At 50.9% G+C, this 68,951-nt stretch overlaps 3 protein-coding genes across 4 annotated transcripts in view; 2 read left to right on the forward strand and 1 right to left on the reverse strand.

The window, feature by feature from the left end:
• The first annotated feature begins 304 nt into the window (after positions 1-304).
• RAB11FIP1 (RAB11 family interacting protein 1) lies at positions 305-32,542 on the forward strand. Of its 2 annotated transcripts, XM_044225388.1 has the most exons (6): positions 305-729; positions 15,553-15,995; positions 17,193-17,994; positions 18,983-20,839; positions 21,616-21,724; positions 29,398-32,542. In XM_044225388.1, exons 1-6 carry the CDS (start codon positions 353-355, stop codon positions 29,614-29,616), a joined length of 3,807 nt encoding a protein of 1,268 aa, XP_044081323.1. In that variant the 5' UTR covers positions 305-352; the 3' UTR covers positions 29,617-32,542. The 2 variants fall into 2 exon arrangements, with proteins under 2 accessions (XP_044081323.1, XP_044081324.1); XM_044225389.1 differs by lacking the exon at positions 18,983-20,839.
• A 7,291-nt stretch (positions 32,543-39,833) lies between these two features.
• BRF2 (BRF2 RNA polymerase III transcription initiation factor subunit) lies at positions 39,834-43,845 on the forward strand. Its single transcript, XM_044225392.1, has 4 exons — positions 39,834-40,148; positions 40,856-40,915; positions 41,375-41,696; positions 42,516-43,845. Exons 1-4 carry the CDS (start codon positions 39,995-39,997, stop codon positions 43,243-43,245), a joined length of 1,266 nt encoding a protein of 421 aa, XP_044081327.1. The 5' UTR covers positions 39,834-39,994; the 3' UTR covers positions 43,246-43,845.
• The window catches only part of ADGRA2 (adhesion G protein-coupled receptor A2), a 34,851-nt gene continuing 9,700 nt past the window's right edge, over positions 43,801-68,951 (reverse strand). Inside the window, exons 2-19 of the mRNA XM_044225390.1 lie at positions 65,337-65,408; positions 55,590-55,661; positions 55,238-55,309; positions 54,975-55,046; positions 54,526-54,689; positions 53,869-54,082; positions 53,150-53,314; positions 52,367-52,565; positions 51,741-51,890; positions 51,455-51,616; positions 50,420-50,644; positions 50,020-50,236; positions 49,280-49,488; positions 48,434-48,561; positions 48,043-48,166; positions 47,439-47,584; positions 46,860-46,949; positions 43,801-46,634 (exon numbers count right to left, since the gene is read on the reverse strand). Of these exons, the coding sequence (XP_044081325.1) occupies positions 45,377-46,634; positions 46,860-46,949; positions 47,439-47,584; positions 48,043-48,166; positions 48,434-48,561; positions 49,280-49,488; positions 50,020-50,236; positions 50,420-50,644; positions 51,455-51,616; positions 51,741-51,890; positions 52,367-52,565; positions 53,150-53,314; positions 53,869-54,082; positions 54,526-54,689; positions 54,975-55,046; positions 55,238-55,309; positions 55,590-55,661; positions 65,337-65,408 (3,739 nt within the window). The 3' untranslated portion in view covers positions 43,801-45,376. The remainder of the gene's footprint in view (positions 46,635-46,859; positions 46,950-47,438; positions 47,585-48,042; positions 48,167-48,433; positions 48,562-49,279; positions 49,489-50,019; positions 50,237-50,419; positions 50,645-51,454; positions 51,617-51,740; positions 51,891-52,366; positions 52,566-53,149; positions 53,315-53,868; positions 54,083-54,525; positions 54,690-54,974; positions 55,047-55,237; positions 55,310-55,589; positions 55,662-65,336; positions 65,409-68,951) is intronic.

The following is a 68,951-nucleotide window of genomic DNA, read 5'->3' on the forward strand; positions in this document are numbered from 1 at the left end:
GACTCCCCAGGCAGTGCCCCGGTCAGTTCCGGTTGGGCCGTACGACCTTTGGCAGTTGGCGACCCCATCCCTTAACCAACACCCCTCGTACCGGAATTCTCCAAGCCCCGCCCCGCCCCGGCCGCGCCTGCCTCCGGCGCCCAGATGCTCGCCAGCCTGAGCCGCAGAGGCCAGCGCGGCTCGGGCAGGTGGGGTGGGCGGGGCCGGCGCGGCGGCGCGGGTGGGGAGAGGCGGGCCCTGGCGGGGGCGTGGCCGGAAGCCTTAAAGAGGCTGGGGCCGAGGGGCGGGCCGCAGAGGCCGCGGATCGCGGCGGTAGCGTTATCGTTTTGTAGCCGACCGCGGCGCCGTCACCATGTCCCTCGCGGCCTCGGCGGGCCGGGGTCCGGGGTCCGTGTGGTCCCCAACGCATGTGCAGGTGACGGTGCTGCAGGCGCGGGGCCTGCGGGCCAAGGGCCCCGGGGGCACGAGCGACGCGTACGCGGTGATCCAGGTGGGCAAGGAGAAGTACGCCACCTCGGTGTCGGAGCGCAGCCTGGGCGCGCCAGTGTGGCGGGAGGAGGCCACCTTCGAACTGCCGCCGCTGCTGTCCGCCGGGGCCGCGCCCGCGGCCGCCGCCACCCTGCAGCTCACCGTGTTGCACCGCGCGCTGCTCGGCCTCGACAAGTTCCTGGGCCGGGCTGAGGTGGACCTGCGGGAGCTGCACCGGGACCAGGGACGCAGGAAAACCCAGTGAGTGCGGGCCGGGGGAGAGGACAGGGGGCGGCGGGCCGGGGAGCGGGGCAGTGCGGGGAACGTGAGGCTGGGCGCCGAGATTCTTTTAGAGCGAGCGCGGCAGTCACCGCGCCGCTGTGTCCCAAGGGGACGGACGGAGAGAGGCCTTTGGTCAGGGATCCCCGTGGACGATAATCATAGTCTCACGGAGGTTCAACTTCTCCTTGGGTTGTCCCGCCCCAGCTCTCCCAGCGCGTGGGCTCTTTGAAGCCGGCGCTGAAGGTGGAGGTGGGGGAGTACCTGGGGTGTTTTTGAATCTGTAGGGACGTCGCTCAGCGCCCGGAACTTAGTAAGCACTTTGTGAATTTTCGATGAATTGGAAATACATGTGGGCTGACGAATTCTTCTTCCTAGTGTGGGTAGTGTGGATGTTTGAAACACTCATTGGCTTATGTGGAAAGCCTCCTGGGTATTTCACTGTCCTAGACACTGAGCTGGGAATGGCTGGGTCCGGGAGCAGGGAGGATCAAGGTGGAGGGTGAACCCCACTGACACTCTGTGGCCTTAGAGGCTCACCCAGGGACGGAGCTGGGGCATTACAATGCGGGGTGGAGGCCACCCAGAGATGTAGAAGCTTCACCCCCACCTCAACTACTGCCTACGTGGTTAGTGAAGAGAATCTGCCTCTCCCTCTTCCCCTTTTTCCCCCCCTCCCCCCCCCCCCCCCCCCCCCGGCCCCCAAAGCCTCTAGAACAGCTTGGTCTTCACTTTCACACTGAAAATTTTTAACACTGTTTCCCCTGAGCCCCAAGTTAGTAAGGATTTCCCAGTGCTGGTCAGACCCTGTGTCTGCCCTTGGCCCAGCTACAGTGGGAGGTAGACATTGTTTCTTCTCTGCCTTTGTCGGATTCCCTCTGGTCCTATTCTGAAAGGATGGCTGCTCACCTGTAGCTTTTCAGTCTAGAGTTGTGTGCTAGGGTATCTCACTCCCACAGGGAAAGCTGGCACCAGCCAGTTCACTTCAAGGGTGTCACCCATTTATTTGTTCTCTTTCGCAGGTGTTTGCCATGGAGCATTTGATTATGGAACATTTGATTGTGCTCACGTACTGTACCCAAAACTGGCCTCCTTGGCTTAATTGGTTACTTTGCTGGACCTTACATATTCAAATCAGTCATATTACCACAACTCCTACAGCTTGTGAAGCACATGAATTCACATTGGGTGTTTTAGATATAAATGGTATTTTAACTTTCCCTGGTGGAGGGGACAGAAAAAGCCAGAGGGTTTGATGTTACCAGACTCCCTTTTCTGCCTCGTGGTTCCAATTTCAGCTTGCGTGCTTGCAAATGCAATACCTGATTCACTTATCTGGACCAAGATGAATAGGCATTTCTGAATTCAAATCAGATAAAAATAGGTGAGGATGGATAGGGTATCTCTTGGCATTAACTTACAAGCCATAAGGTGAGCAGTGCCTTTGCTGAGGAGGCGCTGAAGCAATGCTGATTTTCCGTTTGACTGACATTTGGGGCCTTGGGTTGGCTTCCTTTCCAGCTTCAACTGGGCGCCATTTGGCCATCCGTTGTCTTGTTCTGTCCCAAGATGCGCGGATATTATCATCTGTCTCTGCCGTCTGTTTCTCGGGTGAACATTTTATTCCCTTGAAAGACCGTGTGTCACCGCCAGAGAGTAGGATTCCAGATTCCTGGGTCTGGTGCCCACTGTGGTCCTGACTCACTGTTAGGCTTTGGGTTGCTCCGTCTCTAAACACCCAGATTTCCCTATTTACACATGGAGCTTGTTGCCAGGCTTAATTGATATTTATAAGATGTTTCTGGGCTCCTGGATTACTGGGGCCAGTGTGTAGACTCAAAAGGTTCTGTTACTGCTTTGTGAGAAACAAAAATCATCTTAAGTTCCCTATTTTAGGAAGGGTTCAGAGGTCTGCAACTTCATTTCTGTCCTCTTCTCCAATGTAACTCTGAACCTAGATGGTTACTCCTATCTCTACGGCATGGGCTGATTACCACTTAGTCACAGTATCAACCTGTAGGAAAGTGATGCTTAGTTGATGTGTTGGGTTCCCCCCCTCCACCAATAATTGCAAACGAAGTCTTCTTTGCCACCTCAGCAGTAGGTGAAATTGTAAACTTTCCATCTGCCGCTTCCTGGGACTTTCCGAGGGGAACCTAGTTAAACCAAGCCTCTCAGCTGCCCCAGTACGTTCCTTGGGCGCTCGAGATAGCTGAGATTTGGAGAGTGAGATATATAACAAGAAGCGGAAGTTTACCAGAAGGAAACTGGTTGGGTTAGAAAAGTCATTTGAACTAGTTATTAAAGGTTTGACTCCACCTTAGATGTAAAAAACCAGCAACAAAACAGAAGCTCAAATTTTGGTCTCTGGGTTTGTGTGCATGTGTGCCTGTGTGTGTGTGTGTGTGTGTGTGTGCGCGTGCATGTTTGTTAATCTTTTTTTTTTTTTTTAAGATTTTTTTTTTTATTTATTTACTTGACAGAGAGAAATCACAAGTAGACGGAGAGGCAGGCAGAGAGAGAGAGAGAGGGAAGCAGGCTCCCTGCTGAGCAGAGAGCCCGATCCGGGACTCTATCCCAGGACCCTGAGATCATGACCTGAGCCGAAGGCAGCGGCTTAACCCACTGAGCCACCCAGGCGCCCACATGTTTGTTAATCTTGAGCAAAGAAGAGTTGCTGTAGAGTATGACTCTTGTCATGGGTCCAGAAACTCAAGACTCAAAAGCTAACTGTGCTAGAATTTGCCTTGGTTCTCTTGATAAGCCCTCATCTGTCATACATTTGGAGGCAAAAGAATATGCTTTTCGGGGCTCAGATTTTGCGGACCTCAAATTTAGTGTGATGACACACATATTTTAAAATGCCACGCAGAGAATGACCTATGGTATAGGTAGGCATAAGTAGGATACTTTAAGTAGGGAGTAGTTTATAGTGCCTGTCTTTAAGAGGCAGTTGAAATGCATTGATTTTGCACTTATCCTTACCTGTTAAAGACCCAGGGTCAAAGCTGGGCCTAGGTTAAATGGGAACCAGTTAAGTCTCATGATCATAAAACAGACATGAATCTGCGAGGCAGAAACAGGTAACCAACATGGGGGATTCTCTGCTCACCTCTCTAATCTCAGGTAGTTTGGGATCCTAGACTGATCTAAGGGGGAAAAAAAACTTTGGGGGGGTACTAAGAGTAACAAGATGTGGGGAAATAATCTGTTTGGGACAGATTAAAAAACAGCCATTCAGGCTGGCCACTGTGTAACTAGTATCATGAAACTTAATACTGCCCTAGTCTTTCAGCCAGGAAGACAGAGTGGTCGTTTTCTTGCACCTCTTGAAGATGCAAGAGGGAATTTGGTTGCATATGAAAGGATTTGGATATTAATAAAGGTTAGAGATTTTGAAGAACTGTAAATATAGTAAGTATAAGTGTAGTAAGTTGCCAAAGGAAATCCGGGTTATTAAAAAGAAATAAGGGCTCAATCGTTGTTTTTCTGGATGGGTCGGATGCAGAGAAATGATTTAGATGAGCAGAGAGATAGATAATAAGCAGTCAGTGTTTGTACCTGTACAGTCAAGCCTCCTCAGTGCATTTAGGATTTTTTGTAACAAGTTGGCAGATTGGAGCAGTGTTACTGATTAAGTTTTTCCTTTCTTGGGATTCCCCTTAAAGATAACATTGGGCCCTACTGGAAACCATTCCTCAGCTCAGGGGCCCCAGTCCCCTCCCACTCCTGTGTAGGAAGCTGAGAGCTCCAAGCTGGAGATGTCCGGGGACTGAGACTCTGTCAGGCTCTGGCAGAAGTAACCCTAACCTGCTTGTAGCCATGAAGTGAAGTGACTAAGAGGAGGGAGGGGACTCGAGAGTCATTGTTCTGGTGATGGGCAAGAAGTTCCCGCATGGTATTATTTGATTATGATTTCATCTCTAAGACATTCAGTTAGCTTCGGGAAAGTTTCAACTGCCTTTTTTTTGGTCTTTAAAATCTATGTTTTTAGTACATTGTTTTAATTGAAGTAGAGTTGCCACACAATATTATATTAGTTTCAGGTGTACAACATAGTGATTTTATGTGGTGCTCACAAGTCTAGCTGCCATCTGTCACATACAATGCTATTACATTACCACCGCCTGTTCCTTGTGCTGTGCCTTTCATCCCCATGACTTGTTCATTCCATAACTGGAAGCCTGTACCTCCCACTGCCTTTTACCCATTGTGCTCACCCCCCACTTCCTCCTCTTGGGGCAACCACCCACTTTGTTCTCTGTATTGATGAGTCTTTTTCTGCTATTTGTTTTGGTTTTTAGATTCCACATCTAGGTGAAATCATACAGTATTTGTCTTTCTCTGTCTTACTACCCTTAGCGCTGTACCCTCTAAGCCCATTCATGTTGTTGCAAATGGCAAGATCTCATTCTTATGTTTTGGTAAATATTTTTTAATACCTCTAAGTGCCAGGCACTGGGGTATAAACAGTGACCCAAACAGACATGATCTTTACTTTCAGGAAGCTCAGAGCCCTGTGGGGAAGATAGACATTAAACAAATGAACACATAAATAAATAATAATGTATTATGATAGCACTGTGGAGGAAGAGAGCAGGGTGTCATAAGAGAATGGAGGGGGAAAGACATGACTTAAAGAAGGAGATGGCAAATAGCTTCTCTGAGGCTACTTATAACCTTAAGAACAGAGATTTTTCTGGTGAAAAGGAGAGGAAGGGGACCTGGGGGAGAGGGAGATGCCTATGCAAAGGCCCTGAGGCAGGAACTCCTGAGAAGTTGAAGAGATTGTGTAGATTGAGGCTGAAGAGGAGGGCAGGGCTTTAATTAAGAACAGTGGGAAGTCCCTGAGTATTAAAAGCAGAGGGGTGTTGTGATCCGCATTTTTAAAAAAGTCACTGGCCACTGGGTGGACAGTGGATCTGAAGCAGTCCTCAGCTGGAATCAGACAGCCAAATGGGAGGCAGTCGCACTAATCTAGGCCACCAATGGTGGTGGGTTGCACTGGGGTGACGGCCAGTAGACAGGTGCTAGATTTCAGAAATATTTTGGAGGTTCAGTTGGCCTGATTTGTGATGGGTTGCGTGTGGGTGGGGGTGAGAGAGAGGAAGTGATAAAAATGAACTAATAAAGTAGGGAGAGTTTGCTGTTGAAAATGAACCAGGAAGTGGTGGCGATTTCTTTCCCCAGCAGCCTCCGTGATACTGGAGTGAGGTCACCATTACAAAGACTGCTTTGGGCCCTGACACCTGTGACTCCACAGTCTTCTGTAGGAAGCACCACTGAAACCAGGGTGTGTGTGTGTGTGTGTGTGTGTGTGTGTCTCCAAGTATTTACAGTTTTAATACAGGCCAAGTCTTTGTTTTGTAATAGTGTACATAGCTAATGAAATCTCCCTGGTATGCTCTAACATAGCCGACGAAGTCACTGCTTCAAGGAATACAGGACTAAGCAAAGGAAAAACTCATATAACAGTAGGGAAAACAAACCCATAAGTGAAAAATAAAACTCTGGAGGCAAGTAAGCCACCCATTTACATGTTTTGCACATTAGGGAAGGTAAGTCTACAAAGGAGTCTTGTGCCTTTTTCACTTTGCTTAAACTTCCCTTTGATTACAAAGACTCTATTTCTGTAACTACCATCAGAGGGAAGTTTTAAGAAATAGTATCTGATATTTCATTTAATTATAGTGATTAACTTAGAAATGTTCTAATTACTTTAAAAGCAATACATGTGCTTATTAAAATGTTACCTACCCCAACACGGATTTGTTGACCTTACTCTTTTCCCCCTTAACAGTAATCTCAGATGTCTATTAAAATACTACAATTTTAGTTGCCATACATCCCAGAGAACTGTGGTCCAGTGTTCTGTAATCTTGGAGACCCTAGCTCTGGTTTAGCTCCAGAGGGATTAAGAAGCCCTTGCCTACTGGAGAAAGTGATAAGAGGTCATTTCAGGCCTTATCTTCCTCCCTGAGCAGTCCTCTTGGGTGGCCTTTGATTGGGGGGGGGGGCTTGCAGATCTCTAAGCCTCAGGGCCTTTGAATTCCAACAACATCAACACCCAGACCCTTGTATTGGTCTTTGAGGAAAATCAGTCCCCTGCCAAGATCATATGTTTTGGAAAAGACTTGGCAGCAAGAACTGCTCCCCTGAAGGTGTCCTGATTCGGATCTTGTGGCCCAATCCACAAAAGCAGGCAGGCTCCGGAGACCAAGCCTGGCTTTGCCTGCTTTTCCCTTGGCTGGGCGGGAACCACTTTGGTCCTGTGCTCTGCCGTGTGACCCAGGGCAGGAGCTCAAAACATCTGTGTGAGTGAGCGGGGTAGTGAGTGATGATTTTTCGCACAGGCCAGCGGCGGTTTGCTGGAAAGATGTGGAGAAGGGTTTAATCTTAGGTTCAGCCCAGTGGATTAAAGACAGGGGCAACCGAGGGTTGAAGGCAGAATTCTGCTTCTTAACGCTTCTTAGTTTTGGCTGTGGCTTGTTTGCCAGTCCTTTTCTAAACACTGAAGAAGCAGGTTACCTTCTGCTAACCATGCCTTTGGCAAAGGAGCTGCTTTTAACTACTAATGAGATGAGAAATTCCTTTCCTGCAGGGAGAAGTCTGTAGATAATCTGTTAGAGAAAAATCAAGGATTTTAGTCTCCAGGGTGTCCCCAAGGGACACATTTAGGAATGTGGTTGTGGAGAGAAAAAAAGGCAGTGGTAATTAAGTGTCCTTTCCTGAAGGCTGGCCTTTGTATGGAGTAGAGGGGAGGCATTTATAAGGAATCCCAGAAAAATTTTTCTAGAGGTGTGGCTGCTATGCACTTCACTTTTTAAATACTCTTTTATGAGAAAGGAGGTGGCTAAACTAGGTAGAACAATTAAGGCTTCCAGAAGACCTGGTCTGAAAGGACCTCTTGTGATCATGAAGAATGGGTGTCCTGTGCGAAGGGCCCCAGTGCAAGCCAGGCCCCTGGATACTTCTTTAGGGGTGTTGCCCCCTCTAACACTGGTCTTGTGGGGTTTTCCTGGTACGTCAGTGGCACTTCTCATTTTTACTAAGCCTTGGTTGTTAAAATGGGATTTTAAAACGTGGTTTTTTTTCACCTTTCCTTCTTGGGTCTTAGCTTGATTGCAAGATAAATCATTGATACTCTGCTTCCTTGTCAGGAAATCTCACTGAAGGAGTGCGAATCTGTCTGTGCTGGGGGAGCGGACTGATAGGTCCCTTATGCTAGGATGTGTTTGTTTTCTCTTGTCCTGGTCAAGAGATGGGGAACCATGCCACTTCATTTTTGTCCCATTCTTTTTTTTTTTTTTTTTTTTTTTTTTTTAAGATTTTTTATTTATTTATTTGAGAGAGAGAGAGTGTGAGAGAGAGCATGAGCGAGGAGAAGGTCAGAGAGCGAAGCAGACTCCCCATGGAGCTGGGAGCCTGATGTGGGACTCGATCCCGGGACTCCAGGATCACGCCCTGAGCCGAAGGCAGTCGTCCAACCAACTGCGCCACCCAGGCGTCCCAATTTTTGTCCCATTCTTAAAGTCGCTTTGTGCGGGTGACAAAGGACTCCGTGGTTGCCAGGAGATTGTCTTTGACAGACCCATTGAGCAAGAGGTGAGATATGGGATCTGATGGTAGAATATTAATATTTGTGGCTTTTTGAGATATGATCAAGTAAAAAAACAAATTGACAAGTAAATGATTATAGGAGGGGTACTCGTCCATGTTTAAAAAGGTGTTGATTTTTTCTAATTTAAAAGTTATTTTATTAATTAAAATTTAAATTATTAAATTTTTTTAGAGAGTCTGTTTATTTGATTTTTTTCCTTTTCTTTTTAAGATTCTATTTATTTGAGAGAGAGCATGAGGGAGCACGCGCACAAGGGGTGTGCACTCTCCCATGCGCAAAAATAAATTTAAACATTTTTTTAAATTCTTAAAAAATAACGCTTATAAAATAAAATAAAACAAAACACAGGTCTTGATCCTGATACTTCAGTCAGTCATGCTGTCCTGTCATCTCTCCACAAGGGTTTGGAAGCCCTCTATTTCTTGTCCATGCTGAAGAGTTGTATCTGAGGGTCGGTAAATCTCTCTGTAAGTTACAGAAAATATATACCGATCACGGTGTTTTTTAAACTCTTATATACTTCTTAATTTTAGAAATGATGTCATACAGACTGATTTTGTAACTGAGTGTTTTCTTCTCCCTACACATGCATACCATTGTTGTTTGGATTTGATGGATAAGGTCGGATAACTAGAAGTACAGCCAGTCAGAAATGTTAGTATCTTAAATTCTCTTCCGAGAACTCTCTGAATGGGTAAACCATGGTATACGTGCCCTTCAAAGAAGGTCTTGCAGCCCTTAGAAGTGGCAGGTATGAAGACTGGAGGGCAATAATGTACAACACACTATGAATAAAATTGCACGTCTGCTCTGGTTACAGCTGAGTAAGGGTTATAGCTAATACTTAGCGAATGCTTACTAAGTGCTGGGCACTGTTCTCAGCGCTTGACATACATTAGGTGGTTTTATCTTCATAATATCCGGATGAGGTAGGGGCTTTTTAGTCCTGCTTCAGAGGAGGTGCCTGAGCCACAGAGAGGTTAAGTAACTTGCCTAAAGTGTCTCAGCTAGTGATTGTTAAAATGTATGGGAATAAAGGCTTTAAGATGATACATAAAAAGGTTATAAAGATCAGATTAGTATGAAGGTGAGTTCATTTAAAAAATTAACAAAAAAAAATTTTTTTTTTGAAATTGGCTCCCTGCCCAGCATGCCCAACATGGGGCTAGATCTCACATCCCTGAGATCAAAACCTGAGCTGAGATCAAGGGTCGAATGCTTAGCCTAGGCGCCCTCACAAAAAAATTTTCTGTAACCTGTTGTGCTCACTTTCTAAGAGAATTTCCATAGAGCAAATAATATGGAAAGGACCCAAAGCATTTTCAACCCGCTTTTTTCTGCTCTCTGTCCTGGAGCCTGGCACTTACCAGCTTTTAGGATTCAGTTTGGTGGTTACAGATAGCCTTTCAGTGCTGCCCGAATGACTGTTTCAGGGATTGGGGTAAAAAAAAATTAGCCATTTGCCTCTCTCATGACTGACCACAAATTCTTCCAAGATGTTGACAATGGGCAGAGAGGGCCACCTGGGGAGGCAAGGTTGGCCCATCGGTCATTAGGTATTCTGAGTTAGGCAGTGATGACCAGCTACTGAGGGGCAATCACAAAACTTGTTAAACTACTTAGCCCTCTGTAGGGTACACACCACACGTGTTTTATAGGTCATAAATGTTTCCGTCCCTGTTTGCTCTGCACTGCTTCTAGGCTTACCGGTGAAGTTTCCAGACATTTCACCCATCTGGACTCACCCCTTTCCAGAACACCTTTTAGATGTTCTCAGCTGCTAACCCCACGTGATTTTCAGCCTTATTTTGATTCCCTGGTGGAGCCAACTAATGAATTGCTTTGAAAAAATTCTTCACCTGAGAACGGTTGAGAGTGTCCTTTGTGTCTAACACTACAGCAGGTGCTGTTCTGTTCTTCCTGCTTCTTCCCTCACACGAGGCCATAATCCCCTGTGTCACGGTGCTTGGTTACCACGCAGGTGACTCACGCTACAAGTCAGGTAGAGATTTTGCAGGGGGAGGGAAATGGTTAACCCACCTCTGACCCTCGGGTCCCAACTGGACCCACAGACAAGGAGCCCTTGAAATTTACACACATGAAAATGTTGAAGTCACTTGTAGAGCTAGTGGTCTTTCTTCCCCTCCCTTTCCCGGAGCCCCCTGTGTCCAATACAATAATACAGTATTCATTTTACTGGAGCCCCTAAGTAGGTGGTTCACATAGGATTTAATTTTGCTGAGGACCCTGATTATGTGCGAGTCCTTATTTGGGATGAAATTGTACCCTTTAGCAGGCATATTTTCCCATGTCTAATTATTTTCTCAGGTTTCAAAGTCAGAAAAGGCAGCAATGGTCCCAGTGTAACACATGGTGATGTTTGGTGAGCCTAGGCTCTTGCTCTGCTCCCACTTGCTCCCACTGGAGGGTATGGTATGCTTTTTAGGGCAGAATCTGGCCCTTTTGTATTTCCAGAGCCTGCTATGTAAAAATGTTTGAACTGTATCTTCGAAGCCGTCGTTTCCCTGTTCGTGTCTGCCCTCTGGAATGTTTTAAAGGAAAAACATGTTTGCTTCAGCTGCAGAAAAGATTATTTTTGACACATACCAGCCAGTCCCTTACGAGTATAATCCCGAGAGTCTTTCCATTTCCCAAGAGCAAGAACTGTGCTGCCCTCACCCTGCCGCATTCCGATGGAAGGCCCCTGTGATCAGCTTTCCTTGTGTTTGAGCTGTACAGTGAGAAACGGTGCCCTCTGAAGCAGACTGGCCAAGTCGATTGGCTGTGGTTGGATCATTTTAGCTCTTCTCAAAATGACTGTTTTAAAGCCTAAAAGCCCAGGAGATTGGACAATGCAGATCCAGGCAATAGAAGACATAATTGAATTTTTCTATATTTTGAGCTATTGCCTTGTCTTGTGTTTGACGCCCCCCCCCCCACAAAAACTCAAAATCCCCAAAACAACCCTAAACCCCCAAAACTCTAAAACAGCAGGGCAGCCTATTTGGATATATAGGCATTTTTGCCTATATATGCCCAGGACCATCACTTGAGTGAGGGGTGTAGAGCGGTAGGAAGATTGAAGTTTTCATTCTGTACTGTTTTGCATGATTTGAATTTTTACTTTATGCCTATTATTACTTTAAAATATAGTTTATATTGGGGCACCTGGGCGGCTCAGGTCATGATCTCAGTGTCTTGGGATGAGTCCTGCATCCTGCTCTCTGCTCAGCAGGGAGCCTGCTTCCCTCTCTCTCTCTGCCTGACTCTCTGCCTACTTGTGATCTCTCTCTCTGTCAAATAAATAAATAAAATCTAAACAAAAAAATAAAATAAAATATAGTTTATATATAAGTCTTCTGTCACTTTCCGTGTATTCAGAGATCCTTTTGATTTTTGAAGAACTGGGTTTTTATTTATACGTTAAAATAATTATTTGATTATAGAAGGGACCGCTTGATTTCCTTGATTGGTTGCAGGACTTTTTCCAGAATATGGGCTTAAAAACAAACTCACTACCTTGGGATGATGGTTTTCTTCCTGTACTCTGCCCTTTGGACTAGGAAAATGAACCCAGCCCTGATTTCTGAGATAATTCCAGCTTTCTGGGCCTCCATGAATGGTAATGCTGGAACACACCCACTCTGCCATCACAGACTGTGTGGCTATGCTGGGACTTCATTATTTATGAACTACTTCCATGAGGTGGTAGAATTAAGTGAGCTAAAAAAAAAAAAAAAAACTAAAAATCAAAAACCAACAACAACAAACCAAATGGCTAGAAACACTTAGAATCAAATTGATGCTTGAATGTCAAAACCCACAAAGGTATCTGGTTTGGAATTCCTTAGGGTGAGCCATTCATGAATCATGGCTTTCATTTATTATTGAATTATGCATGTGCCAAAAGAACCCTTGCTTAAACGGTTTGAATTTTTAATGACGAGGGTAATACTATTAGAAGAAACAATTCCTGTCTTCTTTTCCAGCTTTAATAAATCTGACACGGATTTTTAAAAAATTCTTAACCTGTGCTGAACATTTGCATGGAATGCTTACCTGTGCTTCAGTCTGCTTTTCACATCCTTCAATAGGCCTGTGCCCCTTCTTGGCTACCTGGTATTTGGTTTTAGGTTTGCCTGTAAAAATAAATTTTAGGAACAGTTGATGAAGCATCTGTTCTCACCTCTTAGTGGTTTTAGAGGTTCCCTCAAACAAATCCCACTTTAGTGCCCAGGACCGAACCTATGCATCAGGTAATAATAGGTCCCCCAGGGAGGATTCTAGAATTGGTTGTGGTGTCACTCAAAACAAACAGACTGGCGCTGATAGTTTTGGAGAGGCAGGCTGGTCCCAGGAGCTGTCAGCAGCCTGCTCTGAAGGTCATCTCTGCATCTCCTGGGAGGCTAAGGGACTGAGTTGCAGGGAAGAGCTTGGGGAGGCGGCCTGACCCACTGTTTCCCCAGGGTGAAGAGGTGAAACTGCCTGCGGCTAGTGTGGTCATCTGAGCTCTACAGTCCGCTTTCAGCAACTTCCCCTTTCCGGGTGTCTGCAATGCGAATTTACAAAAGCTAGCCACCCTTCATCACCAGGGCAACCACGGAGCCACGTGACTGTCCGAAGAGGAAAATACAAATGATTCTCTGGTGTCTAAATGACAAACATGCAATAGCTTCCAGGTTAAGTCTTAGAAAATAGATCGGAAAAACACCAGACTGGCGGGGGTGACACTGTGTAGAAAGACCTTGCATCTGCCCCCCACCTCCAGCTGTGGCCTGTGGTTTTAAAAACCATAAAAGATTTCCCCCTAAAGGTCCAGAATCAGGGCACCTGGGTGGCTCAGTGGGTTAAGCCCCTGCCTTCGGCTCAGGTCATGATCTCGGGGTCCTGGGATCGAGTCCCGCATCTCGGGCTCTCTGCTCGGCAGGGAGCCTGCTTCCCTCTCTCTCTCTCTGCCTGCCTCTCCGTCTACTTGTGATTTCTCTCTGTCAAATAAATAAAAATAAAATCTTTAAAAAAAAAAAAGGTCCAGAACCATAGCTCACCTCATCTTCTCCGATGTTGGCTGTGTTTTTTAAAAATCCAGTCTAAGTTCTTCTTGATGACTTTGCACACTGGACTTTCTATGTAATCTTGTGATTTATGATGGGTGGCCAGCCATGACGGGTTTCCCCCTTTCTTCCGAGAACACTTCTTTTTTTCTTCTGCCAGGACTCTTAAATGAGAAGCTTAAACTTGCCTCAAAAAGAATTTAGGTTTGCACCCTCCTCTCGTATGTTGCAAAGGGAAGGTGAGTCAAGAGAGAGTGCAAAGCAGGAATTTTGGTGTAAGAGTAGGGGCTTTGGAGGAAGGCAGAACTGACTCAGAATCTGTCCATGCCCTTTACCAGCTGCAAGACCTTGGAAATCACTGCACTTGTGAGCCTCAGTGTCTTGTGAGACTTGGATGAGGGCGTCCCTAAGCGTGCACAGTGCTGGGTATGCTGTAGGCGCTGTTTAAGTGTTAGGTGTCTGCTTCGCTCTGCCCCTTTCCTTTCAGTGTGTAATCAGCTGAGCTAGTGGGGCAGTGATCTGCCCTACGAGCAGACTGGCTGAGGGTGAAAGAGGAAACTGCTCGTTTGAAGAAACCTATCATTTCCTTAACGTCCCCGGCCCTCAGCTCTTAAGTAGGTCACGACACAGAACATCCAAATGTGGTTTCTTGGTCTGATGGTAACCCTAGGGATGACTCTCAGTGGGCCACGCACTCAGACTTTTCTGCTCTGTAGGGGTTGTGCTACTCATCAGCCTCATGTTCTTGCAGTTTCCCAGAAGGAAAATGCCCAAGGGGGATTTCCTTTTTCTGACATCGTCTTTCAGGAGAGTTGGACTGATAGAATATTGGCCATATCTTCAAGCAGTTTGCAAACGACCAGTTGAAATACTTGATAATGTTTGAAATATTCTTTTTTTGGATTAGTAAGGTAGGAAAGAATAGTTCCTTTCAGTTTCTATTTTTTTTTTTAGGGTGGTAAAATATACATCACAAAATTTACCATTTTCATCATTTTTTTAGCGTATAGTTCTATGGTATTAAGTACATTCACATTGTTATGCCACCCCTCACCACCATCCCTGGCCAGAACTTTTTCATCTCCCCAGCTGAAACTATACCCATTAAATACTAATTCTCCATTCACTGCTACCCCCAGCCCCTGTCAACCATCATTCCCACTCTTGAATCAGACTACTGTAGATAGCTCATATAAGTAGAATCATACAATGACATTTGTTTTTAAAGGTTTTATTTATTTATTTGTCAGAGAGAGAGAGCACAGACAGGGGAAACAGCAGGCAGAGGGAGAAGCAGACTCCCCACTGGACAGGGAGTCTGATGTAGGACTCGATCCCAGGAGCCTGGGATCATGACCTGAGCTGACGGCAGATGCTTAATCGAAGGAGCCACCCAGCACAATGTTTGTCATTTTGTGACTGGCATAGTTCATTCTTTTTGGAAAAACAATTCTCTCTGTCTTATATTTTCTATTATTCCCCAGCAGGGACTGTTCTATAAACGCTTGCTTTTTTTTTTTTCTTTCTGAGATGTATGTGTAAATTTGCATTCTGCCTTCTTAACTGTTTGTGTGTGATCTTTGTATTTTTACCCTGTTGGCGGAAAATACCAGTCACAGGAAATGACTGGATGGAATATTTGTTTGACTTATTTTATTGTTAGAAATAGCTATTAAGGGACGCCTGGGTGGCTCAGTTGGTTGGACGACTGCCTTCGGCTCAGGGCGTGATCCTGGAGTCCCGGGATCGAGTCCCGCATCAGGCTCCCAGCTCCATGGGGAGTCTGCTTCGCTCTCTGACCTCCTCCTCGCTCGTGCTCTCTCTCACTGTCTCTCTCTCTCAAATAAATAAATAAAATCTTAAAAAAAAATAGCTATTAAATCAAGATTTTAAGTGACTGTACATTAAGTACAGAGTCAGATCCTGTCTTTGCCTAGTGGGTGTCTTCTCAAAAATGAAATTGCAAGTTCTGCCCCCATTCCCCTACCCTACCCTCTCTATTCCAAAGAAGAGAGCTCAAGAATGTGTTTAGAGGTTGGTGGTAACAGAGAAGAAAAGCCGGTTAATGGGGATGCTGAACGTTGTTTTAGGCTCTTTGATTCAAAGATAACCTCTCAGCCTTTCTCCTTCTAGGTGGTATACCTTGAAATCCAAACCCGGAAAGAAGGATAAAGAGCGAGGAGCAATTGAGGTTGACATCCAGTTTATGAGAAACAACATGACTGCTAGCATGTTTGACCTCTCCATGAAAGACAAGTCTCGGAATCCATTTGGGAAACTGAAGGACAAGATCAAGGGGAAGCATAAGGATAGCGTGTCGGACACCGCCTCAGCCATCATTCCCAGTGTGACCCCCTCCGCTGACAGTGATGATGAGTCTCCTTCCAAAGACAAGAAAAAGAAATCGAAGATCAAGACCCTGTTTTCCAAGTCAAATTTGCAGAAAACGCCACTTTCCCAGTCCATGTCCGTCCTGCCTACTTCAAAGTCAGACCGAGTGCTGCTTCGTCCTGGAGACTTTCAGTCCCGGTGGGAGGATGAGGACAATGAGGATGACTCCCCCTCTGCCTCGGATGGTAAGTTTGCTCCTCCTTCTTACTTGGGCTCACTCTCTCTCTCAGTCTCTTTGCACTCAGAGAGAAGAAGCAAATCTTAAAGAGAAGGATTTTAATTCAGTTCCTTGATTACTGAAATGATGATGGTGGTGATGATAGCCATGATGGTGGTTAGTCTTGGTCAGAAAGCCTTCTCTTTTTAAGCCCTCTGGTTCCTAAGAATGTATAATTCCTTTTCTAAAATGCCTGGCTCAGGGCGCCTGGGTGGCTCAGTCGGTTAAGCCTCTGCCTTTGGCTCAGGTCATGATGCCAGGGTCCTGGGACCCACCTCGGGTTCCTGCTCACTGGGGAGCCTGCTTCTCCTTCATCCCCTGCCGCTTCCCATGCTTGTGCTCTCCCTCTCTCTCAAATAAATAAGTAAAAAAATAATAATAATAAATAAAGACTAAAGAATTTTTTTTTAAGATTTTATTTATTTATTTGACAGACATATCACAGGTAGGCAGAGAGGCAGGCAGAGAGAGAGCGGAGGGGAAGCAGGCTCCCTGCTGAGCAGAGAGCCTGATGTAGGGCTCCACCCCAGGACCCTGAGATCATGACCCGAACCGAAGGCAGAGGCTTTAACCCACTGAGCCACCCAGGCGCCCCCAAAAGAGAATGTTTTATCTCTGTAACTGATGTAGATTTAAAAAGCTTTTGGAGTTAACAGCATGAATGTATCCAGGCCTTTTCTTTTCTTTTTTTAAATTAAGGGTAAAATCATAGAACCTCAGAGTAATTCTGACATTTTATTACCTCATTGGTATTTACTGAGATCCTATTAATGTGTTAAACCCTCATGGGAATCATCCTTAGTGAAAGCTGAGGAATCTGCTTCCTTTAACTGTGAATTAACTGTGGATTTGAACTTCAGTTTCAATGACCAAGCCTTACTGTTGGCTAGATCCTGCCCTTCTCATTGGTTTAATGCAGGGTCTCTCAACCTCCACTCCGCACTGTTGGTAGCTGGGGCCACATAATTCCTCCTTGTAGGGGCTGCCCCATGCCTCATAGGATCTCTAGCACTATACCTGGCCTCCCCCTGTTAGATGCCAGGAACATATCCCCATGCCGAGAACCAGAAATGCATTCAGACACGAGAGATGGGCACCCCCTTCTGATTGTGAACTGGTCGTTTAACTTCTTGTTTCCTTTTAATCTTTGTTTTTCTCCCCACAGTCATGTCTCACAAGAGAACAGGGAGTGCAGATGCTAAGCAACTGAACCAGATCAATTTCAGCCTTCCCAGGAAGGAAGGACTCTCCTTTCTTGGCGGCCTTCGGTCTAAGAATGACGTCCTTTCTCGCTCTAATGTCTGTATCAACGGGAACCACGTTTACATGGAGCAGCCGGAAGCCAAGAGCGAGACCAAGGACAGCACCCCCTCCTCTTCCCCGTCCCCGCAGGGCTTCAGGAAGAAGCATTTGTTCTCCTCCACCGAGAACCTGGCTCCCCGGTCTTGGAAGGAGCCTGGGGATGGAGGGGCGGTGTCTTCTGACCGGTGGTTCTCTGAGTCTTCCACCAAGGACTCTCCGAAAACCATGTCTCTGCCGTCCTACCGGCCGCCCGGCATTGGGGATATTCGGGAGAGCGCAGCTCCCGCGAGCTTAGAAGCCACAAAAGAAACCAAAGAGAGCAAGAAGCAGGAGAACAAGAAGTCCTCTTTGCTTTCTCTGGTGACGGGAAAGAAGGACGTGGCTAAGGGCAGTGAGGGCGGAAGTCCGCCTACCGTCCTGGGGAAGGAGAAGGAAGGCGCACCGCTGGAGGTCCGACCAAGGGATGACCGGCCGGGGCCTGAGGAAGGCCTGCCGAAGAGAACTGAGAAGGACACTCTGGCTGTCGTCTCTGAACGGGGTAAATCCCTGAATCCCTTTGAGGAAGTGCAGATCACAGAACCGGAAGCCGACCGAGAGCCCAAGTCGGAAGCTGCACCACCCGTGGGCTCTGCACGGGCTCCGCAGACCAAAGCCGTCAAGCCTCGGTGAGTCTCAGCCCTCCTCGTGCAGGGCTGTTCGTGGCGATCAGAAAGGTCTGCTGCTGGAGCAAACCTTGCCTCGGGATCCAGGGTGGTACCTGTGTATGGCAAGCATTCAATGGTCTGAGTTATTTCTACCAGCCCCTTGGCTGGCCTGCCCTGCACAGATTGCAGCGATGGGCCCCTGTCCCACCCCGCTGCCAACAAGTGCAGTCTGCCCCATCTCGGTAGGATGATCAGCCCCCATGGAATGCTCTGGTTTGTAGCAAATTCTGAGTATTCCAAGTGGGGCATACCAGATTCTGGTTGTGGTATGTGCAGAACGTGTGTTTTTTTAGAGTCCTCATCACGGATTTCCCTTTGAGGCAGATAATATCTTTCCTCCTTGCAATTTGGCATTGGTGTGCTGGCACGGGGGCCCCTTGGTCCGCTCCCAAGCGTGCCTGTTCTCTGCGTGGCCATTGTGCATCTCGTTGCGAGAGCCTGAGTGAACACTGGGGGCTTTCTGCTTTCAGCCTGACTCACAGTCACACTAACAATATTTCTGTGGTCTTGGGTGGGAGAGACTTTTTTTGAGATTCTGTGTACTCTGATTTCTCACACACACACACACACACACACACACACACACGTGTGTGCACGCACAGACTGTTCCTCTTCAGAATTGGTGCCCGTTGCCCCGAGGGGCATCTTTTACTGCTTCAAACTTTGTAGATGCTTTTTGTTTATCACCAAAAGCAGCCGTGGGCTGTTGCTTTACCTGGGGCTTTCTGTTTCTGTTGCAACAAGCCCTTTGTGTGGCAGATGTGTGGTGATAAAAGTGTCCCTTTCCTACCTTAAGTAATTGATGTTTCTTCTTGAACTTAAGATACTGCCCTCCCGCCCCCCCCCCCCATAAAAGTGTTTGCCCCTTTGGAACAACTTTATTTGTGTTTCTTGCCTCTCACGGTGCATCTGCAACTGACCTGCAGATTTTATTTTGTCCTTTTTGCAGACTGGACGTGTCTCCAGAGGCTCAACCCACAGCCAGGCTTTCTTCTTCCCCTGACTCTCCTGTCTTCTTTTCTGCTCTTCTTTCCAGTTCTGGCCAGACACCTGTCCCTTCTAAATTGGGACATAGTACAGAGACACCATCCTCTGAATCTCCCTCTGTCTTCTCTTTCTCATCTCCCATAGTGGCTCCCATTTCCACATCCACGCCGGTTGAGAACTGGCCTTCCACAGACAAGGGCCAGGCCAGTCCGGAAGAACCATCTTTGCCCCTTAAGGCAGAATTGCCAAGGGAGTGTTTAATAGAAGTTTCAAAGACCGTTTCTGGTGTCTCGGGGTCACTTTCCAGAAAGCTACCCACTCCAGCATGTAAAGGGACAGAAGATTCTCCTACGAGGAAGACCAGTGAGATAGGCCCAGAGAGCACTGTTGGTAACGACTCAGAAAAGTCCCTTGTGAAGCAGTCTGAAATGGGGCACCAGGAAGAAGTTCTGGGGTTTACTGCCTCAGAACGAGACTCTGTCCCTTCATCTCAGGAGGCCCAAGAAGTAACATTCGGCTTTTCACTCCAAAGTGGCCAGATTGAAAGCCCAGCGGGGAAGCATCTGATGAGGGCAAGCACAGACTCAGAGAGTCCGTCTGTGTCCTTTGGGGAGACCAGTCTTCAGGAAGACAGCATGACTTCTGCAATGACGGAAGCTGTGCCCCCTCTTCAGATGGGAGAATCGGCTCCCCCTCTTGGCTCCGTGATGCGGAGACACGAAGAGAATGTGGGTGAGAGCCGAAAGAAAATCAGGAAGCATGTGTCATTTTCTGAGCAGCTCTTTACACAAGAGGAGCTAGAGCAGGCCGCTGGGTCAGTGGAAGAGGACAGAAGGCATCCCCGGGAGCTGACACGCAAGGGAGTCGCTGCTGGAAATGCGTCAGACGGGGAGACCGCTGAGGCCGCAGAGAGGGAAGCCGTGTCCCCAGCAGCACAGTGTGGTGTGCCAGCTTCCGTGGCAGGCCCCCTTCCTGGCCCGTCTTGCGAGGAGAAGGGCTCAGAAGCCCCCATGAGTGAAGCAGGCTCAGGGAAACACATTCCGCTCTTGAGGATTGAGCCAGAAGATATACCCATGGCCCCAAATCAGAGCAAAGCCAGTGATCACGAAGGTTTGTTGTCCAAGCCCCTGAGTGGCCTCCACTCTACCCCAGGGGTTAACTCTCCTGTCGTGGCTGATCTGGGCTTAACCCTTCCTTCCATTCCTGAAGTGGCATCAGATGATGAGAGAGTGGATCAGGTTGAAGACAATGGAGAGACAGTCCAGGTGGCAGCCCGGGAAGGAGGACCTTCCTCCTTGAGCCTGTCCCCTGCCCGTCCTGAGATGGAAAAGGGGCCAAGGGGCGAGGCAGACGGCTGGGCGGCGCCTGCAGAGGGTCCACATGACCCCGGGTCAAAAGCACCCAAAACATCTGCGGCAGCCTCTCCAGAGCCAACGGCAGCTTCAGGAATTCATAAGCCAGATCTTGGCAAGAGCTCAGGGTTGGATAAACAGCTGCCAGGTCCTGGCGGCAGCGAGAGGGAAAAGCTGATGGGAAATGGGAGGCCAAGCCAGCCTCCTGATCCAGCCCTGGATTCTCCTGTAGCCAGTCCCTCCTTTTCTGAGAACTTTCCTGTTACACGCTCTTTCCCCGGCTGCCCACACGCTGACACTCACACCAGTACAGCAGAATCTCAAAAAAAGGCCACAGCAGAGGGCCCTGCTGGTAAAGTGGAAAGTTCTGGCAAGAGGAAGCCGCTTCTTCAGGCCTGGGTCTCACCCTCAGAGACACTTCCTATCTCAGCTCAGCCGAGCGCGGGAACGGGGTCAGCCAAGCACAGGTGAGAGTCGGGGAAGGTCGTTTTGTCCACGGGAGTGAGGCCCACCCCACAACCCGACCCTTTGCCTTTTGCCTGCTGAGGTGGATGGCTTTCTAAGTGCTCGGCTATCCCGATGGCATATGCCACGCAGTTTGCTGGTAGGGCCTGTTTTCAAAGGGTCTTCCCCGCCCCCCGCCACCCCAACCCCCAGGGTGGGAATTCCTCCTTGGGACACTCCTGCATTTGTAGGGAGAACACTGGGACAGTCTTCACAGATGGTTTAGGAATTGTTCTGCACAGATTTGGGGCTCTGAAACTGCATCTTCCGGCATCTTCCCAGCATCAGAAACCAGCTGAGGCGGAGTGGTAGAATGGAGCAGTGTTGAGAGCTTGCTTTGAGGTGAAGCTGGCATGTTTGTTCCTGGCACTTTCTTTACTGTTGAGGATCGGGAGGCTCTGCAGGACCCCTCGCACTGGTGTGGGTCCTAGGCTGTAGCCTCCTCAAGAATAAGAGGCTGGCTTTAGCGTTCTTCTGACGTTGATCATGAGACCAAGGGTCTGGTGAGAACGTCAGGACACCTGACTCTCCGGTGCGCATGGTGGGCCTGCATGTGGCTGCCTCGTGCCGACCACCCTCATTTCCGCAGGGACACCGGCGTCTGCTGGACTGGACATGCGGACAGAGCGCATCAGCTCTCTGCCCTCTTGTCTGTCTCACCGGCTGCTGTCCGTGAGATGGATGGTGTCTCGGTTTTGTCACTACCGAAGGTCTAAGGATCCTTTCGCCTTCTCTTTAGACTTCACCCTGTGAAGCCAATGAACACAACAGCCACCAAGATTGCCAGCTCCAGCTTGGGCACCGCCACCATCATCAGCGAGAACTTGATCAATGAAACTGCAATGAAGGTATGCCTCCTCCAAGAAGTAGGTGTGCTAGTTAGGGGTCTATAAAAAACCCGTTTCAAGAGTCACTATTATGTAGACCCTCCTGGGCAGCAGGTAGGGCCAGGAACGACTTGACTGTACGTACGTCTGTGTCTTTGTATAATCTTTGGAAGCCCCTACACTTCCCAGGGGACTATTACTGCTCCCCTTAGAGTTAGTCATTGTCAAATTGCTTGGGTCTCCAGCAACAAGACTGACAACCGGGGCCGCTTTTTAGTGAGAAGAAAATGTCACCCACTGGCTGGTCCACTCTAATCAGATGTTTTCATTTCCCCGTGTATCCATTTTTATCTTTTAGCAAAAATGTAAAATTCTTGTGCTTGTCATCATTGCCTAGATACACTTTTTTGAAACTTTATTCTGTTAATCATTGCAAACTTTAAAAAAAAAGTTGCGAGTCTAGTACAGAGGACTGCTATAAACCTTTCATCCCAATTCGTCAGTCGTTGACATTTTACCACATTTGCTTTATCGTTTTCACCCTCTCTCTCTCCATCCCTGTCTGTTCTCTCTTTGTATAGACCTACTTTTTTTTTTTTTTTGGTCTGAACCATTGGAGGGTAAGTTGTCCACTTCATGCCCCATTTACCACTAAATACTTCAGCGTGTAATTCCCAAGAATAAGGACATTTAGTCAAGATCAAGACATTTGAAGTCTCTGTACTCCTCTTTTCTCATCTGTAGCCCCCACTTGAGCTTCACCTGTTATCTCGTGAGTTTTCCTGTTTCTCTTTCCATTCCAGGATCCAATCCAGAATCTCCCACTGTTTTGTTGCCATGTCTCCCTAGGCTCCTTTATCCTGGAATCGTTTCCCAGCCTTCTTGACGTCTCTCAAGACCTTGACGTTCTCGAAGACTTTAGATCAGTTGTTTTGTAGAAATTTTCCTCTGTTTGGATTTGTCTGCTCTCTCCTCCTGGTTTGGTTGAGGTCACGCATTCCTGGCAGGAATTAACCGTGCAAATCGCGCGTCCTTCTCGGTGCATAGTAGAAGGAGGCACATTATATCCTCTTGTCACGGTAGTGGGAGTGTTAACTCTGATGACTGACTTCAGGCGGTGCCCACGAGGTTCTGTAGTGTAAAGTTCCTGTTTCCCCCTTTACAATCAATACTATTTCCCCCTTTACAATACAGTACAGTTCGTGGGGAGTTAATGTCAGGCCACATAAGCATTCTGTTCCTCACCACCCTTTTGTTCCCAGTCTTTCGTATCCATCAGTGAATATGGCAGTGGCGAAATGGTGGTTTTCCAGCTCCATCGCCCTCATTGGAAACACTGTTCCAGTCTGTTTTTCATTTATTAGTAGATCATAAGCATTTTTTGCTTGTTGCTATGTAATTATTCTTTGACATGGTTATACTGATATTTACTTAACCATTTCCTTATTATTGGATATTTGGGCTATTTTCTGTTTTTCAATATGAGTAACGCTACAGTCAACAATTTCTTGCATAGAACTTTTCCTCTTCCTAAGCTAAATTTCCAGGAAGAGTATTTCTTGATTAGAAGATCTCTTCTCTTCAAAAGCTTGGGCTAACTTTTTTTTTTTTTTAAGATTTTATTTATTTATTTTGACAGAGAGAGAAATCACAAGCAGGCAGAGAGGCAGGCAGGGGGCGGTGGGGGGGAGAAAGGCTCCCCGCTGAGCAGAGAGCCCTGATGCAGGACTCAATCCCAGGACCCTGGGATCATGACCTGAGCTGAAGGCAGCGGCTTAACCCACTGAGCCACCCAGGCGCCCCCTTTCTGGTTCTAAAATCAGGAGAATCTAGAACACTGCCTCCTGGCAAACCTCTAGTCTTTGACTCATTATCACTTGGGCTAGGGAGAATGATTTACAGAGGGACTGTTGGGCAAGGCTGTGTTGAGTTTCAAATATATAGAGAGGAATTTCCTGACTGACTACTGGGAACCACTGTCAGTAGAAGTAAACTTTATTTCTATTTTAGTCCAGGGCATCTAGACGCATCATTCAATGAGCCATTGAATGTCTCACAGTGCACTATAAGACATCAAGTAGTCTTTGTGGTTTTAGAATAAAAATTTCTTGCTTACTTCTCTTTTACTCCTGTAGGTATTTTTATTTTATTTTATTTTATTTTAAGATCTTATTTATTTATTTATTTGAGAGAGAGAGTGGGAGAGAGCATGAGCAGGGAGGAGGGGGAGAAGCAGACTTTGTGCTCAGCAGGGAGCCCAGTGAGGGACTGGATCCCAGGATCATGACCCAAGCTCAAGGCAGATGCTTAACCTACTGAGCCACCCAGGCACCTTCCCTGCAAGGGTTTTTAAAGTACTGGTTTGTTTGTTACCACTTGGGCTCCATTGCATCTCTGCCATCAGGAGCTGGGCGAAAGGTTTCCTGAAAGCTGGACCCAAGGTTCAGGGAAAGAGGCTGAGCAGTGGCCACAGATGGTTACTGCGAACAAGTTAGCATCTTCTAGCCGCTTTGCCTTCTCTTCCCTTGTACTGTGTGGTGCTGGGGCCAGTGGTAAGTGAGCATCATTTTCAGATGTGCTTGCTGTGTATTAATTAGCCCTTACCCAGAAATGTTCCATAACTTGCCCAGTTCAGCTTGGTGGGCCTCTGAGGGTGTGGGGAAGAGGCAGCACATACCTTCCTGGGGTTTAACGATATTTACCAGGAAACCAGGCAAAAGAACAGCATAAAAGGGACAGTAATGAAAGCTAGGGTCATGGAGCAGCCTCCCATCCCCTCTTCCTTGTACTGTGGAATGCAGCTGGGCTCCAAAGAGAAACAAACAGCCTGCTCTCGGGAAGTGAGCAAGACCCTTGGCTCCCATTTTATTTATTCTTCAAAGCTCATTTAATCAGGGGCTTATCTCCTGGCCCTGACGGAGGGAATAACTTGCCTTAAAACAAAGGCAACTGCTGGTTATTTTGCTCATGATTTGTAAGCCGGGCCACTGCCCCCTCTGGCTGCCTGCTACAAAGCGCTTAGCCATGGACCATACCTAGTAATACTCTGAGCAAAGAGGGAGTTTCTTAGAGACTCTTGTTGGCCCCCCATATAACAGGTGCTTTGTACTAAGCCATAAATAATATTTACAAAAGTAACTACTCTTTGGAATGTGGCAGAGTGTGAGAGAGGTTAGGGAAGGAAACTGCATGGCCGAAGTTATGAAAAGCTAGCTGAATCATTACCATAATGGGTTTTGGTTTTTGTTTGGGTGGTTTTTTTTATTGTTTTGTTTGTTTGTTTGTTTGGTTTTTGGTTGCTGTTTCATGGCCTCCATTGCTTTTAGATTATTTGAAACTTAAGGGAGTGTATTATTTACCCAGATGGCTTTAATACTTCCATTTAAAAATAATACAGCCAACTGGATCCAAAAATCATCTGTCCTGTTAATACGGAAACAGTGAGACACGGCTTTGAATATACGTCATTATTATTGCAACTACGGTGGGAACATCCAATATGAAAATCCTGGAAGGAAATATGTGACAATGGGCACTGTTTTTTCTTGAATTAATGGTTATTTTCCTTGTACCTCTTCCTCGCCATGGCTGTTGTTCACTTTCTGTAATGCTGGATTGTTTTATAATTTTTAAATCATCACATGTGTAGGATTGCCTAATGATTTCAAAGCCTCACATACTTTCCTCTTTGGATTATGAAATCCAAATTGAATAGCTGTTTCGTAGTTTGCAAGGTATGAAGCGTACATCCCTTTTCAACCCCATGCATCTATCCTAAGGAACTATTTTAGAGATGTGACTCAAGATTTATGTTCATGCATCTTAATAAAAATGTTATATGTAATTGTGAAAACTGAAAAAACCTAAATATCTAACAAAGGAGATGGGTAAAATATAATGAAATTTCACGCATCCATTAAAAATGATTTCTGAAAAAAAGAAAAAAAAGATTTCTGCTAAAGAAACAAACAAAAACCAACCAAAAAAAAAAAAAAATAGGTGGTGCCTGGGTGGCTCAGCCATTAAGTGTCTGCCTTCGGCTCAGGTCATGATCCCAGGTTCCTGGGATTGAGCCCTGCATCAGACTCCCTGCTCGACAGGAAGCCTGCTTCTCCCTCTCCCACTCTCCCTGCTTGTGTTCCCTCTTTCTGTGAAATAAGTAAATAGTCTTAAAAAAATGATTTTTGTTAAAATTTAGTGATGGGAAAATGCTCAGAAAATAATAATTTTTAAAATGGTTGAAAACCATATTCTGCATGATGCTTGAAGTTGTAAAACATACCATAAAGAAACCAAGGAAGAAATAAGAGACCCGGGGTCCCTGGGTGGCTCAGTGGGTTAAAACCTCTGCTTTCAGCTCAGGTCATGATCCCAGGGTCCTGGAATCGAGTCCCACGTCAGGCTCTCTGCTCAGCAAGGAGCCTGTTTCCCCCCCGCCCCACCTGCTTCTTTGCTTACTTGTGTTCTCTGTCAAATAAATAAATAAAATCTTAAAAAAGAAAGAAAGAAAGAAATAAGAGACCCAAATGTTATGTGTTGGAGCTCTAGGTAATAATTTTTTCCCTCTTCTGTATTTGAGATTTTCCATTATGAGGAAATATTCCCCTTATAGTGAAAACAATTCTGTTATTTTGGGGGAAAATTAATTTTTTTTTTAAAGATTTTACTTATTTACTTGAGAGAGAGCAAGAGAGCACAGAGGGAGAGGGAGAAGCAGACTTCCACTGAGCAGAGAGCCCGACATGGGCCTCAGTCCCAGGACCCCAGGATCATGACCTGAGCCAAAGGCAGATGCCTCACCAACTGAGCCACCGAGGCGCCGTGGGGGAAAATAAATTTTAACTTGTCTTCAAAGTCTAGTTGTGGTATCACTGCCCAATTTGCAGTCTGTCCCAGTCCCCTGCGTAGCAGAGGGCTCCTGGCTGTCCAGCTCTCTGGACTCTGGACTCCCACGCCCCTAAGCCCTTGTGTGTGAAGCGCTGTAAGGACCTGGTCTCCACTCTTGAGGAGCCCCTGCTGCTCCTGCCTCCAGCCGACAGCTTCTTCATCTCTTGATCTCACAAACTGCCTTGCCCCATACCTTATGTGCGCCACAATTTTCAATAAATAAAATCCTTGTATGATAGAGATACAATCTAAAAACGCTCGAGGACATTATTCTTGGGCTATTGTTCCCAAAGAGTATTTTTTCCTTGATAGGATCCATCAACAGACATGCACCTCCTTTTTAAAAAATTGGGATCAGGGCACCTGGGTGGCTCAGTGGGTTAAGCCGCTGCCTTTGGCTCGGGTCATGGTCTCGGGGTCCTGGGATCCAGTGCCGCATCGGGCTCTCTGCTCAGCGGGGAGCCTGCTTCCTCCTCTCTCTGCCTGCCTCTCTGCCTACTTGTGATCTCTGCCTGTCAAATAAATAAAATCTTTAAAAAAAAAATTGGGGTCAAATAAACATCACATAAAACTTTTATCATTTGAAGCATTTCAAAATTTAAAAAAGTGTTTTTCAATTTAAGCATAGTCAACATATAGTGTTATATAAGTTTCAGGTGTACAATTTAGTGATTCAACAATTTTATATACATTACTCTGCTCATCATAAGTGTGTTCTTTGCCCCTTCACCTATTTCATCCATCCCCCACCCACCTCCCCTGTGGTAACCATCCGTGTGTTTCCTACAGTTAAGAGTCGGTTTCTTGGTTTGTCTCTTTTTTTCTTTGTTTATTTGGTTTTTTTTCTTAAATTCCACATATGAGTAAAAGCATATGGTACTTGTCTTTCTCTGACTGACTTATTTAGCTCAGCATCATACTCCTCTCTGGCTCCATCCACATCGTGGCAAACAGCGAGATGTCTTTTTTTTATGGCTGAGTAGTATTCCTGTGTGTGTGTGTGTGTGTGTGTGTGTGTGTGTATGTGTGTACCACTTCTTTATCCATTCATCAGTCAAGGGACACCTGGGCTGCTTCCATAGTTTGGCTCTTGTAAATAATACTACAACAAACGCAGGGGGTGCACGTATCTTTTTGAATTAGTTTCTTTGTATTCTTTGGGTAAATACCTAGTGGCAAGATTACTGGATCAATTCTGTTTTTTTAAAGAGTTTTTTATTTTTATATATATCTCTCTCTTGAAAGAGAGAGAGAGAGCATGCGCAGGGTGAGGGGCTGAGGGCAGAGAGCCCAATGTGGGACTGGATCCCAGGACCCTGATCATGACCTGAGCTGAAGGCAGATGCTTAACTGACTGAGTCACCCAGGCCACCCTCAATTCTGTTTTTTAATTTTTTGAGGAACCTCCATACTGCTTTCCACAGTGGCTGCACCAGCTCGCCTTCGCAGCAACAGTGCACGAGGAACCGTAAGCATTTTTAAGTGTACGGTTCAGTAATGTTAAGTGCATTCACCCTGTACAGCCCGTCCCCAGCGTCCTTTTCCAGACGCTCAACTTTCTGGTTGATGATGGTTTTAGAATTACTAATGGGATGATTGAGGTCCAGAGGAATGTGTACCTTCAACAACTTAAGAAACTAAAACAACAAAAAGATTAAGGGAGAAGTGGTTTCTCAAAAAAGTAGTCCAACCTCTCGCCTATTTCTGTGCAGTCTGTGGTAGGTGCACACGTGCTGTGTGCATGGAGATGTCGGTGTGCGCTTCTAAGCCGGGGCTGTGAGCATTGTGCTTACCTTCCGAGCCAGGATAAGAGCGATGGGGTTTCTCTCTGATTTCTGGCTAGGGTGTAGGCAGCCGATGCGCCACTGTACTAAGCAGGGCCTTCTATCATGTTGTCAAAAGAGTGAGTGATGATTCCGCTCTCGACTTAGCTTCTCCAGCTGGATGCTTGGTACGACATGGTACTTTTCCATTTAATCCTTATCTTGTGTTTCCTCACGGTTGGGCCTGGTCACTTTGCAGCTGGACTCCAGTCACCCCGGATTATAAATGCTGATGGAGTCATTCCTTAGGGCTCCTGCTGTTGGCAAGAGCGGGGCTGCTGAGCCCTGGCTGTGGCCTCCCGCGTGCCCAGAGGGTGCGCCCGGGTATCTGAGTTTGCTGACTGCGCCATGCGCCGTCGTGGCCCTTAGCTCTGATTCTGCGTATGTCTTGAGGATGATGTGACTCCAGGTGGGGGTGTCTGAGTGGCCAGTGCCTCTGCGTTCCTGTGGTCCCGTTCTGAGTGTCGCAGAGGAAGCAGCAGGCGTTCCGGGATGAGCGGCTGCCTGGGAAGGGGTTGGGTGAGCGTTGTCTCCCGCACCTTCTGTCGCTAGGGTTTTTTCATGGGCCAGTTTAGCTTGGGGCTCTCAGCTCGTGTTCATAATTCGCTGTGCCCGCTCCTAGTGTTCAGAGACCCCCAGTTGTTACATTTCCTGAAACCTCAAATCCAGAGTCTAACCCAGGGGTTTGTAGCCTAGGAGCCAAGTGCGGTTTGTACATTTTTGTAAAGTCATAAAACAAATAACAAATGAAACAACAGAAGAACAGTTGACACAGGCCGCATGTGGCTGGCAAAGCCTCAAATATTTACTCTCTGGTCCTTTACAGAAAATTTTGTCAATAACCCGGTTTTCCACCTGAACTGAAAACACATTCCCGGAAGACTCAGATCGCTAGTAACATGTTCCTCTTTTAGATTTCTTTTCGATATTTGCCTTCTTTGCTGACTTTACCACTTTTTCTCCCCATTCTCTCCCCTTCTGAAGAAATACAACCCCTCGGACCCCGCCTTTGCGTATGCACAGCTGACCCACGATGAGCTGATCCAGTTGGTCCTCAAGCAGAAGGAGACGATAAGCAAGAAGGAGTTTCAGGTCCGAGAGCTGGAAGACTACATTGACAACCTGCTTGTCAGGGTCATGGAGGAAACCCCCAACATCCTCCGCGTCCCAGCTCAGGTCGGCAAAAAGGCAGGAAAGATGTGACTCGTCAGCCTAGGAGACCCAGACTGTTCTGTGAGTTCGTTTCCACCCGCTCCTGAGGTCAAGGACTCTGTAGACCTGATAACCAGCACACAGGCTCGAAGTCACCAGCCGCCTCCCTTGCCTGTTATCTGGCAAGAGTCAGTTCCAGCAACTGAAGCCAGGTTAATTATTACAATGAATCTTCTACTGTACATTCCCAGGGTTTTATTTTTAAATGCCACTGTGCCTTTAACTATATTGTAAATATTTTATGCTCTGACCGGAGATGTGGTCATAAGATCTGCTCCTGGCCCAGAGCTTCGGGTGGTGCTGGGTGATTCGTGTATCTAACACTGGGATTTTCTCTCTTCGATATTGACATTTAAAAATACATACCCCCGCTGCCACCGCGCCCCGTCAGTGGAGTGCGGGGTGAAATGAGAAGGACGAGGCATGTGCTTGCTTGGCTTTTGAGAGTAGCTCAGGGTGGTGTTTGGCTGGAGGTGCTCAGTTTTGATGCCGTGTAAACCTCCTGGGCTTCTTGGACTTGGTCTTACTGATTTGACCGAAGCGGGGGAGGTGAACGAAAGCCTTGTGAATGTGGCTTGCTAGATTTTGGAACAAGCTGCCTTTTCTAAATGCCACAACTCTTCAGCCTTACTGTGTGCTCCTGATCCATGCACAGGGCCCGCCTGTGGAGATGGGAGAGGCAGAGCAGGGAGATTGTCACTTCGTGCTCGTTTAACGGGGTTGGTCGAAGCCTCACTGTAGCTGGGCTCCTGCTGGCTGGAGTGGCCTCGTCAGTGCCTTGAGAAGAGATCTGGTGGCCAAAGCATTGACTAACTTGATTCTACCAGGTAGGGAATGATCTCAGTAGGACTCCTGTGGCCTGTTGCCCCAGTGCCTTTGCTTGGCTCTCTGATCTCCTCACAACACTTCCTGGCGATCCCCTACCCCACCCCCAACCCTTGATATAAAGTTTTGAAGAACAAGAAGGTAACACTTAGTTTTGGTTGGCTGTATTTTTAAAGCTAGAAGAACACACCTATTTTTTTGAAGCTAGGACACTTCTGAAATGATACCCCCAGTCGGACTCCTCAGGTCGTTTCATTGTTCAGAAACTAATACTAGAATTAGAATGTTTCTGTGTTGCTCGTTTTTTTCCCTCCTGGTTGTGACAGAATCTTACCTAACCTTGACCTGTCTCTGGGGCGGAAGATCACAGGCCAGTGCAGAGGGCAGCGTTTGAGGCAACAACAGTTATTAGCTCGGGGCTCTCTTCTCTGTCTGTTCTTGTTCTATGGAGGGCAAGAGGCAAGACGGTTGGCAGCAGAGCCCTTTTCAGGATCTTATGTTAACGGCAACATTAGTTACATCAGAGCACTTCACTTTGAAGGGTGATACTTTAACTTGATGAATCAGCTTTTGATTATCTATAGCTGCTTTATTTAATGCTCTTACAGTAGTGGGGAAGCTATAAACTTCCCAGATGACTTGTATTTTTGTAGTGCTATGAGAGTTATTTACGTGCCTGGAAAGAGAACCGTATATTCGCCTCCACTCTGAAAACATATGTGTATATATTCGTTCTGCAATAGGTTGTTTTTGTTTTGTTTTGTTTTACTTAGAAATGTATTTTGACTGTGATAACCCAAGGGCACTGGGGACAGGGGTGCTCCGAAGGATTTCTCCTCAGAGGAACTGGTGTGGAGACCTGCACTGTCCACGAAAGGAGCTTGGTCTGGACATACTATCTGCTGCTAGGTCCTCGGGTGTGTAACTCAGTCAGTATTTGAGAGGGACGTCTGGGTAGAGGAGTGAATTCCTGTGTTCTGAAATGCCACTTGGGGACTCTGGAGAATGAAGGATAATTTACTTCAAGGGTGTCTGGCTTCTACCAATGCTGGGGGAAAAGAAATCCAATTCATAGCAGTCCTGTACCTCTCAAAACAGCTAACGTGGAGGGCATGAGGTAATGATTGTCCGTGAGGGCTCTACTCTGGGGGAGGCTTTATGTCTCCCTGACCCGTTAACAGGGGTTGGTAAATCGGAGCGTCGGAGAGCGCGCACCCTCCTACATGAGGAGCGTGGGGGCTTGGCTCCAGCTTCTGTAAATGCCAGCCTGATGGAAGCACGCTGGGAGCAGGCTGTGTTCTGGAGAAGCGGGAGCAGCTCTTTTCCTGGCCTCACCTAGCTGCCTCCAGAAAGAGCGATCGGTTCTTTAGGGAAGCATCAGGTTAAATACAGAACATCTGGCAGTGAACTTGAGCTGGAGGTCAGCCTCCTGAAAACATTGTCAAACATTGTCAATCCTTTGCATTTTTCCTATCATCTTACTCCTTGGACTCTGATAGGTTTCCTGCCCTCCATATGGAGGAACAAGAAAGCCTGCCCTTGACCATGCGGAAGAGCCATTGACCCTGAGTGGGAGGTGTGTGCAAATGAATAGGGTGTGTGTGTGTGTGTCTGTGTCTGTGTCTGTGTGTGTGTCTGTGTCTGTGTGGTTTCCAGCTTTACTAACAGTGGGATCTCAAAAGGGCAGAGCGGGGGAGGACCCATGACAGCCACACACCGAACTGAAGGCCAGAGACAATTTAATGTTCAATTAGGCAGGATCTTACCTCCCTGAGTCCCTTTTCCCAAACGATCGTCTTCGTTTCTCTTTGAGAGCTACGAATTAATGATCTCTCAAGGCTGACAGATTAATTGCCTTCAGTAGGGAACTTGGCCTCCTCATACCAACCTCGACTCTGGTTTCTCAGTATCTGTTATATGAGCTACTAAGTTGACCTCTTCCACCCTCCAACTGAAAGATCGCCCAGCGTTTTTGGATTATAAAATGATTTCCTGCCTTATGAGTTCGGGAGTTTTTAACTTCTTTGGTTTTGTTTTTAAGAAGTAACCTAAAATTTCTACAACACTAAATAAAATGGTACTACCTTTCAAAGATGTGTGCCTGTGCCTTCATGGGGATGCAAGAAAAATGTCTTCTGTCTCCTGGAAAACCTCTCTTGGGGAGTGACCAGCATTTCTTACCCTGTGAGCATCTCTCAGCTGGATTCCTGTGGCTTCTACCTTGCCTGGTCCCCAGAGGTCCCCATGTTCTTTCTCCTGCAGGGGATGGGACATCTCTGATCCCTTCCCTATGACACTCGCCTCATCTTGGCCTGCAGGGATCATGGCATTTACCAGAAGAACATCAGTTGAATTCTCTGTCCCCACTGTGAAGAGCTGCCACCTTTGCTTGGCACCGGGCACTTTTGGCTGAGCGTATGAACAAGGTCTCTTCCTTGATCTCTCTACCCTCCATCCCCACCCCCACCCCCACCCCTGATTTCCTAGAAAGTAGAAGTTTCATTTTGGGGACATGATTTAGATTCAGATTGGCTTCAGACTGCCCCAGATCTGGGAGCCAAATCCCTGGTTCAGTCAACTTAGTTTATTCATTTTGGAGCAGAGGGTATTAGAGAAGCACAGAGAATCTTCTCCTGAGCTCAGCTCTCTAGGAACTCTGAGTCTTTCCTGATGAGATGAGAGGTCTGCCTGCCTCCCAGCCATAGTCCATGTTCCAAGGTCCCTAGTATCTTGAAAGGGAGGAGATGCTTTTTCTTGCCCAGTGATTAAAGTCACACTGTAGAGAGACAGAGGCAGGCAGTGCTTGTGAAGCCCCTCGGATGGGATGGGGGAGCTCCGGTGAGGCCTCCCTGGTTACCCCAGGTCAAAGGTAGGGCCACCATGTAAAGTGGTGTGAGAGCAGCTTCTCTTAAAACACAGCCCTCCAGATTCAGTTTAAGAAAAAGGGGGAAAAAAAAAAAAGCCCTCTTGAAGGAATCTTGGGGAAGGAAAGTTTCATTATGCAAATGACCCTGACTTTTCCCTCAGAGATCACCCACCCTTGTCTGGTCCCCCCTGGTGCTCCCAGACCCAGCCCTCAGGGGCAGCCCAAGGAGGAACACGACGCCTCCTTTCTTTGAAGTCCCCTTTGGCCAGCTGCTAATAACAAAAAGTTAGAAAACAAAACAAAACGGGAAAATAAAGAGAATGATTATAGGGTATATGAACAGCATAGAGAGTGAACTTTCCCAAGTCTAGGATCCTGAGCTGCAGGAAGTCAAGCCACCGGACCCTGGGAGCTTGGAGGGTGTCTGGCAGGCGGATTCGGGTTCTTGTCTTGGCTTCTCAGTTGGTGTCAAGGGTCACCTCCTGTCCCCCTCCACTCCCTTGTCCACCCATTTGGTCTGTAGATTTTTCAAAGCAATGTCATACATGCTTATTCTCAGAATAAAAAAGAAACCCTAAGTTCCCTCCTGCTACAGAGAGGTAACTAAACATTGTCATTTTGATGTTTTGCCAGGCACTTTTCCCCCCTCATGCAAATAGATACTTAATTTTTTTAAAGAAATTTAATTTGGATTTTTGAAAAGAGAGGTGTAGCTGACCTATATTATTATATTGGTCTCAGGTGTACAACATAGTGATTTGACATTTACATGTCTTAGCTAAGTGATCACCACTGGTCTGGTGGCCACCTGTCCCCATATTCACTGTACTCCTTCCCCTCCCCCGTGTCTTATGTATTTAGATACACTTTCAAATGAAGATGGGAACAGGCGGTACACAGGACGGATTGCTCTGAACATTTCTGCATGCTTTTGGATACTGTTCTGCAACAAGGACAGAGTGTGATTCTGGGGGAGAACGTTCTCCAGGCAGCTACCCCTCCCCCCCAACCCCCACAATCCAGGTTACTTCTGGCCACCACCACCCCTGCATGCCCCCTCCCCCTGACTTCCCAGGGAAAACAACCACTAACGGTGTGGTTAGGACTCTTCAGCTGTGGCCCAAACAGCAGCAGTGCAGGCCCCCTTAGTCCCAGAGCCTGGTCTGTAAGCAGATGGACCCTGTTCCCTCAGCTTCTCTTCAGGGGTCATGTTGGGGACTCTGCAATCTTGACCTCCTGGGAAGGCAGGAACTTCTACTCCGCATTTAAAATTGGGTTCCTTGAGCTCTGTGGGGCCAGCGAACTCCAAAGCCTCAGACACTCCTGAGGGAGAGTGTCCTCAGCCGTTCACTGTTTGACTATTTTACACAGAAAACTGTCTCAGCGTCCTGGAAATAGGCCCTGGTGCCACTGATAAGCGCCTCCTCCCACCCCCGATCCCCCACCCCCCGCCATCCCGGCCAGAGGTGAGAGAAAGCCACTCCTGTCTTTGCACAGCCCTGACTGCAAAAGGAAGTCTCATTTACTGCATTATTACCATTCCCTGAGCACTGCCATGTCCTATTTCTAATACTTGTCAAGGCAGACAGTATCTTCATTATGCAGATGAGGAAACTGAGTCCTAGGCGTCAGAATTTTAGCTCCCCTCAGGTCACACAGTGAATACTTCAGAACAGATTTGAACTCTTCATCTGTCTGACCTGGAGTTGGAGAACAGAGGTCAGGAAGTATGGCCTGCCTCCTGGCTTTGTATGGCCCACAAGGCAAAAATGATTTTTACTTTTTTTTTAAACATCAAATGAATGAGTCTTGGGATCTAGTGTATGGAATGATGACCATCTGTCAACACCACCACACTGAATACTGGAAATTTTACATTTTTAAAAGAAGATTTTATTTATTTTTTTGACAGAGACAGCAAGAAAGGGAACACAAGCAGGGGAAGAGGGAGAGGGAGAAGCAGGCTTCCCGCTGAGCAGAGAGCCTAGGACCCCAAGATCACGACCTGAGCCAAAGGCAGATGCTTAACAACTGAGCCACCCAGGCACCCCTGGAATTTTTACATTTTTAACAAAAAAATCAAAATAATATGATAGGTAAAAATGACCTGAAATTCCAATGTCAGTGTCCACAAAGTTTTACTGGAATACAGCCGTACTCATTCATTTACATCATGGCCTATGGCTGTTCCCACATTATAAAAGCAGACTTAAGTATTTGTAACAGAGACCTTATCATCTGCCAAACCTAAATATTCGCTGTTGGGCCCTTTACAGGAAGAGTTTGCTCACCCTTAGTCCAGGATCACTTTGGGAGTCAAGGAGATAATGTTCTGATTCTCTTGGAATCCTAGAGGTTTGGAGTAGGCAGGTGTGACTCAATTTCCCCTCAAGACAAGGCCAGCTAAGCCACAGCCTCCCTGAGGAGGGAAGTTCCAGGGAAGGAAGCTGACTGACATTCACGCTCTCAGTCTGGGCAGCGAGTGGGGGCCAGTGATCACTTTCTTAGAGTTTTCAGATGCCTTTGTTCCTAGGAGCTCAAGAAATTGAACACATGAATCCTCAGCCCTGGAAAGGCAAAGGGGGTAGTGGGGATGCAATAAACAATGCAAATGGGGGAAGCAAGGGAATAGGAGCAAGGGAAGTTAGCGGGTGCCAGGACTTAGGTCTCTGTGTCATGGCAGTCTCACCATGAGTGGTGGAGAAGGAGGAGTATGCACCAAAGAGCTTATGTGATGAGGAGGAGATCCGGTCAGAAGGACTGCACGGTCAGAAGGACTGCACTGCCTGAGCTGGGCCGGGCTTCGTGTGACAAAGAGAGAGTGCCCTGTGCTCAGAGAGAAACTGGTTTAGAGTGACAGACAATGTTTCAGTCACCTGAGCTGGAAGGAGCCCAGGGGTGAGGCCGGATTAAAGACCAGAGGTGGCCCAACTCTCTCTAGTTACTTATTTTAAATTAGAATCATCTTACCTCTGAGAAATTTAGTCTATTTGTTGCTCCTGACGACAGGCCCACTGGGGACAGATATCCCCAGGAGTTGACTAGCTCTTTGCTGAGTGCCAGCCCTCCCTGTAGGAGGGGCTCCCTGGACACGTCAAGAGAGCCACAGCATTCCCACAAAGACTCTCAAGCAAAGGGAGAGCCAGACGGACAAACAACTAGCTAGAATACACACATCTGACTGAAGGAGGACTGGTGAGAACTTCCTTCTGTCCCGCACTGTCAGTGCCTTCCTTGTCCCTCAGAAAACCTTTCTTCCTCTACTTCTCTAGAAAGAACTGTGGCCTTATGGTCAGTATTTCACATCTGGACCATGGCTGGGGCAGCCTTTCCAACAGTCTCCCCTCCCCAGGAGCCTTCTACTCAAATCCCCCACATTCTGGGCACGCAGCATTCCAAAAGCCTGCGTGCCAGCCGCCAAGTGGGCACTGAAAATACAGAGACAAGAAACATGATTCCAGTTCCACAAGCTGTGGGATGTAGCATGGGGGAGAGGGGTTTGAGGAGCATTTGGTAAACAGATCATCACTCACCGAACAATGGAAACTCTTAGAAGAGTCTGTAGCGGCAGGAAGGGCACGAAGGATGTGTCCCCAGACGCAAAAGTCTTTTTTTTCTTTTTAATTTAGGTACAATCTACCCCCACCCCCAACATGGGGCCCCAACTCAAAACCCCAAATCAAGAGTCATATATTCTAGGACTGAGCCAGCCAGGTTCGACGGAGCCAGCCAGTTTCCCCTCGATACAAGTCTTAATAGAGTGCGCCATCTTCTGGCCTGAGTCCTGCCTACCACCCAGGCTTTTCGCATCCGACAGCCAGGCTGGCTTAGGATATCACATACCTGTGACTGGAAAAGAGAATCACTCCTCTCCACCCCTTAGAGGTGCTGGTTGGAGGATCATAAAACCGCTCTTCCACTTTAGAATGAGTAATGTTGGAGAAAGCAGAATTCTAAGGCTTCTATCAAGGGTAGAGGCTGCTAATTAAATCCCACCTTTTTTTTTTTTTTTTTTTTAAACGCAGTTAGGGTCAAGATCGGCACGAAAATGAGGATGAGAGTCTGATGCTGTTCTGTATGATAATGTGAAGGAGCACTCCGAATGCAATTATGTTGCTTTTGGAGACGTAGTTCTCCACCCTAACCAGGATGTCGGTGGTGTTGTCAAAAACTAACGGATGTCTTTGATGGGTGTGTATGCGCACACACAAGCATGCAACTGTGTCTCAGTGTTTATTTGCTGGACACCAGAAGTAAATCCTTATCACATCCCTCACTCTAGTGGGCGAGTCTAGAAGAAAGGAGACTTGGAATGCCAGTACCTACCCAAAGCTATTGTGCTGATCTCCCTTGTGGTGCGGGGCTAGAGTGAGGAATTCAGATGTAAGGGTACGGACTGTTGGGGCTTACTGTGGCCCTTGGTTTTGGGGAGGGGATGAATGCTCCAGCATGATCAAGTCCTGTGTAGTAGGTGGGATTTCTCTAGAAAGGAGAAGAGGTTTTATGTCCTAAGAATTCTCTTGGGGATGAGGTGGCGTCTTTAGGTCTGGATATCATGGAAAAACTGGAAAAGAAGGGGCTGGCAGGCTTTGAAGGTACTTTGGTTTATTTGTTTGTTGGTTTTTGCTTGTTTTCTCTTTTAATGCTTTCCTCTTGAGCTGTAAGGAGAGTCTTACGAAATTTCCCATTTTACAAAAATTTTTTCATTTCTATTATGATCACCTTAAGTTCCTCAACCTTTCAGCAAGGTGCATTAACAGTCTCGTGATACTGGTGTGGAAAATGAGAAAATGGAAATTCCGCTTCTGTGACCTGTGTTCACAGGTCAACTAACAGCATCCTGCCGGCCCACTGAAGTTGGAGGTGTAGGAAATTCTGTTGAGCAGTAGCAAAGCAGGGGAGGTTTGTGGAATAGCTATGAGCAGAGGAGAAGGACTGTGAGCCAGGGGCTTGTGTTGAAGGGACATTCCTTGTAAGGCACAGCACCTCCTTCCCATTTATACTAAAGATAAGTGACATCTGAAGCAGAGAAAGTTGATGCTTCGATTATAGATAAAGTGCAATCTTTGTGTCAAAAGCGCCCTTGTTCCCCACCACAGTGGGAATGAGAGTCTGATGCTGTTCTGTATGATATGATATGACTATGGTCCAGGGAACTCAGTCCCGCTAGGCATACAGGGAATCCTGTGTACCTGACTACTGATTATAGCTCTTTCAAAAGAACCCACAGCTTTGTCTGATCAGATCCCTTTCTTCTTGAGGCTCAAATCCTCTGAGGACCCTCTGGGTACATTGTCACTGTGCCCCTGTCTCTTCAGACTAAAAAGCTCCTTTTTTTATTTTGGAAAAATTTTCCACTCTGGAATGCACAGTTTATTAGTCTTCAAAGGAAGGCAGCCGTAACCTGTATCTTATTCCTCAAAGGAGTATCCCAATTTGTTAAGGTCTGACAAAACATCCTTATTCCTCAATTCATTCTGCACAGAGCCGTCCAAATATTTTCTGTGCCGGTCTTACCTTTCCATCCTCAATCCCCAGTGTAAGTTGAAATTAAGCCCACAACAGTTCCTAAAATCTGGTAATTCCAGGAGCCTACCTGAAATTCCCAGCTGTCGGCCTTAGAAACAAATTCTCCACACACACTCTGGGCACTTGCTGTGCTGACTCCCGTCTGCTTCCTTGGAGTCATAAGGGACAAGCCTCTGGTGGTACCTGTCATTTAACTCAATGTTCTTGTTTTTCAGACATAGCTGATTCTAAAACTTTCAAGCATTAAAATCCTTATTCTTTATGAGTGCAATTAGGATTAGTTAGAAATACTCTGTTTTGGTGACTTCTAACTTATAAATATAACAGAACTTTAAATTTGTAAGCCTGGTTTCTGTGATAGCATCACTGGAGGCACAATTTTGCTCAGCATTCTTTGACCTATACTTGTACCAAGTTAGGAACTTTGGAGCCAGAATTTTGGAGTACCTTAAAGCTCAGGTTTTAAAAGCATATAAATCTGCCCGAAGCCTCCAGTTTGCCCAAAGCCTCATCACCCCCATATTCCTTCGCTCCCAACTCCCTTAGCTAGTCTCTGAAAGCATTTGTGTTTGCCACTCTGTATTTTTCAATTCAACTCCCTCATTCTACAGTAGAGAGAAACAGATTGAAGGAGAGGAAAGAACTTGGCTGGGAAAGCCGCTCTGGAGAGTGGAGCACAATTTCCTGTTCTCTCAAGGCAGTATTCTTCCTTTTAGGCAAACTTTGTACTGTGGCCAAAATCAACATTTGTTACCAAAAAGAAATGGAGAATTCTAGGACTTCCCTGGCGTTTCAGAAAGGAGAGTTGTATGGAAACGGGAACATTTTCCTGTGTAGTGTGTCCACATAGGTAGAAGTTTCACTCAAATTCAACCTGCAAACTGACCGCAGGTACTGGGGAACGCGAAGACGGAGTCCACAGGAGGAACCTCTGTTCCTGACTCGCGTTTCTACCCGAGCCCGCAGAGAAACGGACCGGAGTGAGGCGCAGCCGGCGGACAGAACTACCTACGTGCACCGCGGTTGCTCTAGCCGGAAGAGAAGGTTGCCGCGCTTAGAAGGCTACCGTCCTGGCTCTCGCTTCTCCGCTGTTGCTGCTGTGGACGTAGGAGTGGATACCCGAAAGCTTCCGCGGCTCTGGGGTGCGAGATGCCGGGCGGAGGCCGCTGCCCGGACTGCGGGTCCACGGAGCTCGTGGAAGACTCGCACTATTCGCAGAGCCAGCTGGTGTGCTCAGACTGTGGCTGCGTGGTCACAGAGGGGGTCCTTACTACCACCTTCAGCGACGAAGGCAACCTCCGAGGTATCTGTGCCGGCCTTTCCAGGGCCGCGGGTATAACCTAGGGTGGTGAGAGATGGACGTCGGAGTGCTCTGATTCCTCCCGCGCCCTCGTCCCGTGTTCGCTGAACTACGGGAGAAAGTAACCGAGGAAGCTGCCGGAGGTCGGGGACTGCCCTTCCTCTGTTTTTCCAGCCCCTCGTACGGTATCTGGCATCTGTCTATCTGGAGAGAGAGAGAGAAGGTATAATAAACGTTGACCAAGTGAATCAGAGAAACAGAGTTCCACTCAGTTGACCTAGTCTAGGTGTGATGGAAGGATTGTGGGTCAGTTCTTTACAGATACGGGACAAATTATTACCTTCAAGTAGTCTTTAGCACTAATTGGCAAAAATATCGGGTTTTTTTCTTTGCGTTCTGAGTTCCTGGCCACTGCAGCCCTCAAAATCAGCAGTCAGGAAAATTACCTGGATTGGAGATGCAGGAGGGAGGGCAAAAAACTTGGAACACTCGAATCCACTCTAGTGCATTCTCAACCTTCTCAGTCTCTGTATTTGATACTGCTATGGACATAAAAACCGGATAGACTTTTAGCGTGCAAAAATGGGTACCTTCTGTGAGACAGGGAGCAGAGCCCAAGGATATGAATTCTCCCCGGTTTTGTGTGGTGCGAGGCCAGGGAAATGGTGAATCAAGGCTAAACAAGCTGTTTGTTGTCCATTATCTTACAGAAGTAACCTATTCCCGAAGCACAGGGGAAAATGAACAAGTTAGTCGCAGCCAACAACAAGGTGAGAATCGACCTTTTGTGATACGGTGACCTTAAAATTCTCCTGATGGTCCAGCCTACCCTCTTGCTTTTCCTGTGTTCAGCATTACTGTGTAAGGTAGAGTAGAAGAGATTGGTAATTAGAGATAAAGAATGGAGGTGGTTCTAAGAGGGTATACAGTTCTGATTCAGTATACAGTTCGGGTTTGTCAGGGCTGTGTTAGAGGTCGAGCCACACATTCCAGATCATACTTCGGCCTGGCTCTGAATCATGCCAGCCCCTGAAGAATGGTGGGTTGAAATGTGACTTTTTCCACGAATTTCTTTGTGTCTTTAGAATGACCTCACCAAGTGTCACCCTGGTCATTGTAGAAAGGTACATTATTTGTGGGTCTGGTGTCAGAGACAAGTTCAGCAAAAATTGCTAGGAGTTTCACAGTAGCACTTCAACCTCTTTGAGTCCTGCTGTTGGCTTTCTTAGGTCTCCGCCGCGTGAGAGACCTCTGCCGAGTTCTGCAGTTGCCATCGACATTTGAGGACACGGCGGTTGCCTACTACCAGCAGGCCTACCGGCACCCTGGCATCCGCGCCGCCAGGCTGCAAAAGAAGGAGGTGCTGGTTGGGTGCTGTGTCTTGATCACCTGCCGGCAGCATAACTGGCCCCTCACCATGGGAACCATCTGCGCCCTGTTGTATGCAGATCTGGATGTGTTTTCTGGCACCTACATGCAGATAGTGAAGCTCCTGGGGCTGGATGTGCCGTCTCTGTGCTTGGCAGACCTGGTGAAGACTTACTGTAGCAGGTACCTCCCCGCTGGGAAACCCTGGGATGGGATGGCTCCTTAGATCTGAATCCTTTGACCTTTGGCTATCTCTTTTTCACCAAAGCCCCTCTAAAGGGATTCGAGAAGAAAACCTATTCTCCCTCCCCTGTGCCTCATGCTAATAAGGTTAAGCCCATTTTACAGTTCTAAACTGCTGTCATTTCCAAATCCCTTTGCCCTTACTGCAGCCTAATGCTGTAGGCAAAGTAGGCGTCAGCCTCGGCCCAGGGCTGCTGAACTTTGCGCCTCTTGTATTGTGCATGACCTGCCTGACTGTATGCCAGAGCCCTGCCTTGGCAGGATCATCTGTGAAGGCAGGTGAAAGGAAGTTAGTGATGGGGCAGGAGGCAGAAGCTGAGGCTTTTTTTCCCAAGTAGCTGTGTTCTTTTCTTTTTTTCCGAAAAATAGGGGAGAAAGCAAAGGCTCTCAGTGACAAGTGGTGTTGGGTTTGCTGGGTTACTTCCTAGCTGGATGACTCTGGGCCTGTTTTTTCTAACCATAAGTGCACATAAGGGGGTATGGAGGAGATGAAAGGAGAACAATTGGAAAGCAGAATATGGCTGACAGGGATGCTAACAAATGTGAGCCTCCTTGTGGGTTCTCCTGCCCTTCACTGTACAAGCAGGACGCTCCACCTGTCTTCTCTGCACCTGTAGAAAGTCACTGCCCAGCGAGCTTGAGTATTCCAAGAGGAGAGAACAGCTTGTCCATCACGAGTGGACTGCTTTTCCTCCCTTTGGCAGAGCAGCCCCCTCCCCTATAGGCATGGAGAACAGACTCTTATTTTGGTTCTTTCAGCTTCAAACTGTTCCAAGCTTCCCCATCCGTGCCAGCCAAATATGTGGAAGACAAAGAGAAGATGCTCTCTCGAACACTGCAGTTGGTGGAGCTGGCAGATGAGACCTGGCTGGTGACCGGGAGGCATCCCTTGCCCGTCATCACTGCGGCTACTTTCCTGGCTTGGCAGTCGCTGCAGCCTTCAGAGCGTCTGAGGTGTTCCCTCGCCCGGTTTTGTAAATTGGCGAATGTGGACCTGCCCTGTCCTGCTTCCTCCCGCCTGCAGGAGCTGCTGGCTGTGCTGCTGCGGATGGCCGAGCAGCTGGCCTGGCTGCAGGTGCTGAGGCTCGACAAGCGGTCTGTGGTGAAGCACATCGGCGACCTCCTGCAGCACCGCCACACGTTGATCCGCAAGGCCTTTCGAGACGGAACGGCAGAGCTGGAAGGCGGGGGGAAGGAGCTGCAGGGACAGGATCTGGGGCCAGGGCGGGGAAAAGCAGAGGCAGCGAGTAGTTCCTTAGATCTGCCCGAGGGCAAGCGGCCAGCCAGTCCTGCCCTTCTCCTCCCACCTTGCATGTTGAAGCCCCCGAAGCGGATCTGTCCCCCACCCCCTATCTCCACGGTCACTGGCGATGAGGACATTTCTGATAGTGAAATAGAGCAGTATTTGCGTACCCCTCAGGAAATGAGGGACTTTCAAAAAGCTCAAGCTGCCAGACAGGCTGCCACAGGGGTTCCTAACCCTACCTGATGTGCATCCGAGGGAGCGCTCCCACCACTGTGGCAGCAGCTTGACCACGGGCCTGTGCAACCCGGGGGAGTGAGTGTACACAAATCCTGAGGTGGTTGGTTTTTTTTTTTTCCTCTTGTTTAAAGGAACTAAGGGACTCTGCAGTTAATTGGAACCTGGGTCCTACAGTAGAAGTTGGGAGCGATGCAGGAATAACTGGGTTGGAGAGAATCCCGTCCCTGAGAGGGATCGTCCCAAAGGGGAAGGCACACACATTCATACTGTGAGGGATGGCTTTCCTCCTGGACAGGTTGCAGGATGTCAGGCCTCCTCCTGATTTGGATCGGCTACACTGCTGCTGTAGGCCTGATGGGCCCTCCCCACTGGTGTGGCATCAGCCCTCCGAGGACGGGAACTGGGCAACTCTGGGCCCTGTGTCCATCTACAGGCATGGGTGGGTTCTTGTGTACGGGGTCATAAAATCCTGTACCTCATAACAAAAGAACCATGGGTGGACTAAAGTTACATAGCTCAAAGGGCTTTGCAAAATTTTAATATATTAAAACAAGAGGCATCTGCTAGAAAACATTCTATTGTATAAAACCCGAGCTTTTAAAAACAGGTTTTCTTTGGCACTTTTCATCCCCCTCCCTCCCTTTTCCCCAGCGTATTGCAAAAAGCTCTCCAGTGCTAAGGCATTGGCATGGTATGTAAACAGCAGCCAGCGTATGTGGAAAAATAATACGAAGCTTTTTTTTTTTGCCTTTTTTTTTTTTTGGTCTAATATTGTCTGTGCAGCAAGCATAAATAACAGGATTCATCCCAAGGTGTGTGACTTTTCTCCCCTCCCTTTTGTCTTTTGCCTTGGTGATTAGACTGGGGATGTGGACACCAAGAGGGGACCTGGACCAGGTCTGGTTTTCCTGTTCCTCTTCACCAGGCTCAGCTTTCCCTCCATATTTCATTGGGTCCTGTAGTAAGGCTGGTGATTGCTTTTTAGGTTGGGGGAAATATGGGTGCTGGTGTTGAAGAAAGTAGTGAAGGCACAGGCCCCACGGGAGCTTAAGAGATCCTACCTGCTGCCCTGGGGGATTCAGCTTGGGCTTCTATGAGGCAGGGAAAGCAGTTCAATGTTTGGGAGGTTTCTCCCTAATAAGAAGCTAGAGATCAGATTTTTGGAATGGTTCTTGCATATGGCCTCATGGAGGCAGGGAAATGCTCTTCCACAGTCCCTCTGTTGGCAGGGGGAGACTGAGGCTATGGGGTTGCCACTGAGCAGTGAAGTGCTCCTTTAGCACCACCTGCGGCCTTGTGGTGCCTCTCTTCAGAGCACTGTTTACAGGGTCAGGTTTAGGCCAGGACCGCATGGGGCTCGAAATCCAAGCACTGCTCTCCAGTTGCCTCCAATCTCTCCTGGGTGTCTGGCGGAGTCAGCAGCTCAGAACAGGGCCTCGGCTTTGTCGTAAAGCACCACCTCTTAAGCCCTGCCCTGTGCTTTGTATACCACTCCTGTGTCCCCGATTGTGCACACTTTCCCTAGAACACCATCTCCAGGGTTGCCTTTCACACTGTTCCACCTTCTCTTGCATAGTTTATCTTAAAAGTAGCACCTATGTGCCTGGCCACCTGGCTTATCTGCTAGACTGGCCCCCTCCTTGCCCTGGAAGCTGGGTCGGGGAGAGGCCCTAGGACCTAGGCACGGATGGCTGACTGTAGAGGGCAGTGAGGAGAGAACATGGTTCTCGAGCTCCCGTCTGTGTTTTCCTGATAGGGACGGCCACCAGCGAGGCAGGGTGGATGAGATGTGGGGAGGACCGAAGGAGCCCACCTGGGAGCTGTGCCTGTGTCCACCTCCCAAGCGGACAGGACCTTCCCCCACTACCCTGGACGGCACAGTCTACTGCCCAGACTAGCCTGGTCTGGGAAGGTGTGTATCCTGCTGGCAGTCCTAGGACTGTTGCTAGCCCAGAGGGACGGCCCTCTTGGCGGTGGCAGGCCTTTGGCCTGTCCTTTTCCCCAGCTTCCGGGACTAAAGCCAGTGTGGCCGGAGGAAGCCCTGGGCACCTCTCCCTCAAATCTGCTGACGTACCGCTGGACGTCTTTGAGGGTCCCCGAGAAGCCGACGTGTTCTGCAGCATCGCCCACCCCCGCCCTAGACGGTGGTCTCGCTCTTCCAGAGACCCGTCTTCATGCAGGCGCTGACCACCGCGTCCGCCGCGCCGAGGTCGTCGTACTTGGCCCCCTTGGGCGCGCCGTTGAGGCTGGCGGCGTTGAGCGGGTATGAGCGCCGCTTGCCCTCCCGCTCCGCGCTGGCTCCGCCGCTCTTGAGGTTGTCGCGACTGCAGCTGCGGCGCTGGCCCGGCCGGCCGGCCTCGGGAAGCGGCGCTGCGCTCGTGTCGCTGCCCTCCGACGGCGTGAGCATGGGCTCGCCCTCGAGCTGGAGGCCCGGGCTGTTGCGGCTGCTGCCCGGGTAGCTGTCAGACGGGCTGTTGTGCAGGCTGCCGCTCTCGCTGGACAGCAGCTCGGGCGCCCCGGCCGCCGCTCCCCCGCGCAGCACCTTGAGCCGGTTCTTGGCGCCTGCCTCCCCCGCGCGGTGCCCCTTGGCCCGACTCTTGTGCGCTCGGCGCCCATGGTGCAAGTTGTTGGGGTGGCGGGGAGCGAGGCTGCCCCGGGAGCCCATGGGCTCCGGCTCCCCTTCCCCGCGGGCGACCACCCCCACCTCGCACACCTGACTCTGGGCTAGCTGCAGGTTGGTGAGCTTGCAGGGGCCCAGGGACGGCGCGTGGCCGCTGCTGCCACTCGGGGAGGACTTGAGGGAGGCGGGGCCCTCTCCGAATACGGGGGAACCGTCCTCTGGCGCGGCGGGCACGGCCCGGGGTGAGGCTCGGGAGGCTGAGGCCTGGGGGCAGCAGGCTCGCCAGGAGGCCCTAACGTCCCGGCGCCGGGCACAATGGTGGGTGAAGACGAAGAGTCCCAGGGCGGAGGCCGCCGCCCCGTACAAGCAGCTGCACACCACCCGGGGCAGCCAGCGCTGGGACACAGCCAGAGCCCCACAGGCCCACATGGCCAGGTACAGGAAATGAGTGGTCACCAGCGCCCCCAGTTGGACGCCCGGAGAATAGAGGCCATCACCATCCTCTGGGGGCCCGGGTGTCACCACCCCAGCGCTCCCAGTTGCCAGAAGGGAACCTGAGTCATTCAGGAGGGGGCCGCTGCTCCTAAGCCTGGTGGAACCCCTCAGTTCCTCCCCTGTCTCCAGGGACACCCTGCTGGTGCCCCCCTTTGGGCTCTGTGCCAGAGGACCCCTTAAGCGCAGTCCCGCACACAGGAAATAGATCCAGGTGATCAGCAGAATCAAAGCCACCGGGATGTAGAAGGCTCCTAGGCTTGGACGCCACACCAGCCAGCAGCTGAGGAGAGACACAGGCAGTGGGTGAGGAGGGGCATGTCTGAGGTGGCTGGGTGGCTGGGGAGACAGGATGTGATGAGTGGCAAGGCAGAGACTGGCTTATGCAACATGCATGGGTTTGGGTTGGGTCACTGGCTGCGTGGGCCTGCAGGTGCCCCTGCCGTGGAGTAGAGGGCATCTGGTGTTGGGACAGATGTGTTTGGGGCAGGCAGGCCATGGCGCTCACTAGGGGCTGTGGTCCCGGTAGTTGTGGATGTTGACCGCAGCTGTGATGCCACAGATAATGAGTGGGATGCCTCCGGCGATCAGATAGAACCTGGACAGGAATGGGGTTTGGGGGTCAGAGATGGTGGGGAACCAAGGGAGTTGGAACCAGATGCTCAGAAACCTTGACTTGGGGTCTCTGTCCCATCCTCTTTCCCCTTTAAATTCTCTCAGAATTTGTTGCAGGCTCTGTAGGTTCCCAGGGGACTTGACCATGACTGTTGCAAGGGACAGAGGCCAGAATTGCTCTCTCACCCAAAACAGTACAGAAGTCAGGGTGCCACTGTGGTTCGCAGGATCCCAGGGCCCAGGGCCGTGGCCTTGTTGTCATCCCTGAAAAGCTCTGAGGACATACCCACTCCCGTGGCCCTGGGCAACCTGGCGCCACCCAAGGCTTTGCCTCTTTTCTCTTTGGAGAGTGCTCACCCAGGACCTTGGACCCGCCCTGCCTCCAGCCTGGGAAAACAGATGGTGCTGTCCTTCCCCTGGCCTGGCCTCGGAGCCCTTCACCCTTGCAAAGCTGACTGCTGGAGGCAAGTACCGGAGCATGGGGCGGGGCGCAGGTGGAGCCAAGTCCCCTTCTTGTGGAGGGGGTGCTCTCCAGGTGAGCTCCTTGTGGAGGACACGGGCCTTCACGCCCATCCAGAGCAGTGTGGACAATGAAGAGTAGTGCAGAGTGATGCCCACCTGCAGGGTCAAGCCAGAGAGGCTGGGGGACCAGGCTGCTACTGCTGAAGCCACCCCAGAGCCCCAGTCCCCAGGATTATTCTCCCACTCCTCCCACAGTCCCACCCCCAGCTCCACCCTGACCCTCCAAAGGTTCTGCCCCTGCTGTCACCCTCCTTCCACCCCATGCTCCTCTTCCACTGGGGAGACTTTTCACAACCCTGCTGTTGGTGTCTGCCTTGTTCTTGACCTCTCCTCCACTGCAGATCCCCGCCCTCCACTTTGAAGACCCATCTCGTAGTTTCTCTACTTCTTACCACCCCTATGCCCATGGCTCCCACCCCCAGCAAGGCTGCACACAACAGTGGAGCTGGGGCCTATCAGCATGAGACCTCATTTTTCCCCCTGCACCTCCCAACTCTGTGCCATCACTCATCTTGGAGCGCTCCCCACCCCCCACCCTAGCCCCTTCTGCTTACTGCCTGGCAGACCATGTGGTAGTTGGTGAGTGTGATGCCTCCTGCAAAGACGGCGGAAGTCATGGCCATGTGGAAGCACAAGTTCAGCAGCATGTGCCAGCCCTTCCGGGACACATGGATGGAGCTGCCGTAGAAACAGTCTTTAATTAATGGGCCACCCACCCAAGGTCAGGCCCGTGGGGTCTCAAGGCCATTGGGAGAGCAAAGGGGGAAAGCAGATATCTGTGTGCATGCACGTTTGTGAATGTGATCAAGGCCCGAGGGCAGGGAGGGCTTAACCCTTCGAAAGAGCCTGCAAACATCATGGAGACCCACTTGGGGAAGGGACACTGGCCAGTACTCAGACCCACAGCCTCCCCTCCGCATCTTCCCTTCCTTCAGGAGCTCCCACCTGTGGTTGAGGATGTAGGTGATGATGGTGGAAAAGAGGCAGAGCAGAAGCAGGGCCGTGCAGGGGTACACGACGGGATGCAGCCCTGCCCCAGAGCCCCCCACTGCCCTGGGGAAGGCACTCAGCTCCTGGAAAGAGCAGGAAAGAGGAAGTATTAGGAAGCAAGGGGTAGGGGCCACCTCGTGGAGTCCTGGCCAGTCCCCCAGACCATTTTTCTTCAAGCTCAGTCAGCTTTGGCCCCTCTTCCATCCAGGTGGGTAAACACTAAGTGCTGAGACTGCACTCTTGGAAGTCAGTGCCAGGTAGTGTTCGTCATCTACCGCCAGCCAGTTCCACCCTCGTCTCTTGCCCCTCTGGGGACCTCTCTCAGCCTAAAAACCAGAGATGATGAAAGAGGGGGAGGTTTCTGTCTATAATTCAGGTGCATGCCTGCTCAGGATCTGGGAGAGTGGGGTGCGAAATGTGGTGAGGGAGAGGGACCTGGAGAGGAGTGAGCGAGGAGGGTGACCAGAAAGGAGAAATGTTCCCAGATTTTTTTCCCCCTTTAACAGTCTGGGTCTCAGAGAGTACAGATGTGAAGACCAGGCTGGGGAGTTCCAGATCCATCTCTCGGGATGAATGGAGGCAGGACCTGTCTCCTGAAAGATGAAAAGGTGTGGGAGAGGACCAGAGGGGCATTTCCCCATGAATTCCACAGTCATGAGGCCCGATGAGGTGGTTCTGCTTTCTGTAGTTCTCTGGGGGCCCTAGGTGATCAGAATACCCCCACCCTCACCCCTACCCCATCCTCCCCCTCCAATTCCCCAGTCTCGGTCCTCTCGAGCTCCCGCCCCCCATCCCACTCACCATGAGCACGGCCACATTGCCCAGGTGCTGGCAGTGCAGGGAGCTGACATTGGGCTGGCTGGAGCGGAGCTGGCAGCCCTCGGAGCTCCAACCCCCGGGGCCCCCAGGCCCATCCTGGCTCCACCAAGCTGCCACAGGCTCAGCCCCCTCAGCCCAATGCCGAAGCGAAATGGCCACTGGCTCGGTCAGGTTGCCCACACCGCAGCCACCTGCAGGGGAGAAGGAAGTCCACCCAGGTAGAACAAGGCCGTGAGGAGGTGAGGCGGCTCGTCCTACAGCAACAGCAAGACAGCAACGGCAGAGCTGCACGAAACCCGTGGGTGGGGCAGGGTGTGGGCTGGGCTTGGGAGGTACCAGGGAGACCCAGGAATGAATCAAAAAGCACTGGGAGGTGACCCATTCTAAATGCCAAATGAGCCATGGCTGGGGACAGGGAGAGAAAGGTAGAAGGTAATACTGAGGGAGAGGGAGGGAGAAAAAGGTGAAGAGAGAACCCTTTTGGAATTTGACAAATCTGGGATATAAATTCCAATGTCTTCCAGAGTCCTTCTCTAGCAATCCCTTCCTTGAGAGGATGTCTCTGTCCCTTATCCTCCTGCGAAATGATCAGGAGCCACTGTCCTTGTCCACCTCCCTCAGGGCCTTAGGGGACGCTGTGGGTGAGGGAAGGGCAGGTGGCAGGGGCCCCAGGCAGACATTTGGGAGCACTCCATGCAGCACAGGGGAGTTCAGTCCCTTACTGGTTCCTGCAAAGATGACAGGGGTGGCCACACCACGCCTCTTGCCAGGCCCAGCAGCTCCAGGGCGGGAGGTGTTGCCGTGGCTGCGGAAGAGGCGGCCATTTCGGAAGACCAGCAGTTGCAGGGTGCAGTCTGGGGGGACAGGGGGAGCCAGGGCAGCCGGAAGGGACGAGAACAGACTGGGCGGCAGCTGGATGGAGGCCAGGGCCACGCTGTTCTGGGGGGACATCGGAGTTCCTCAGAGACATCTGGGAACCCCTAGGACTCTGAGGCCTTCCAGCCCTCTCCTCCCCCCTCCCCTGAACCTCTTTTCTGGATCTGCTTCCACTCACCCCACCCACCCCCACCAGGCACCTGCATCAAAGCTCAACCACCCCCTCGGCCGTTCCCCAGTGCCCACCTTGATGTGGAAAGACGACAGAGAAATGCTGGGTCTCCCTGTGGTACAGCGGAAGCGGAGCTGCTGATCAGCCAGGGGCTCAGGCTCCAGTGAGGGGTTCTGGCCAGGGCCCCCGGGCCGCATGCCCGGCACCCCTGCCTCCCTTCTCTGGAAGGCTGTGCAGGTCAGCCCCACGTAGCCATGTGGCTTGATGAGATAGGCCTCCAGTGCCACATTCCTTGAGTTCTAGGGACAGGGAGCTTGTCAGCCCCCTCCTCATCTGAGATACAGCAGCTCTCTCTGGGCCTCCTGCCTGCCACTGCCCAGCCCCTCTCAGATTCACTCAGGCTGGGCACCCCCTACACCTTAGTCCTGACTGGCTTCTCAAGGCCTGGCAGTGTGACGTGTGCTGTGGGGTCTCCCCAGCCCCTGGATGGCACCCTCCTGAGACCCTTCCTCGCCTTGCACCCTACCTTGTACCTTGCTTGCCCCTTAGTTCTGCCACCCTGGCCAAGCCGCAGAGCAGGGTCCCATCCAACCTTACACCGCCCAGGGTACCTAGCGTGGGCTCTTACATGGCCAAGATGCCCTGCGGCGGTTTTTAATCGGTTCACAGCCCACCACAGGCAATGTCACCCTCTTCTTAGGGAGCAGGAGTCTCTGTGACTCCACATTGCATCACAGGGCTGTGGCCCCGCTTCCAAGCCTCCTCTTACTCATGCCTTGGGCTCCTTTTCCTCTTCCTCCCCTTTATTTCCATTGGGCTAGTGTTACAGCTCCAGGTCCCCACCATGAAGTCTTGCACAACTCCTCCCTGTCATCAGCCCCCTTCCTCCCCTCTGCACTGCTGTGGACAACTCTGAATCGGATTCCACACACCGGTCAGGCTCGGAATTCTTGCCAGCTGGGCCCATGGCAGGTGCATACTTGGAGGACTCGCTGCCCGAAGACAGGAGTGTTTCTCTCCTGGCAGGCAAGGGCTGGCCCCGATTGCCTCTAAGTTCCCTCCCAGGGCTAGGCTCCCCAAGAAGCTCCCTCCCAGCTGACCCACATTACCACGGAGATGTGCTGGGCGTGGGGGCTGAGGGCAGCCCCCCCAATGCGCTCCAGGGCGCCCACGATGCCACTGCAGGCCTTGTCCTCGCGCTGGGCCAACCACAGCAGGTGCTCATCCACCAGCATCAGATTGCTGGCCATGTCCACCATCACTTCCACCAGCTGGCAGGGGGCAGAGAGTCACTGAGGGCAGGAGCAAGGTCTGGGGCCTGGAGGCTGGGGCACAAGAGGCTTGAGCAAATGGGGACTGGTTTCCAGGGACCCCAGAAGTCAGGTTGAATCTCACCTCTTTGATCTGGTCGACGTAACCCAGAAATTTCTGGATCATCTGAGCCACATAGACAACATCCATCATGTCAGAGAAGCTGGCTGCCTCGGCTGTGTACACTCGAAGCTGGTGAGCCAGGGTCAGCGCGTTGGAGGCATTGATGGGCATCTGGGAAGATTGAAGGAAGAAAGGAGATGGTCCCGTTCTGCTTCTTCTCCCCCAGAACTGCCCCTAGAGGGCCCCCTTGTCTGTGCTGATGCTCAGGGCCGCAGCGCCTGGGGAGAAGGATCTGGCCCACCAGCTGGGTCTGATCAAGACAGGAGGCACATGTAAGGAATGGACTCATCAGGACTTAGGGCCGCCCACTTCTAACACCACCGCCTAAGGATAATGGGACAGCCTCACGCTGTCCTTGTTTTCCCCCTTCAGGCCGCCCTGGCTGTGTTTGAGAATAAAGATGCTTGGGGTGACCCTGGAGGGGATCTGAATGACCTCGAAGGAGAAAAGCTAGCTGAGAGCCCCTCACTGCTCACGCCCACAGCAAGGAGGAGCAGCAGAGCCACAGCCATGAGGGGGCTCCCCTTCCCAACCCCCAGAACCAGAGCTGACGGGTGTCCCCTGCCCCTCTCCTCTCCTGGCCTCACCAGCACGAAGGTGTAGAGCACCCGGGTGATGTCGTTGGTGTACAGACAATGGGAGTAGTCCCCTGGCTCCCAGCGGCCAGCTCGGTCACACCGGCGGGAGGCTCGGGTGCCTGGGGCACCCCCACTCAGGGGCACCGAGGTGAAGGGGTACTGTAGGCAGGACTGGTAGGCTGTGATGCCAGCCAGAGTTCGAGGCCACCTGGGGGCAGACGTGGGAGGTTTCTGATCCCCAGGCTCCTCAGAGCAAGGCTCCCTCCTCTGCCCTTAGACCTGGGATGCTGAACCTCTTTAGGACCTGGGGGGTGGATTCAGAGAGAGAGTTCGGACTGGCCTTGGAGGGGCTCCTGAGCTCTACCTTCTCTCTGAGTCCATGTTTGCTCAGACATGGAGCCCTGACTTCAAGCTCCTTACCCTTTCTGGGCCTGAGTGTTCTCAGCTGTCCATGGGGAAGATAGTACCTGCCCTTCCTCATGGAGACGCCCAGGGGTATATTAAAATCTGATGTTCCTTGTGGGCGAATTTCATAAACTATTAATGCAAGGAAATAAGACAAAGAAACAAACAAAACCCACCCAAACTTTTTGTTCTGCACAGCGCATGTCAGATGGGGTTTTATACAAAAAGATAAGGTCTCTGTGAAAACAACAGCGGGACAGTGGAGCTGCGGACTTAGAGCGGATGGGGAGCCCCGCCCCCGCCCCGTGTTCTCCGACGCGCGGGGGGGGGGTGCGGGGGGGGTGCGGGGGGGGTGGAGGGGGGCCGGGGCGGCAGAAGGCACCGCACCTGAAGTCCCCGCGGTTGTTGGCGACTCGCTCAGCAGGGCAGTAGGAGGCGGAGGTCTCCAGCACCACAATCTCCACCTTCTTGCTGGCGTTGCCCTGTGCCGTGGACACGGAGCACTCCCACTCCCCTGACGCCCACACGCCGATGTGAGACAGGGTCAGCTCGCTGCGGGCGGGCGGGCGGTGGGCTGGCTGCGAGGCACTCTCGGTGGCCGCGCCACCCTCGCTAAGCGCCCTGACTCCATCCCCCCGGGGCCCCTGATTGAGGGCCTGCGGGGCAGGGCTTCAGGGTTCCGTCCTCTTTAACGGAGAGGGATGCAAGCACACACTCCCTCAATTCCGACTGGCCTTATGGTACGGTCTTCCTGAGCTTCCATTTCCCCACCTTTCTCACGGAGCTACTAAAACCTCCCCTGCAAGTCTATCGGAGAGACTCGGTCCCACAGTGGAGCTGAGAGTCACTGCATACATTGTGGAAGCGCCAGAGAAACCTCAGGTATCATCCTTGTTTTTTTCCTATCAGGCGCTGAGTCTCTATCCCCTAGCCAGACCATTTACGACTCAGCCCAGGGTTTCCAGAAACCCACCCGCGCACTCTCAGGTACATGAGCATGCTCTCCAGCCCGAGTCGGAGCAGGGCTCCTTTGGGGAGCTGGGCGATGGGCACGGTGGCCTCCCCCACCCCCACCTTGGGCTGGGAAGGGGCAGAAGGGCTGGTACCTGGTGATGAAGGTGCAGTCGTGGATGAGGCTCTCTGCCAGGAGGATGCCCGCCTGCTCGTCGCCTTCCAGGGGGGCCCGGTTGTGGTACCAACGGATGCGAGTGTCATTGCCCAGGTAGCTGGCGGAGCACTGGAAGGGCAGCCGGTCACCCTGGAACACGACTTGGCGCAGGGATGGGATGAGGTGGTGCGTGTGCAGCTCCAGGGCCCCTTCTGTGGGAGGAGACATGGTGGGGGGGAGCATCAGGCACAGGGTGGGACAGGCCAGCCTGGGCAGGGCCAGGCCCCATCTGACGGGAGCTCCCCTTGAGCTAGGGAAGAAAGGGTGCAGGAGAAAGCCTCTGGAAGTGAGAGCACAAGAGAGGAACAGGTGGGCTTTGGATGAGCAGATCAAAGTGCTCCTTTCCAGGGCACACTTGTCACCCCAAGAGGGGGACCGATGAAAACATAAGCAAAGCAGCTGCCCCCAAAGAAAGTCTAGGAGCACTGGTGGCTGGAGAAGGAGCCCTGAGGAATCTGAGGGAGAGGAAGCATGCCCTGGAGAAGGTGCCCACCACCCCATAACACTTAAGGCAAAGGGAGCCTGGAACCAGCGGGGGCCCTTCTGGAGTGCTTCTGCACCAAGGGACAGGTGTGCAGGGGGAGGCTGTGCTCACCGCAGCGCAGCTGGGCCTCCTGGAGACCCCCCAGGGCCTGGGCATGTAGGGCACTGGGGTAGGCACAGAGGGTGCGCTCGGAGAGCTGCAGGGAGCGATTCCGGGCCCAGGACAGCAGCCAGCGGAGGCGACAGTCACATGTCAGGTACTCAGTGCCAAGATCACTGCAGAATGGGGAGAGGAGCCACAGAGTAGAGCAAGGGAGTGTGGATTCTGGGGAACTGGGGGGATGGAGCCCTGGGAGAGACTGAGGCTGGAAGGGGCACATTCGGGGTACGTGTGCACCACCAGCCTAGCCATAGTGGGAAGGCAAATATGGCGGTGTCAGCCATCGCCGGTCCCACCTACTCATAAGGTCGGGCGCCGTGGTCATGATGCTCAGGTGTGTCCTTCCTGGACAGAGAAAGGATGTAGGGCTCTGAGTCCTTGGGCTGGGAACAGATACTCACACCACCTTAAGGGCTGGCAACTCATCAAAGACCCCAGGTTGCACACTGGAGAAGATGTTTCCAGATATGTTTCTGTAGGGGATAGGGGAGAGGGAGCCAGGATCTTAGGGTCTTCCTGGGCCAGAGGAGGGAGTAGTGAGTGAAGGGAATGCGGGGGGTGGGGAGGGTGGCTATGAGGGTCTGGTGCTGCCTCCTTCCTCCCAACCCCTCCTTTGGGGTGAGCCGTCCCTTCCCTTCCTCCCCACTAATGGCCCCTCACTCACAGACGGAGAAGCCTGGGGAGGCCTTGGAAGGTCTCAGACGTGAGACAGCCAATCCGGTTGTTGGAGAGATCTCTAGGGGGACACACACGATGTCAGCAAGCTGGCCACACAGGAGCACACAGACCCACTTGTGCGGGACACACGTGTGTGGCCGGGGCTTATGTGGGGATCAGGAAGAACAAGGAGATGGGCTTTAAGTGTCTCCCCCTTCTGCCCTCCCCCATACACTGTGTGGGGAGAGAGGTGCTGTGAATGGGGAGACAAGAAGGAACAGTTGATCATGGGATCCAGGGGACCATCTCCAAGGATGGGGAGGGCTGGGAGGGCTTGGGAAGCCAGACATGCCACTCACAAACGCTTCAGCTCCCCCAGGCCCAGGAAGGCACCAGGCTGCACCGTGCTGATGACGTTGTTCCTCAGGTCCCTGTGGGAGGCAAGTGGGGGCCCTCACAGCTCTCCCGCTCTGGGGGCCACACGCTCCGCTGGGATGGGGAAGCCTCATTTTTATCAGCAGTGTTGGCAACTGGATTTTCTTCTAAATGTCCTCAGCCCTCGTGAGGAGGTTGGATGAAGGACCTGACCTCTCACATAGGTGTCTACTTGCCGCACCTCCCCTCCCCCCACTACCATCAAGGGGTGCTGGTCAAAAAGATGTCAGGAAGAGGGGCGCCTGGGTGGCTCAGTGGGTTAAGCCGCTGCCTTCGGCTCAGGTCATGATCTCAGGATCCTGGGATCGAGTCCCGCATCGGGCTCTCTGCTCAGCGGGGAGCCTGCTTCCTCCTCTCTCTCTGCCTGCCTCTCTGCCTACTTGTGATCTGTCAAATAAATAAATAAAATCTTTAAAAAAAAAAAAAGCTTATTTAAAAAAAAAAAAAAAAAGATGTCAGGAAGAATAGAGAAGCCAAGAGATGGGATGGGAACCCCTGGGATGAGGAAGCAGAACATGGTGGAAACAAGGATTGGAGCCAGCACTGAACTAGGAGCCGGGAGGCCTTGGCCATGTTGCTCCAATCTGAGGCGCCAAGGATCACAGGGGCTGCTATGAGAGCCATTTGAAAATGGGTGCTAGGGGCACCTGGGTGGCTCAGTGGGTTAAAGTCTCTGCCTTCCGCTCAGATCATGATCCCAGGGTGCTGGGATCAAGCCCAGCATTGGGCTCTCTGCTCAGTGGGGAGCCTGCTTCCTTTCCACTCTCTGTCTGCCTCTCTGCCTACTTGTGATCTCTGTCAACTAAATAAATAAAATCTTTTAAAAAAAGAAAAGAAAATGGGTGCTAAAGTCTTTTTTTTTTTTTTTTTAAGTCTTTTGTAAATTACTCTATAAAGGTAAGACCTTCTGGAGTCTGGCATTGGGGGGTGGTATTTCCACGTGTTGATCTCTCCATCCAACCGGTGAAGAGACACAGCATGAAGCTGATGACCGCCTGGAGGCCCATCCCGGCCTCTGACTCCAGGGCAGAACTATAAATCTTCCCCACCCCCACGGCGGCCACTCATTCTTCAGATGAGGAAGGCAAGGCTGGGGACGGGTAGGCAAGCCTTGTTCACCTGCCTTGCCCCCAGGTCTCCCAGGAGCCCGCAGTGCTGAGGGAAGGCGGCGAGGGAAACGAAGTCTCTAGGCTGAGCTCCAGTAGGTCCAGACAGAAGAAGGTGGTGCCCCTCCAGGGCTCCATGGGGCCAAGCTCCCCCCCAACACACACCCAGGAATGAGGTGCAGGAGAGGCATCAGGCCAGCTTCTGTCCCAGCATCCCGGTGCTCAAAGCCACCACATGACCAGACAGCAGCCCTCCTCTCTTTCACCCTCCTCCCCTGCAGTGGCGGTGGCAGTGGGGTTGGGGGTGGGGCAGAGCCGAAGGGGTGTCCACCTGGCCCCAGCTCAAAACCAGGCTGGCAGCTCTCTGGGCCACAGGTGAGTGTTGGCCCACTGGCTCCCCTCCCGTCCTCTGCCTTCTGAGCACAGCCACCGGCAACTCACTCACCCCCTACTCAAGGTCCACCTGAGTCTCTCCTGAGCCCAACCAGCACGACTGCAGCCCCACAGGGCAATGCAGCAGGAAGCCTCACTGCTCAGCCAGCCTGCCTGCCCTCCTGGGACCCTGGGATGTTGGCTGCAGCCTCCTGGCTTGGCTCTGCTCTCCACCTGGGGGCTTAGGAGGCAGAGCGCAGGGGTGGGGGGTTCCTGAGTAACCAACCTGTTGCAAAGAACCTGTACAGTAAAGAGGAGATTGACGGATATCTGTGGTCCACCTGTTTTCCAAGGCCCTGCGACCCTCCAGCCCAGGCTGGCACCCTGGGCACTTGGCCTTGCCTGCTAAAGTCTCAGGGATATCTCTGGATCCTGGGAAGGAGGGGGTTAAGTAGCCACTCCCAGCTCTGGGAGAGGAAATGGGTGTCCAGGACAGGGAGGTGCCATCCCACCAGGGGGCCTGTTTTCGCAAAGCCAGTCTCAGCTGGGGACAAAAACACCCTGAGAGAGAGAAATGAAACACCCTCATACTAAGGAGTTGGTCTCCATAATCCTGAGTCCCTTGAAAAGAAGCCAACAGAAGGGGCCAGCTCCCTAGAGAAGGGATGGCTTCCATACCCAGGCTCACTGGTGGTGCACCACCAGCAGGGAATGTGCAAGAAGGAAGAAGAACCTCGATGCTCATGCAGCATGGAGACTGGAGATGGACGGGGTTGGTGGGGGTTGGGGGGAAGCGCCCAGCCTGCTCTGGGTTGCCCCTCCCGCCAGCAGCCCCCTTTTGGTTCCCCACTCTCACAGCACCCTCCTCTGGTGCTGTTCCAGCATGTGCCCCCTGGCCCCGTTGGGGTCTGGCCATTCTCAGGGCTCTGCCTCCCACCCCCACGCGGGGGAGGGCAGAGGGAAACACATTCCTCATTGTGTCACTTCCCTTCATGGGCTGCCAAGGGGCTGAGGCCGCAGCCCCCCGCCCCTTCCCTCTCCACTAGCTGTGTTTATTCTCATTTCCTCCCAGGCCCCCCTTGAGAACCTCCACCCGCCTGCCCCACTGATGCTCTGCAGATGGGAGCAAGGCGGCCACTTGGGCCCCAGCCCCTTCCTGCCCTGGATTTCCTGCAGCCCAGAGCCACGCCGGGGCCCTCTGAGAGGGAAGCTGCCACTAAGCATTGGCATGCCTGCCCCCTTGCCTCCCGCCCACAAAGTGGCTTCAGGGGTGACCCAGGCAGTGCCCAGATGGGCCAGTCCTGGAGTCTTCTCCTGAGGGGTACAGGCCAGGGGCTGCTGACTGGGCTGAGCTCTCAAAGCCTGATGATGGGGTCCTGGTCCCTAAGGTAGGGGGAAGCCGGTCTGGGCCAAACCCTCCCTAGCAGCAGGAGGAAATGCTATCCTAGAGCTTGGATTTTTTTCTTTTCTTTTCTTCTTCTTCTTCTTCTTCTTCTTTTTTTTTTTTTTTTTTTTTGGACCAGTAAGGTCCCTATAGGTTGGTGCTTCTTGCTATGGACTCCTGTCTCAGAAAAATGCACTCTACCCAACACTGTGTCCATGATTTCAAGGGGCCTGTGGAACCCAGGAGATGCATCCCTGCCCTAGATTGTCTAACCTGATCCCTTCACTTCGTTTTGTTTTTTTTTTTTAAGATTTAAAAAAATTTTTTAAGGAAGTTCTGTACCCAGTGTGGGGCTCGAACTCACAGCTCCAAGATCAAGAGCTGCACATTCCACTACTTGGGCCATCCAGGTGCCCCAAGATCCCTCCATTTTTTAGGTGAGGTCATGAGGGCAAACAGATGTCTCAGTGATGTGGAATCTCTCCTCTTCTCCCTGCTCCCACAGAGCCCAGGTCTTGGAAGCTGGGAAAGGTGTGGTGTGTGGACAGAGCATCCCCTCCCCACCACCCGTCTCCCAACCCGGAGCAGGGTACCCTGACTCAAGGTCCCTCTCCCAGTATCTAGGACAGTGTGGAAGGGAGGGACTCTATGGCAGAAGGCGGGGCGGTGGGGAGGGGTGTTGGGGGGTATTGGGGGGTGTTGGAAGGGTGGCGGGGTGGGGGGTGTTCCTGAGAGCAAATCATACCCTCCATCCTTCTTGGGAAAGCTGAGCTCAGGAAGCCGAGTGTAAGACGGAGTGTGTCAGCCCAAGGTTAATAAAGTGTCCTTCATAAAGACTGAAAACTTCTGCTATCTGAAGGACACCATCCAGAAAGTGAAAAGCAACCCAAGGAATGAGAGAAAACGTTTGCAAATCATATAACCAATAAGTGACTCCCATCTAGAATATACAAAGAACTCTTCCAACTCAATAATAAAAGGACAAACAAGCTTGGAAAAAAAAATGGGCAAAGGATATCCATAAACATTTCTTCCAAGAGCAGATACAAATGACCAAACAATGCACGAAAAGATGGTAGACACCATTAGTCATCAGGGAAATGCAAAGTGAAACCACAGTGATATCCCCTCACAGGCGCTAAGACGGTGATCAGAGAAAAACGGGCCACAGCATGAGTTAATGAGGGTGTGGAAAGACTGGACCCCTTCTCCATTACTGGTGTAAAATGGTGCAGCCACCATGAAAACCAGTTTGGCAGAGTTATTCCAAGGGACCCAGCAACTGCGTGCCCAGGAACATATCCAGGAGAAACGAGGGAACAGGCGCATGAAAACCAGAACAGGAATGGTCGCAGCCCCAACGTGGAAACTTCCCGAGCGCCTGTCACCTGATAACGCATTTGTGCTCTATTTGCACAACAGACTTTTATGGAATGAACTGCTGATCTGTGCTATAATCTGGATGGAGCTTGAAACCATTACGCTAAGTGAAAGAAGGCCAGTTATAAAAGATTACATATGATGTGATTCCATTTAGATGAAATGTCCACAAGAGGCAAATCTATAGAGGCAGAGAGATTAGTGGTTGCTTAGGGCTGAGTAGGAGGGGGAGCGGGGAGTGGCTGCGGCCCATGCCCGGTTGCCTTCCGACATGATGAAAACGTTCTAAAATTAGACGGTGATGGCCACAGGACTGTGTAAATACAGTTGGAGCCGTCGGAGGGCATGCTCTAAGTGGGTGGATGTTCTGGGATGTTAATTCCATCCCACGAAAGCTGTTAAAGAGTTGAGTTTGCACGCCAGAGTGAGCACGTGTGAGGGTGAGCCCCGTACCACGCCTGGACAGGGTGGGGTGGCCCCAAGTCAGCTCCCTCCGGCCCCCCCAGACCTCCCTGCTTGTGGGTTCAGAAACCAAATTATAGGTTTGGAGGCCGCAGAGCAGCTTTCCCTGGGCCCTCCAGGACTTCCAAGCCGGCCAGACCCCCGCGCAGGTACGGAGGGTGTGGGAGAGGATGTGGCTGGAGAAAACCGAGATGGTCCTACCCCTGGCCGGGCCCCTCTGGTCTCCGATATCAGGTATTAATTCAGCAACAGGTATTTAATAAATACCAACAGGTATTTATTCAGCACGTACAGAATGCCAGGCACTGGGGCTACAAGCGTGGACACAAGGTCTGTCCCCAAGCCCACAAACCTCCCTTCCCAGCCCTCGGCGGCTCCCAGCGTCAGCAGCCTCTCTTCTGCATTCTTCCCTAGTGCGAGCCGGGTGGGAAGGGGCGGAGGATGGGGCCGGGCGGCCGTGCTCACAGCCCCGCCCATAGATTAATGGAAACCACCTGGCGGGTGAGAAGCACTCCACCCCCAAAACCCCCCTCCCTTGCCATCATTCCCATGAGCATCTGCTTCTAATGAGTGCCCCAGCACCGCTGCATACCAGCCCCCGGGGCTCATTAATCTCATTAGGCAATGACAAATCATCCCCGGGCTGACCAGGCTCCCCTCACCAGGTCCTCTCCTCCAGGCATGCAAGGGCCTGGGGGGGGGGGTGGGGGGGCTCGTGTCCGCACAGAGCCACTTGCTTGCTGGCATGCCCAGTCTCTCTCCCTTGGCCTATTCTGGGGGCTGTCTGTCCCGCAGCCCACTTGGTCCCCAGTCTGGGGGATTTCACTGTGACCGGGGCACCCTCGGAGCCCGGGTCACTCCTTGTTGGGAGTCGGGTGGCCCACTCCTTGTTGAATGTGTGTGGTGGGGGATGTGGGCGGAGATGGCCACCACCAGATGGGTGGGCCATCGGAGAGTCCTTTTGGGACTTTGAATCCACGGTTCAGCTCCAGGACTGCCCCCTCCCCGCCCACCCCCCAGGCTGAGGGAGCTCTGGGCAAATCCCATGCAACGAGGGGCTGCAATATAACATCTTCCAACTTCAAACCCTTCAGAGAAGGGAAGGGAAGAGGTATTTACCGAAAGCCCACGCCATCCCCACGACAGCCTGTCTGAGTCCCAATTGCTCCCTTTTCCAGGGGAGAAACCCCAGGCTTGGAGAGACACCCAGAAAGACAATGACAGAGGCAGGACTCAATCCCAGGCCTCTTTGACATTAAAGAGAGTTCTGTGACCTTCATCGCCCACCCCATCTCCTCCACCCCAGAAGTCTTTCCTCTGGGGGACAGACAGGCTTGTCCATGCCTGGGGCTGGTGGGATATGGAGGGGAGGGCCCAGAGACAGGGTCTCACGCCCATCTGAACGATTCTGTACATGCCATGGGCTGGCCGTGAACCTCTTCTCAGCTGGACCCCGTCTCAGGTTTTCTTATCCGTCCCGCATGGCCGATAGAGCCCCACAAGGTCGGCTCCACTCTCCAGCCTCTCTGGAGCACCTGTCCTCCCCTGAGATCATCTCAGGCACATTCCTACACGGTGCCCTCTCTCTATCCCCTCCCAGCCTTGAGGCCCCTCCATGCATTAACTGGAACCAGGCTGACCTCCCCCACCACACACATTCAGACTTGACCCATTTTCAAAGACCAGAAGGGCGCTCAGCACAAGGAGGCAATGCTGGCTTTCTCTGTGGCCCAGACCTTCCATTTCAATTATTAGGCTAGGCCCCAACCCTCCCACGGAACTTGCTGCTCACAGACTGTGGGATGTTAGGCTGCCCTGGACTCAGCTGCCCAAGTCTGGGTGTCTGAGCCTGACAGGACAGAGAGATCAGTGTTTCCTGGCACCAACGGCACGCCAGGCCACAGCGTCTCATTTGTGATGAATAGGCCCACAGTCTCGGGGTCATCTGGTCCACCGGTTCCCAACCCCGGATAAGCATGAGAATCGTCTACATACCTTGTAAAAAATTCCCAGGCCCCTGCCGACCTGATGAATTAGCATCTCTGGGAGGGGGGCACAGGGTCTCTCCCCATCCCATAGCAGGCCAGTGGTTTTGATGACTAGCTTTATGTGTCCGTTCAGCTGGTGACAGCACCTTGTAACCTAACCAAACACTAATGGAGGCATTATGGTGAAGGAATGTGTAACTGCAGTGGACCTCCACAAGCAGCTGACTTTAAATTAAGGAGATTACCTTACCTTGGAGAACATGGGTAGGCCTCACCCAAACAGGTGAAGGACTTAAGTGCCAAAAACTGAGGTTTCCAGGAGAAGAAATTCTGTCTGGAGACTAAAGCATCATCTCCTGCCTAACTTCCCAGCCTGCTGGCCTGTCCTTCTACAGATTTTGGATTTGCCAGCTCCCATAATCACACAAACCCATTTCCTTAAAATAAATTTCTTTATAAAGAACTAATATAAAATAATTTCCTTGTGTGTTTATATAAAGATTCACACACACATGTCTCCTATTGGTTTTCCTTCTGTGGTGAACCCGACTGATACAGTGGTGATCAACCAGGCTGGAGATCCTGCCCTCCTCCCATCTGAATCCCTCCAGATTCTTCCTCCCTTAGACCTTGGGCTCAATCATCTGTCAATGAGGCCTTCTTTGACCTCTCTACACAGCAAGGAACAGCACCCTCTGCTCCTCATAGCAGCCTCCCCCTACCGCCATTGCCTTCTCTCCCCCTTACCCTGCTTTGTTTTTCTTTGTAGACTTATCTCCTGGTACATATTTATTTGCTATAACTTACTGTGGAGGGTAAGTTCCCTGAGGGCAGGTGCTGGGTCTGTTGTGTTCACTCCCAATGCCTAGAACAGAGCTCCGCACCCAAAAGGGCCTCGGTAAATATCTCTGGAATGAAGGCCTTGGAGGATCCCTAAAAGAGCGGGGCTTACCCTCAATATTCTGAATTCTCATCTGTCTCCTGCCCCGTGCACCTGCCACGGCACGTGATTTAGCTCTTAGTCATTATTCCTTGACCACGCTCTCATTTTTCTCTGATTGCCTCCCAGGCTTTGGAAGCACATGCTGGACACTGATTTAGGTCCCCGCTGCTGGCAAGATTCAGTACATGGGCACGGGTGGGAAGGAAAGGACCTGCTTTTCTTCTCCATCTGGAAGTTGACCCTCATGAGACTAGAGGAGGAGAAGTGGGGAGACCTGGTGGGTATTGGATGGATAAAGCGAGAGGGTAAAGCTGGGAAGAACTCAGTGGGGCCCCAAGAGGCTCAGAGCCATCTCATTCGTGGTAGTGAGAAAGGACAGCGAGTCTGGGCGGTGACAGGCTCTGGTGGGGCTGGGCAAAGGCATGGGGGCAGCTACAGTCTGTCATCCTGCAAAGATCCCTGGAGAGAGCGTGTGGCTTCCTGCCACTCAGCCCTCGGAGACCAGGCTTGGCCTGAGTGCAGGAATCAGAGCTCCCACAGGCCTAACCGCTTGTGGGGGATAAAAACCTTCCCGAGCTGCTGGTGGCTGAGGAGACTTTGTAAGAGCAGCTTGGTGGCGGCCCTTTCTCGCCATCTGGACCACCAGCTCCGTGAGCGGCAAGGCAGTTGGACGAGGGACCTGGTCATGGAGCTGGGTGCATGTACCACCGTCAATGGCCCGACACCCCCTCCCAGCCCAGCACACTCCAGAGCAAAGACAGCACACTCTTCCTTTCCACCCCAAACATGGGTTGGCCCTTCCATACCGCCACAAAGCCAGCCAGGCCACTGAGCTCTCCTCCTGGCACTGGGGAGTGTGTGGACAGGTTTTCCCTTCCCCTGTGAGTGGGCTGTAATGGAGACGACCTCACAAGACCGTTGTCACGGTTGAAGACCTACATTCCATGTCACGAGACTGCCTCCCAGTTACCCTCCAACTGTCCAGCCCTCCCCGCTCAGTGCTGTCCCTCCTTCGGGTTTCGTGGGAACCCCAGCCTACTCAATTCTAGCACACGTGGCATTGATGGTCTCCACTAGACCGTGAGCTCGGGTTCTTTGAGGGCAGTCTTCCACCTTATTTTTCTGTATCCCCCATCACACCAGATCCACGCCTGGCAGGCAAAATGGCAGACAGGGGAGGGGGCGGCAGGAGGCCTGCTGAAAAATTTGGGAACCCTCAGGGTGGGAGCAGAGGTAGGAGACAGGGTAGGGGAGAAAGCAAGGATCAGGCTCTGGAGGGACAGAGGCCCAGGTCTCCTGCGGAGGAGACAGGACCCAAGGCTGGATTCTGGAGCAGGCCAGCCGAACAGGGAACTGGTTCAGTCCCCTCCTTCAGCAGGTTAAGTGACTTGCCCTCAACTCAGTCAGGCCCCCAACTCTGGGGAAAAAGCCCCTTCTGGCCAGCAGAGCCCTTGAAGTCCTGAGCCCAGTGCCAGCCCACCTGGGCCCATAGGGATGCAGCCCCAAAGCACGGCAGGTCGGGTGGGGGCCCTGTGGATGGGATCCACTTTCCCAACCCTTAGCCCAGGGCACTAGCCCCACGGGGCTTTGTTTGTTGATTTGTTTGGGGATGGGGTGGGGGAGGAGGAAAGAGGCCTCAGTCACACCCAATCATCCTCAGCCCTTTATGCTGGGCCCCCAGCTGGAGCAGGGAGGTGGCATCTGGCCAGCTAAGGGGCTCAGCTCTCACAGCTAAGTGCTCATTAGAGAGCGTTAATGAACTTCCCTGAGCCCCATCATTGCCTAGACCAGCAAGGTGTCCCTGTACTTCTCACTGCTGTCACTGGGGAAGGAGTTGATCCCTCTCTCTGTAGCTTCCCCCTGGTGGTCAAGTCCTGGGCAGGGCTCCCGTGGGTCTGACTCTGGGCCTCACTTAGCCAGCAGGTTCTGGGGTTAAGGGGCCCCCTCGGTACCCAGGGGTCCTCACCCTGCCTGGACTGACTTCCTGCCCATGACCACCAGCCCCCAACTTTGCCCCCCTTTGCCCCAGCACTTACAGCTTCTCCAGCAGGGACAGTCCCAAGAAGGATCCGTTCCGGAGCCCAGTAATCTTGTTGTTGCTCAGGAGCCTAAAGGAACAGGGAAAACATAGGCAGGAGAACATGCTGTTACAAGCCAGAAAGTGTGGCTGGAGAGAGGGTACGGTTTCCTCAGTACAACCATGTTCTTTTCTGTATCAGTGGCGCCCCCTGAGGTTGTGTGAAGCAGGAGCCCCACCCTCTGCTCGCGGTTACAGGAAAGAGCCAGTGAATGGTTCAGGCAGCCTGGATAGCCCACTGAGCCCCTAACCAGACATTTCACCTGCCCTGGGTTCCCCCATGGCCTGGATCTGACTTAGGGCTCTGCAGGCAAGCAGACTGAGCAGGGGTCCAGGTGCAATGCCCCCTTTACACCTTGGACCCACAGGCCTGAGCCACAGCACCCTCCTCCTGCCCCCTGGGAGGGGGCAGCCCCATATCCTGAGGAGAGTGGGAGAATGGCCGGAATTGGGTCAGAGCTCTGCCAGGTGGAACAGGAGGCTGGGCAGGTGGGAGGAGCTGTCCTTCCTTGGGCCCCACTCTGTGAGTGGAGGACTTCACAGAAGGGGACTCTTCCCAGCCCTCAAAGGCCCTGACTCCGAGGGACTGAGCACCCTTGCCTCCCCAAGCCTGTCCACGGCCTTGACAGAAAACTGAGAGAGCCCGGGGCCTGGTAGAGGAGGCCCAGGCCTCAGCCTTTGCCTCTGCCCACTCGGAGGTTCTGTTTATTTATTTGTATTTAAAAGGGGGAGGAAAGAGGCCCCAAGCTACTGACTAAACCCACTCTGCCCACCCACTTAGCCTTTCTCTGCCAGACTCCCTCCCTGGGAGGAGGAAGTTCCATACCAGCCAAAGGGCTCATCCTTTGAGTTAATTGCTTATTAAAATACTTTAATGAGCCTCCCAGCCCAAACTCTTGCCTGCTCTGGGCCGAGACAAAGGGTTTCACTTCTTTGCTCTTATTGGTGGACATGGGAAGGTCAGAGGTACAGGTCTGGAAACTCCTCTCGACTGGGCAGCCTCTGGGATGCACAGTAAAGGAGATCGCAAGTGGGGGGTGGGGACAAGGCGTGCGAGCAGCTCTCCCCAAGCTTACTGGTGAATTCAAGGTGAATGTATTAAGACAGGCCGTGAGAGGACCCTAGACATCTGACGTTCCAACCAGTCCACCTTCAGGAAGCTCTTGGAGAACATACAATAGCCAGGATGGAGGCAAGAGTGGAAGGGGGGCTTCCTCCCTTCTCTGCTTTCCAGACAGACCCCTCCTACCTATCTGGTCCCCACCTAACCTCCAACACTGAGACTTCCTAGTAGCACCTGAAGAGTGATTGTGTGAGGGGATGTGGGGCGATGTTGCGTTTCCAAATGGCACATTCTCTCTCCCTCTCTCTCTCTCTCTCTCTCTCTCTCTCACACACACACACATACACACAATCTTGACATTTCCAAAAGTTCATCACAGTTGCCATTACATGAGTCATTAGAACTCACATGGCCCCCTCTATTCCCATTTTACGGATTAGGAGAATTTTAATTGGCATTATCCACGGTGGTAAATCCTAAATCATCATGTCAGTTCTCAGGGCCTCTAATGGTCTCATTCAGGCCCTGGGGTGGGGGAGGGGGGCTGCGGTGGCCCCCTCAGTGGGGAGAGGCTCCTGACAGTGTGACTTTTCTTTCCTTTTTTTTTTTTTTTAAATATTTTATTTATTTATTTGACAGACAGAGATCACAAGTAGGCAGAGAAGCAGGCAGAGAGAGGGAGGAGGAAGCAGGATCCCTGCCGAGCAGAGATCCTGATGCGGGGCTCGATCCCAAGACTCGGACACCATGACCTGAGCCAAAGGCAGAGGCTTTAACCCACTGAGCCACCCAGGTGCCCGACAGTGTGACTTTTCAATCAAAGCCCGCCTCACCTCAGCTCTGCTTCAGCTCCTTCATATACCCCCGGAGTTTGAGGCTCAGAGGTGGCATTAAATGTCAAAGGGGGTGAAAGGACCCCTCAGTATTTTGAGTAACATCAGAGAGGTGTCCTGAAGGGTCAGGAAGAAAGGTGGAGAAAGGGCATGTATTTCAACCTTCCCCGTGCCCGGGTCCCAAGGGTCTCTCCCAGGGATTGTCCCCTTCTTGGTTTGTGGGGATGAGGCAGGGGGAACAGGGGAGGGAGAAGGTATGGAAGGAGAGAGGGACAGGGCTGCCAGATGATCACAGCGCGCGCACACACACGCACACGCACATGCACACGCACGCATGCAGGAGGAAGCCAGAGAATATTACTTCTCAAACCTGATTACACACCTGCGAAAGGGAGGGAACAATATCTTATTTCCTGAGAATATGCCTGAGGATTCTAGTGTGAGAAACACTGACTTAAGAAATGAAAATCTTGGGTGCCTGAGTGGCTCAGTTGGTTAAGCGACTGCCTTCGGCTCGGATCATGATCCTGGAGTCTCAGGATCGAGTCCCGCATCGGGCTCCTGGCTCTGTGGGGCGTCTGCTTCTCCCTCTGACCTTCTCCCCTCTCATGCTTTCTCTCTCTCACTCTCTCTCTCAAATAAAATAAATAAAAAATCTTAAAAAAAAAAAAAAGAAATGAAAATCTTATACTAGGAAAATACCTTCTAGTAAATAATCATCTCAAAATTACCAGCAAAATATTTTTGTTTAAAGATTATTGAATGGAGGGTTGCCTGGGTGGCTCAGTGAGGTAAGTGTTGGCCTTTGGCTCAGGTCATGATCCAGGGATCCTAGGATGGAGACTTGCATGCCCCCCCCCCCCCCGCTCAGTGGGGGTCTACTGCTTCCACTCCCTCCACCCTTCCCCCCTGCTCACCTGCTCCCTCTCATGCTGTCTCCCTCTCTCAAATAAATAAATAAAATCTTTAATTTAAAAAAAAAGATCATTGAATTGAAAACAGAAAATTTAAAAAAATCCTCCAAAACCCAAACCCCTGAGATTAAAACCTAGGATCCTAACTTGAGAATCCTGTCCACACAGGTCTAAAAGTGGTGTTGGGGTACACCCCACATTCTTCAGACTCTTCAGCCTTTAACCCTTGAACACCTTTTGCATACCCCCAAATTCTTTAACCCAGAGCTGGTCAGTGGACGTACAATGATGTGAGGTGAGTATATAATTTCAAATGTTTTGGTCGCTATATTTTTTAAAGTTAAAAAATTAATTCTAATCATGTATTTTAGTTAACCCAATGTATTGAAGTTCTAATTTCAATATGTAATCAATATGTGAAATGATTAATGACAGTTTCCTTTTCCTTTTTTTCAGTACGGAAGCTTTGGGATCTGTGTGTGTTCTACTGTTCCAGCACATCTTAGTTCAGACCAGCCATGTGACAGGTGCTCAAGAGCCCCATGTGGCTAGTGGCTTAACCCTCACCTAGTTTCCTTGTGGTCCCTGGCTCCCCAGGAGGAAGTCTGGGTTGCTTGTCGGATAGGAAGTAATCAGGGTAGGGGGTGTGTGTGTGTGCGTGCGCGCGCTTGTGTGTGTGTGTGTGTGTGTGTGAGAGAGAGAGAGAGAGAGAGCGAGCAGAGCACAGGGTTGGGGACCTGCTCCTGATGGCAGGTGAAGATTAG

The sequence above is a fragment of the Neovison vison genome, chromosome 11 (assembly GCF_020171115.1).
Source record: "Neovison vison isolate M4711 chromosome 11, ASM_NN_V1, whole genome shotgun sequence".
Taxonomy (NCBI): Eukaryota; Metazoa; Chordata; class Mammalia; order Carnivora; family Mustelidae; genus Neogale; species Neogale vison.

Bases quoted from the DNA above. Each gene is read 5' to 3' on its own strand.
- BRF2 (XM_044225392.1), top strand. From the start codon at position 39,995: ATGCCGGGCGGAGGCCGCTGCCCGGACTGCGGGTCCACGGAGCTCGTG. The intron at 40,149-40,855 runs GTATCTGTGCCG...ATTATCTTACAG, and splicing joins CGACGAAGGCAACCTCCGAG to AAGTAACCTATTCCCGAAGC. The intron at 41,697-42,515 runs GTACCTCCCCGC...TGGTTCTTTCAG, and splicing joins GTGAAGACTTACTGTAGCAG to CTTCAAACTGTTCCAAGCTT.
- RAB11FIP1 (XM_044225388.1), top strand. From the start codon at position 353: ATGTCCCTCGCGGCCTCGGCGGGCCGGGGTCCGGGGTCCGTGTGGTCC. The intron at 17,995-18,982 runs GTGAGTCTCAGC...TCCTTTTTGCAG, and splicing joins ACCAAAGCCGTCAAGCCTCG to ACTGGACGTGTCTCCAGAGG. The intron at 20,840-21,615 runs GTGAGAGTCGGG...CCTTCTCTTTAG, and splicing joins ACGGGGTCAGCCAAGCACAG to ACTTCACCCTGTGAAGCCAA.